The 72,089-nt window shown below is 32.7% G+C and overlaps 4 protein-coding genes across 7 annotated transcripts in view; 3 read left to right on the forward strand and 1 right to left on the reverse strand.

Moving 5' to 3' along the window:
• Nucleotides 1–783, forward strand: part of LOC129951721 (neuronal growth regulator 1-like) — a 42,423-nt gene extending 41,640 nt beyond the window's left edge. For all 4 annotated transcript variants that reach the window (XM_056064023.1, XM_056064024.1, XM_056064026.1 and 1 more), the window contains one exon: nucleotides 1–783. This exon is cut by the window's left edge and continues 5,149 nt beyond it. The gene's annotated coding sequence lies outside the window, so the exon portion shown is untranslated.
• Nucleotides 784–18,377: 17,594 nt separating this feature from the next.
• Nucleotides 18,378–32,368, forward strand: LOC129951725 (uncharacterized). Its single transcript, XM_056064029.1, has 3 exons — nucleotides 18,378–18,882; nucleotides 31,655–31,879; nucleotides 31,941–32,368. The coding sequence occupies exons 1-3, from the start codon at nucleotides 18,825–18,827 to the stop codon at nucleotides 32,258–32,260; spliced, it is 603 nt and encodes a 200-aa protein (XP_055920004.1). The 5' UTR covers nucleotides 18,378–18,824; the 3' UTR covers nucleotides 32,261–32,368.
• Nucleotides 32,369–32,991: 623 nt separating this feature from the next.
• On the reverse strand, nucleotides 32,992–39,295 carry LOC129950619 (putative uncharacterized protein DDB_G0287113). The gene is made up of 3 exons (XM_056062547.1): nucleotides 38,717–39,295; nucleotides 38,469–38,632; nucleotides 32,992–33,016 (listed from the first exon to the last, which is right to left on the reverse strand). Exons 1-3 carry the CDS (start codon nucleotides 39,293–39,295, stop codon nucleotides 32,992–32,994), a joined length of 768 nt encoding a protein of 255 aa, XP_055918522.1.
• A 30,094-nt stretch (nucleotides 39,296–69,389) lies between these two features.
• Nucleotides 69,390–72,089, forward strand: part of LOC129951724 (uncharacterized) — a 22,213-nt gene continuing 19,513 nt past the window's right edge. Inside the window, exon 1 of the mRNA XM_056064028.1 lies at nucleotides 69,390–69,726. Coding sequence (XP_055920003.1) covers nucleotides 69,669–69,726 — 58 coding nt within the window. The 5' untranslated portion in view covers nucleotides 69,390–69,668. The remainder of the gene's footprint in view (nucleotides 69,727–72,089) is intronic.

A 72,089-nucleotide genomic window follows, 5' to 3' on the forward strand; every position in this document is an offset into this window, starting at 1 on the left:
CAGTTCGATTCGATGAAAAAAAATGGGAACACAGAAATGGTTGAGAGTTGAATGTTTTATTTGTTTATGTGCTAATGAATTAAAAACAACATTTCTTATTTAACGTGGCAAAACTTTTTTTTTTGAAATTATAAATATGCAGCACGTAGCATAAGCACTTTTCAAGTTAATTGGAACATTGTACATCCATACATGTATGTAGCATGAAATTCATGGTGTAATGTGCATCCATATTTACAATACTGATAACCCCGCTCACTGATGATTGATTTCGGTGATAGGCACTAGAACCGTGATGTAATTTAAATTACATACATAATTAAATTCAGAAAAAATAATATTTTGCTACAGAGTTGTTGAATGTTGATTTTTTGAAATAGGTTTAATTGCTGCCAATCTGTTTTCGAAACATACATTTTAAGCGTTCAGAAAAAATAAGAACTTATTATTTATAATGTGTATAAAGATAATTATAAGAAATGTGCCTCATTATACAATATATAGTTAACAAGAAAATATTTTTTATATAATGTAGGTAGGCATTGTTAGGAATTGGAGTTTATAAAGAATCTTAACTTACATATTTAATGTTTTTATTTTTTTAAATTGACAAATTGCATGAATAGATTTGAAAATAAATTGTGTACTTATCTTCAGAACAGATTAATATTTATACATTTTAAATTCAATAAAAATAAAAAGATATATTTTTAAACCATATACATAGATACATCAACAAATACAATCGTGTACCTTCAAACAAAATTAAAAATAAAAATAAAACACACCATTAAAAGAGATACAAAATGTAAGTGTAAAAAGAATACTTAATTGTATCCATGTAAATTAAATTAAGTTTTTTGTTTTTATAATTTAAAAAAGTCAGTATTTATTAAATTTTGTTAATTTTAGATTTATATTTACTTAAAAAACCAAAAGAACACTGTTAATTGAAAATTATTACATACTTAAGGTGTAATATAATATTTTCAACGTAAATACTTTTGTTATTGTAAGCACTGGTTAATATAGAATAATGTTAGTAATAAATATTTACTCTGTACAACATATATTTAAATTTTAAAATACAAAGCTAATGCTTTACTGTTTAAAAGCATATATTTCATAATTTTAAGGGATGAAGGAGATTCTTAAAACATTGAAGGTATGTATCTATTTCGCCCTGCTCAGTACGGAGTGCAAAACTTACTAAATTACATAGATCTAAAAGAATCGTCTGTGGTTCTTGTAAATGATAAAAAATAAATCAAAAGTGAATGGTATGGCGCTGAAGGTCTTGTCTTTACTGTATTATTATACCTCTTATTGTACAAAAACTGCAAGCCAGTCTCAAACATTTTACTTTAAATAAAATGCTTACCTCACATAATATTTAATTAAACAAAAACAAACATTTAAATTTAAATAAAATGTTTACTTAAAAGCTTTAAATAGAAAGTGGTCCAGTCCTCACTTAAAAGTAGTACTTTTAGTAACAAAGTTTAAGGAAGTAAACAAATGTTGTTTTGATATACAAAAAATAAATAATTTAAGATATAATGGGGGTCATATCCATTAACGCAATGCGATTAGTTTTGAATTGAAGGGAATTCCTACGAAACAGCAAACAAATTACCTTCCAGGGGGGATCATGACCCCTACAACCCCCCCCCCCCCCCCTGGGTCCGCCATTGATGGAAATGAGGCTTGTCACGTCGACATAATATCAAAAATACTCCATTACCAAGATCGGAATCTCAGACTGACATTTCGGTTTGCCTACAAGCTAACTGCACACTAAATGGCAAAAACGAAACACATTCTTACATTTAGTGATCCGGCCCATCAAAATGCTTCATTTTAGTCCTCACGCACATCTAAATGCTCCATTTTGGCCTTCTTTCAAAAACGAAACAATCCGAACCAACAATAATCGGGTGCCTCCGTATTTGTTTGTACAGACAATGCTATGAGAAGCATACTACTTGTAAAGTTCCATGCCAACTTTAGCTAGTTCAGATTCCTCAATTAGATTAGTATTTTCATCATTTAAGCAGTTCGGTAATTGGAAGACCAAATTTTAATTGGAAGACCAAATTTTAATTTGGTTACACACAACACCAACTAAATGAGTGCAATAAATAGATTTAATTAACTTTTTTTATTCCAATTTATTCCAATATATATTTTATACCGAACACCCAATAATTTGCCACAATTAATGCTAATTTTTTTTTTATAAAAAGTTGATGAAGGTTTGTAGAAGCGGAAATGTTTTTAATGAACATACCTTAAATATTATTGTTTTTTTTTTTAATATTTTCCTGAGATAACCTCTGCCCTATATATGAAAACTACTGTTTATGTTTATTTTCTTCTATGTTCTGCATTTATAAAAAGTAATCTACGGTAGTATTTATTATATTTAGAAAAACAAAAACATATAAATGGAGTATTTTTGCATAATATGCAAGGTGCCCAACGATAAAAAAGAGCAATTAGTGTGCCACAATTTTGTAGGAAAATACTTCGTAAGAATTTGCAAATTATATTGTTAGTTAAGGAAGTTAGTCAATCTTTCAATTGGCTCAAAAATTTTTCCAAAACAGAGAAATGAATGTATATAACTATATTGTTTATTGCAATCTATAGCTATTGTAATATAAAAACCTATTCGCAATGGTCACGCCGTTTTTGTTAGAGTGGATTTTTTTAAACAATTTTTTCAGACTTAAAAAAAGAATAATTCGAAAAAAACACAACACAGTAAAAAACAAGACCAAGAAATAATTGAAGGCAATATGGGACTCGTAACAAAAAAAAAAACATTTAAATCTACACGTTTAAGATCGCAAAGCGAAAAAGATCTTAAAATACTCCAAATAAATGGTAATAAATAAAGGAAATATAATTGAAAAAAAAAAAAACATTTCACAGGAGTTAAGTAGAATCCATAACAGGAGCGCAATAAAGTACATAAATGTCATACATATCTAATACCACATAACTTTTCTAGAAGCATCAGAACCATCCATTTTCACGTCAGAAAAGGCTATGTTATCGGGGTCACGAGTAAAATTGCCTGGAATTTTAATATTGCACCTAAATTATTGTATAATTACTTTGCGAGCATACTTTAGTCAAGCCTGTATTTATTTCTATTGATCTTTTTTAAGCCAACGAATAAATTGTAGACCGTTCATGATGTTTTGAATGCGAATTGGACTCCAAAAATAACTTATAGCATAAGTCGGTTTTGTTTTCATGAATAATGTGCACTTAATTTACCATAACATAAAATATCAGGGCCCGTACTAAAAAAAACAAATGTGTTATAAAGTGTTTTTCAATTGGCACGGATAGATTTTGGCTTCCATTTTGTTTTGGTGACATCTGTCAAATCAGCCAATACCCGCACGTTCAAGGAACGCAAGAGCGGCCTAGAACATCGCCGCTATAGGTGAAAGTGTACATCAGAACCCGATGCCGTCTATTCCTACACCTTTATAATATCCAGCTGACCCAGTAGCTCATAGGACATGCCCATAGACAACGCCGTTTGTTCGCTGACTGTGCTTCGAATCGTTTGGAAGAGGATCCCAATTTTGGCCGAAAATCATCTTAAGTGACGAGGCCGTATATGGGACGGCACTAACCACGTGATGTTCATCAGGTGATAATGCATCCTTAAAACTTCACCGTTTGGTTATTGACACGATTGTCATTTTGCCCATTCACCCCCAATTATTGGAAAATCTTTTGTTTGATGAAAATTAAAAAGAGTTCTGCACTGAAAACAAGTTTTCCAAACTATTGTTTAACACCAGTTTTGTTGTTTGTTATACTTGTACAGTTTGTTATACTTGTACGAATTGTAAAAAGCACAAAATTCATTTAATGTCCACCAACTTATAAAGGCTTAAACACACTTGTTGCATCACCATCCTACATCAACTTGACCGCTGCGCTGTGCAAATCACCAGATATGCTGCACATATGGCCTTGAAAAGATCGTTCACTAACTAAACTTGCATGAAAACGCCAGTTAAAATAAAATGCTTTTGGATTTTATTATTTAAACGAAAACGGTTCTTTTTCCATTCCAAATAAATTCTGCCTTATACTGCAAAATCAAATTTGAAACAAAATGAACATGCCATTCTATTCTTAATACCCTGTGTTAACAATTCCAATTTACTTTATAGAATAATAAAAATGCCACCACAATAGTTGTATACTCGTTTATACTTTCTACGTGCGATGTTTCCTAAATAACAACCTAAATACTTGCATACCCATCCCAAATTTGATTTTGGTTACAGAATGCTTCATCAAAGTCGGCAGACATTAAAATAATATCCAATATATGAATGTTTTTACTTTAACATTAAACCAGGTATTGTTGCTAAAATGGGCCATACGATTTTGGACAATGCGCGGTGGAATTTAGTTTAGAGGGGCTAACTTATTTCTATACTAGTTTCCTGCCATCACAATATTGGATATTTGTTTTTAATAAAGACCATTATAAAAAGATGGACCTCATAACTATTGCTGGCAAACACAAACCCATAAAATCTTCGTTCGTATAGTAGACGCCATAGATCTATGTATACTTAATTAGCAAAGACGTTCTTATTTGTGTTTTGTTTTTATTGTTAATGGAGATATTAAAAATTCATTCCAGAATTATTCTTAATGCTCCGAATCGTTTACCTGACATAATTTATATAAAGCACTTTTGTACCAATATAATATATTCTAATATATTCTCCTGTCACAGTGTTAGTTGCCATACTCCTCCGAAACGGCTTGACCAATTTCACTAGAATTTTGCATATACATTCGATAGGTCTAAGAATAGGTTTTTATCTATTTTTTATATTCCTAATTGCTATGGTTTAGTTGCATCAACATCGTACACGGCGCAACAATCTTACGATAGTATTTAGTGACGCTATGTACAATGAAGCATTGATTGCTACTGGGGATCTTTGCGTTATCATTGCCAAATTACCACTCAGTCATTTCGGTATGTAATACTTATTCACCAAATAGAATTCATGTGTTTAATATACACTGAATTGAATCGTGCACTACTATACAATACTGTTAAGATGGCAGCGATTGTGGCTCACAATGTCCCACTAATGAATGAAGAGTAAAGGACCATTTATGATCACATCGTGCTCGCAGTTTCGGCAGGACAGGATGGATTCTTTTTGGATGCACCAGGTGAAACAGGCAAAACATTCCTTATTACGCTAATTCTTGCTAAAATACGATCTAATAATTGTATCGCATTGACTGTTGCATCTTTTTGGATGCAGTGACAATTCTTTCAGTGTTAAAACTGTCACTTTATATTCAAAATAACCCAGATGCGGTGTGCAATATAAAAAACCAATCATCCATGGCCACACAGTGTAAAATTATCATCAGGGAAGAATGGACTATGGCACACAAACATTCCCTTGAGGCGTTGAACTGGATATTGAAATACAAAAAAAAAACATCGACAGACTATTTGGTGGCATTCTGTTACTTCTTTCAGGTGATTTCAGAAAAACTCTTCTCTTTATTCCGTGTTCCACGTACGCTGATGAGATCACGTGTGCTAAATATGCTTGTTCAAATGCTTCAAAATCTATCCGCTGAAACATTCTCAAAACAACTTTTAGATTAAAAGTTACTACAAATAAAACGGGATGCATAATATTACCGGTCGATTTCTGCACGATTATTGATTCAAAAGATGACAATATAGATAGACACAGACAATATATAAATCATGAGTGTCAAAAAATGTGTATATCAACGAATTAAATCTAAAGATACAACCTTTGTTACCAGGAGACTTGGTGTCATACAAATCTATTGATACAGTTTGTGATGCCAACGAAGCTGTAAATTATACAAGTTAGTTTTTAAACTCATTGAATTTCCCAGCCATAATTGTAATGGCAAATTCCAAGGTGAAAATATATTATCACCTCAATTTCCAATAAGTATCAATGCCAAACGATGTCTGTCTGCGGCTTAGATTTGAGCACTTCATGTTTTTCACACGGACAACAATACGTGGCGTTCTCTCGAGTGGGCAAACCGTACAGTTTGTTTGTACTGTACTGTAGCAGTAAGGGATTGTTTTGTTTTTTGTAGTATTTCCATAATAAGCGATATGATTATAATTTTAGGGAATTAATTTTCATAAACTAAAAAAATTTGTTTGGTGATTTGTTATTTTAACATTTTGTCACCGTTTAAGTGCTCTATATCTCTCCCACTTATATACCACATTTTAAACACTTACAATAAATTATTTATTTGACAAAACAACGTGTGTCGGGTCAGCTAGTGTCTTTATAATTTGTTAATGTGATGGAACTACAGTAAACTAGATATTAAGCTTGATACATACAAAATAATTTCAAATAAATTTTAAACCTCCTTTACATAATGGGTCCAAAAGTACCCCAGAGCATGTTTGAACACTCATTAGTTTTTTATTTTATTTCTATGGGATTAATAACCAGTGAACGAAATTCAATTTTCTATTAACTTTATGTGTTTTTATTTTCACTGAATTCTTACAGTATTTTTTGCGATTTTTTTCTGTAAATAATCCAAAAACCTGAAATTGGGTCCATTTTTACCTCAATATGTATGGTGATTGGTGCAGAAGCACGAACCATCTACCATGCGGATGAAGGATCTCTTGACATCTGCGAGAGAAAGGTTCTGCGTACGATCTATGGTCCAGTTTGTGTCGACAGGCACAATACAAGCTAAGGGAACAAGAAGCAGAGGCAGGTCTCGTCTCCGGTTTAGTGATCAAGTTGAGACCGACGCACGTCAACCAGTATTGGCAACTGGAGGCAGCAAGCTCGAGATCGAATATGGTTAGGTTAGGTTAAAGTGGCTCTCCAAGATGGAAACGGGCACACTTAGGCCAGTTTAATGGCCCATTTTGATACCACATGAATCTTGAGGCTGTATCCTAAGCTCAATGAAACCAGTTTAAGTACCTTACGAAACGTGAGAGGCTGATTAAGTAAGCTGGTGAAAGTTATTACTTGAGACCCAGGAGCACAATGCGCTATAGCGCCAACTAAAGTAAGTATGTTATATCTAACAAAAAAAGGTGGATTTGGTTTGTGTTTTCTGCTCTTGAACAAAGGTGACATCTAACCCTTTTGCGAGGAAGTTTCTCGTACTTCTTCCCATAAGGCTCTTGAATCCTAAGTAGTTTTTACTATTTTGGATTGCTCTACAGGCTGTGAACGGTCATTCATATCCCTCTCCAGCAGCTCCTCCTTTCAGAAAATCCAAAGATAGGTAAGTGGTAATTAACAACAAAAAATACTAAAGATCCTGAGAACCCAGCCGAAGGACTGAACTTTGTTTAAAAAATTTGTTTAAAAATTACTAGTTAGTACAAACCGGAAATCCTCATCAAAGGTAGATCTGCGAGAAATTTTAAACTCATGGCATGTCCTTCTAGTTTTGTAGTCAAATAAATTTAAGAGTATATTTTCGAATGACCTAAATGAGTAATTTTCTATTGAAATTTTAACTTTATTTATCTTATAAATATTTGAAAATCATTCATAAATAAGTATGAAAAATTAAAACTGAATAATATACCATTGAAATAAAAAAAATCATCGAAAAAATGATGGAGTACAACTGGACCCCTAGCATGATTTTTGCCGTGATGGAGGGTTAAGATATTGATTTTGTATTAATATGATGGAATTTAATGTGCCGTCTGATGCGACAAACTATATTACCAAAAAAAAAAAAAAAAAAAAAACAAAGTAATGACAAACATTAATGATATTCATGCTCCCAGATCTTGAGAAAACATAAATACTAAGTCAACAAAATAAAGTTTGTTTGTGTGTTGTTGTTTGCACAATACTTTTTCAATGGAAGTTGTTGATCTGTTCGATTGTTTGGAAAGATGAATCATGAACTTACTAGTGGATCTACTGGTACAAAATGAGTACTGCCACTCATTAAGAAGAGTTGATTCCTAAATATAATTTTTAGCTAATAGTTAATCAACGTTTACATGACCTTGGGAAGAATGAACGTTAGTGTAATCGGTCGATAATTTAAGGGACAAACATATTTTACTCCTATCGGGCCCAGGAGAATAAGATGAATTGAAAGATTACGCAGATTCTTAAGAACTGATGGAGTCATGACACTTTTTTACATTGACAAGGCATTTTTACTGGGTTAGGGACCTTACAATCTATCAAGTATATTGTTGATAGCTGTATAAGGGGTTGTATTCTAATGAATAGAATAGAATAGAAGATCAGAATTTTAACTTACTTGCGTTTTAATGTCAGTATAATTGTGTGTATACACAGATCGAACTCTTCTCACGAATTTTACCGTAATCTAATCTATAATACTAGAAGTCATTGCAATATACGTAATAAACCTAAGAACCAAAACATGTTCACAATGATCAGTTATCTTGTAGATACGTACTCTAAAAATTTGCTGTTTTGAACATTTCTAAATATAATACCGGCATCAAATAAATACTTACAATAGTGAGCAACATTTTAAGTATATTTGTTTGTGGTTATAGTTGCTTGTTTAGGTTTAATCATTGAATAATTACAAATTGAAGTAGACACCGAACATTGCTCAAACGACACCAGCGACTTATGAGCACCCAGTGAGTACAATTAGTAGCTTGTTGTTGTTTTTCATTCCAAATAAAAGGAACACAAATATTCTCTTATCTTCCTCGACCATAACAAATTTGAAGTAAATTTCCCATAAAATCCAAATCTGTAAAATTGGGTGTTGTATTTGATAGACCGATAAAATGTTTAAATAACTCGCCTTGCGATACTAGCGACTTCATGTTATTTTGCCTTGAAATAATTGTTCGTTTTAGATGTGATTTGATGCGATGATGTTAAAAAACCTTATTTGTGTCTTACAATGCGTTATGGACCTTCGCAAGAAGCCCTTAGTTGCAATTATACTAGAACCCTCCACAGCTGAAATTAATAGATATGGTGGGGAACTGTTCAAGCAACTAAGTTTTTGCTTATTTTAGCTGAAATCAATTTTCTTGCTTACTGATGTAAATACTATACTATTGACAAGTTAATGATTTTGCTTTCTTAATCTGAGATTGCTCAAATGACCCATCTTCTGAAGGTTTCCATGGCCAAATGTCATAACAAGTATGGTGGGTTTACTTGTGAATCTAATTGAAAGTTGAACACAAATATTTCGGTGTATATTTCTGTTGTGACAACAATAGTAGTGTTTTGTTTCCCTATGATCCAGATCAGATCATCTTTGTATGCATTTACATTACAACAACATAGCTAGGTATATGATTGGATTGATTTTAGTCATCTAAAGATTAGTTATTCAATTTTACTCGAGGTGACATTTTGTTTTGTATGTAACATAATGAAAATGGAAGACAAAACATAATTTCGTAAAATAAAAATGTATAAGAGTATATTTGACAAAACACGTAAGTTTAATTTTGCTTAAGGAAATAGAACAAAAACTCATCAATAAACAAAATGATCGAAAGGCAACTCTGCTCTAAACGTCAAATAATAGCTGTGTTTTATTATCTTGCGAAAAAAATATGAAGATCCACGCTTTAAAGCTTTTCTACAGCTTTCTCATTTCTTTTTCTTTCTTCATTACTTTGCACATATTTTCTATCTATTTTCTTTCAACTATAGTCAACACTACCTTACAATTAAAAATAGAAAATCTATCCATCATAACGAAAACCATTGCTTCTAAATTTGGTTTCTAAATTTGACCCATATAGAATTCAGGATAAAGAATGTTTGTATCATTCAATATAATGATCCGAGGTGTTTCGTTTGCTTAATCTGATCCGGATTGGATCATTGCCTTTGTTTTACAATTCATAATTTAGAAAAAGTAGTTAGTTAAAGCATATAGAAAGATATAGCAAGTATAAGAACATGTTTTAGTTGCTAGTAATCAAAATAATACATTGTCTAAAACACTCACAAAATACAAACATAGTTTGCATTTAACAAAAATTTGTTTTAAAACGAAAAATAAACATGGACGTTAACGATAGTGGAGCAATGGTTTTAAACAATGATTTTAATTTCACTTTATATAAAGCGTTTGTTTACAATGTTTTAAATAATCAAACTGGATCACTCAGGTAAACGATGGATCGAGAACAAAGCTATCACCGGATTTGGTCGGTTTACCCAGTAAAAAACCACATCCTCAAAAAATGACTGAAAGCTTGGACGAAGAATCCACGAAACTTGATCAAACAGTAGTCGAAATGTCCACATGGGACACCATGATGGAGCAATTTCGAAGAATCATACAGGAAGAAATGAAGTTCACAAAGGAGACAGTAGATTCTCACTCAAAAGAAATAGAAGAATTGAAAAAAGAAAACATCAATCTCAAAAACAAAATACAAAAGCTCGAAGAATATAAAGAAGAGAGTTTAAGAAAAAACGAAACGTTTGATAAATTTCGAAAAGGATTCACTGGATAAAAATGATATATGGATGCTATGTAAAAGCATTCTTAAAATAAATGAACGATTCGATATTGTAAGAATTTTGAGAATAGGAAGAGGTGATAAGAAGAATTTTCTTGTCGAATTTGAAGCACAAGCAGCAGTTGCAACAATCCTACAAAATACCTCTAAGCTAGCAGGAATAAAGTATGGCACTCAAAGGGATATGGCTCAGAAGGAAAGAGAACGTCACAATTATCTGCTACGAATACGAAATGCAATACGAAAAATTGATAAGACAAAAACAATTAAGTTCAAGGGCAAAAGCTGGGAAATAGAAGGAAAATGTTTACGGTGGTAGCAAATGGGCTGCAAATTGAGGGAAAACCAGCTGCTGAGATTCTATAATAAAAATTTTTCAAGAATGGATTTTTATCTGGAATCCAGTAAAGGCGAGACCATATCAGATTAGCAATTATATGACTGTTGTGATCAAAATTTAAATATTTTAGATTGTAAGAAAACTGAAATAAAAATCGTGCCCTACAATGTTTCAGGACTAGCAAATAAATTAATATATCCAATTTTTTTTAATTATTTATGTAATTTTAACATTTTTTTGTTGTATGCAACATTCCTTGTGGATCATTTTGAGAGATATGCAACATTTTTCCCAGGATTTGATTTGATCACAATTTGGAAGAGCGAGTGGTGGATTAGGACTTGGCATAAACCGAGATATTAAGAAGGAGCTAAGAATTGATTGTACAAAAATCTTATAAAGGGACGTAATTCGTATATTGGCACCCAACTGTGAGCTATATGTGCTGCCTACATATCTCAATTGCAACAAATCAATCAACAATGGAATCAAACTTCCAAAACTTGATTGTCATAGGAGATTTCAATGTACGCATAGGAGAAAGCCAAGTACTAATGGAAGAGCAAATTGCCAATCTCAATGTACTACTTAAAGCTGAACGAAATTCCAAGGACAAGGTAATAAACAATAAAGGAAAACGGTTCATTGAGACATGCAACGATGCGGGCACTGTAATTTTAAACAGACGTACTCGGGGTGACTTTGAAGGAAATTTCACCTTCATAAACTCAAATGGTTCCTCAGTCAATGGCTTATGTGGAGCCTCATATAATGTTCTTAGCCAAGTAAAGGAACTACAAGTAGCGGAGAAGATCTATTCAGACCATATGCCTCTCGGGTTAACGCTGCAATTATCTGGCTTTCAGACTTCTGAAGAACTGAGTCTCCTTCCCTAGTATTATTGAATCAAAATAAAAATAATTACAAAAGTCAAATTCAACAAGGGATTTTGACAAAAGAAGTGGATGATTTTGGAGCGGACAGTTGGACGGCAGAAGAAATAGTATCAATCACCAAGGTAGTAGTGTGCGAGCAAAGACATAACTCAAACAAAAAGAATTTTAAGAAAAGTTGGTTTGATGCAGCGTGCATGGCTACAAGGAAAAATGCTTTTAAGTGGCTTTACAGATGGAGAAGGGAACGATCAGAAATACTGAGAAAAACATAGCTTGAAGCAAGTCGAAATTACAAACTGACTTGTAAGACGAAAAGAAAGCTCTACTATCAAACGTTATGTATCAGTCTTAGCACCGTACGAAATTCTTAGGATTGGTGGGATATCGCTAACAAACTCCGAAATAAAAACCATAGAATAGGGCCAAACATAAAAAGTTGTGATTTTAGAGAAAATTTCCAAATGCTCTTGAACCCATCACTTAGGGCTCGTGTGGGACTGGAAGACATGATAGAAGATTCTTGGGATGAACAGCTTGATGGCGAAATCACGAACTTCCAACTTCGAGAAGTACTGAACAAAGCAAAGAAAAACAAAGCCGCCGGATACGACCGTGTCCCATGTGAATTTTTTATTCATGCACCTCAGATACTTTTAGATCGACTGCTTAGAATCTACAATAGGATCCAACTCACAGAAAGCGTGGAATCATCTTTTAAGAAGTCTATGATTTTTCCTATATACAAAAGGGGAGATATAAACCTCGCACAAAATTACAGTGGAATTTCTTTTATGGATGCAATGGCTAAGATCTATACAGGCATACTTCTCAAAAGGCTACAGGATTGGGAAAAAAGAAACAGTATTCTTAACGAATATCAAGCAGGGTTTAGAGAGGGATATAGCACATCAGATAATATATTCAATCTACTAAACATTGTAAGAATCAGGATGAATGAAGGAAAAAAACATACTGTTTCTTTGTAGACTTCAAAGCAGCGTTCGACAGTATTTGTCGGAATGCTCTGTTTGTGAAGTTGAAAAAAAAATGGGTATTTCAACAAAATTCCTAAACATTGAAAACGACCTATATGCAGGGACAACAAACGCAGTATGGGATGGAAAAAATCTATCAGAGTGGTTTGAGTGTTTTTTTTGTACTGAAAGAACTACGTCTTTTTTATTTTGGGACAAGAGCACTCACCACGAAAAACATGGTGAACATCCTCAATGGCGAAGGGAACTGGATTTCATTGGTAAAATACCTCTCTCTAGCTATGAAATATCGAAACGCAATTATAAGAGAATATAATGGATAGAACAACAACAACAACAACAAAATCGAAAACAACACCAATATCAACAACAAAAACAACAACAACAATACCAACAACAACAACACCAACAACAATAACAACAACAAAAAAACACCAATAACAACAACAACAAACCCAACAACAACCACCAACAACAACAAAAACAACAACAACACCAATAACAACAACAAAAACAACAACAACACCAATACCAACAACAACAACAAGGATATTTGATCGCAACAGGCGGCTCAACAGAGCCATTGATGCAAAATGCAATGTTTAGTGTTAATATTATTAAGTTTATGAATTTACGAATCAATATATTTAAGAGAAAAAAAAATGTACATACTATACCTTAATTTTTTGGAATAAACATTTACTTACTTACTTACTTTATTTAATAAGCGTTTGAATATATGTATGTATGTTTAAAATGTGATGAGATTTTTATTGGTTTATCGAAACTAAAAAATGCTTAACTCTCACACACAACTTGGTCAACTCAAGAAAGTTTTGCAATAGGCCTGTAGTGGGCTATTTCTATCTTAATACCTTTCTTAAAAATTGGTGTTAGAAATTACTTCGTTTTTGTTTCTTTTTCTTAGGAAAAGTTTCAATGCTTAAACTAAACCATTTGTGCACTTTTGTAATACTATCGGGGAAATATCACCGGGACCCGCAACGCAGTCATCATTCAATACGGACAGAAAAAGTTATGAAAATATACTTCTATTAAAAATGAGTCACAGAAATTGGTGACAAAAGCATTACAGTTACCAATACTTTTACCTAATGAAAGGTTATTGTAAGTGAAGTTAATTGGTAACCCATCTAATTTTTTGACAAGTTTTCAAAATTTGTTAGGATTTTCTTTTTAAGAGGCGCCCATATAATTTAGAAACAATTAATGCATCAACAATTCCACAAATGGTTAAATCTTCAGATAGCAACTGGAAATAAGTTCTTCTAAAATCAAAATTATACATGCAATCAAAGGAATTACGGTGTTCAGAAAGGTGATCACTTTCGCTAAGAAAAATATCCAAAGAAGGGTGATATATATTAACATTAGTGATTCCTGATCTAGATTTAATAACTTACATACTTACTTAAGGTGGCGCTACAGTCTGGGCGGACCTGGTCCTCAACCAACATGCGTGTCCAGCCAGCTCGGTCCCTAGCTTAGCTAGCTGCCTCCAGTTTCGCACGCCAAGTTGGTTGAGGTCTTCACCCACCTACGTACGCCACCTGAGTCGCGGTCTTCCACTACTGCGCCATCCCTCGGGATTGGATATGAAGACCTTTCGAGCTGGAGCGTTGATGTACATTTGCTTTACATGACCTAGCCATCTAAGCCGTTGGACTTTAATTCTGTTAACCAGACCATTGTCGCTGTACAGTCCGTACAGTTCGTCGGTATAACTTCTCCTCCATTCTCCATATATGCATACGGGACCAAAAATCATCCGAATAATTTTTCTCTCGAGCAATCCTAAGACGCTCTCATCTTTCTTTGGCAGAGTCCAGGCCTCAGCGCCATAAATGAGAACTCGGATAATGAGTCAAAAGAACTTATAGATGGTGAGTTTAGATGCTGGAACGAGAACTTTTCTACTCAATTGACTTCTCAAAAACGCTCCACTGACATCACGCTTTGATCTTCCAATAATGTCAATACCATCTGCGTATCGATAAAGTGATGGTGGGTATCAATTTGAAGTTCCTGGGCTTTTTCCAAGATCTGCCGTTGTGTGAATATTTGGTCGATAGTGGACTTTCCTGGCCTGAAGCCACACTGATGAGGATTCTTCTTCAGAGTTACGATTCATTTTCATACGGAGTCCAGTTAATGTATGGTAAATTAAAATCACCTACAATTAAAATAACATACAACAAAACTAACTAAGTCTAATGCAAGGATAGTTTACTATTATTATACTCTTAACTTTATGGGGGAAGATAAACGTTGAAAAGTAAAAAAGTCATTTCTGTAAACTGCGAACTCTTGACAAAAAAGTTCTTTGTAAAAAAAACAAAATGTCCGTCTCCCTCAACAATTAACACTTTAATTGTCCGAAAATCATTATACGCTTCTGAGTTACTTAACATCAAAAACACTATATCTTATTATTATTACTTTCCTATTTATCATATGCATCGGGCATAGTTGTTAAAAAAAAAACGTTATTTAAATGCATTATAAAATAAATCATATTGAACATTTTAGTACTATCAGTAAATTTTTATTTCTCTAGATTTTATCAGAAAGCGTTAATTTAGAGAGAGACAAAGATCGATGGATTCGCTAGCAAAATATAAATATCTTTTTTATGTTTCTTGTTTTTTAGAAATATGCTGAATACCAAAACTATAATTTACAAAAAAAAAAGGCTGGGATGCGATCCACACTGATAACTTCCCATCCCGTCTGTCTATTTGTCTTGCTTAGAAGTTTGTAGTTTTTCGTGTTAGGTTAAGAAATTTGTTAGTTGAATTATTCTTAAACATTTTTAAATTACCAACAATATCTTTCTTATAAAGAAATAATTTGGTTTGAAAATCTAGTTTTGTTAAATAGATTTTTAGTCGAAAACAAATTTTTACCAATTGTTGCCAAACCTGGCAGCACTAATTTCGATTGACATCAAAAAATGACAGATCGTTAGCGCGCCCTTTTAACAAAAAATTTCTGAATTCTTGCAAATTCTTTCTTTCTCCATCTTACTATTGATTGGTTAAGACCTCCCTTCGATCGTTAAAACCTCGTGGCTTAGCGATCAAAAAAAGTAGCAAAATCAAATAAAGTTATCTTTCCTTAAGAAGCAAACTAATTGTAAGTTAATTATACTTATTATAAATACACATGTACATTGTACATACATAAATGTATAAAATTAATATATATATATATAATATTCTGTAAATATATTCTGTAGGAATAAAAGTTTTCCCTTCAAGAACCAGAAAGCTGTTCAATTATTAAAGGAAGGATATCTCCAACACCAATGTAGCATTTCTCAAATTTTTACAAATTGGATGAATGAAATTAATTTGAGAGCTGTCAAAAACCGATCATAATTTTTTACCAAATATTGCACACTATTTCTTGTAGATTTTGTTTTTTAATGAAAAAACGGACTGTTGATTTTTTATAAAAAAAAAAAACTACTGAATATCGAAAGCAATATTTTCTGTGAAATAAAAAGAATTTGAAGACAATATTTTTAATTTGTGTAAAACTATTTGAGTCGAAAGTAAATGTTTACCAAGTTTCAGTATTGTTTTTTTCGTAAGGTTTTAATTTTTGTAAAAAAACTGTCAATTACATTTTTCTCAAAATTTTACTGAGTGTTGACAACAATATGTTTTAATAGATAAAAGTAGTTTAAAGATAATATTTCAAAGTTTTGAAAAGATATTTAAGTCGAAGTCAATTTTTACCAACTTTTGTTAATGTTTTTATTTTTGTCAAGAAACTGTCAATTCGATTTTTCTCAAAATTTATCCAAATCTTGAAAACAATATTTCGTATAAGTAAAAATTAGTTGGAAGCCATAATATTAAATTTTGAAAAGATATTTGAGTCGAAAAACAATTTTTACCAACTTTGAGTAATGTTTTTTATTAGATTTTTATTTTTTTATAAAAAAAACCGTCAATTCGATTTATCTCAAAATTTTACCAGATGTCAAAAACTTAATTTTTCGTTGTACAAAATTGGTTTGGGGATAAAATCATTTTTTATTCGTAATTTTTTTTTTAGAAAAAACCTTTAATTGTACTTTTTCAAAAAATATACTTATTTGGTATAACGTTACAATATTTTATATAAAATTTAATTTAAGTCTCTAGCATTTTTGTTTCGTAAGATATTAAGGGTTAATCAAAATGTTCAACTTTTTTTAACTGCTATGGTACAAAAAACCACATGCGAAATTTTCTTGAGTGCCCTTTCTGCATCTTTCTGCCTTTTTATTTGTATAACAAAATTTATTTGAAATCGATATCTCTTCCAGTTCTTGAGCTATGGACAACGAACAAAAGTCGCTTACGTACGTACGTACAAACGCACGCACAGACATCTCTCTAAAACTCTTTTATTTCGACTCTAGGGACCTTGAAACGTCGGGAAATGTTAAAATTTTCAATTTGACAAATCGGACCCATTACAATAACTTTTTGTTTGTTGACATAAAAAGAAACTCAAAAGGGCTACACAAGTATAGAACAGTTTAGAAACAGAATTCATTTTTGTGCGTAAATTTCACTTGAAAAGCTTATACAAATTTCATAGCTGTGTCTACTACACGACCATTTTATTAATCTGCCGGACAAGAACATCTCAATTATTTTCACTTTTGAAGAAGAAAATTAGGTACCTATACCTATTTACATTATATGAATTCGTTTTTTTTTTTGTATATTAAATTAACATTGCGTTTCAAGAAGCGATCTTGAATATTATAAGATTGTTTTGCAATTTTTCAAAAAAATACTTTAAGAGTGTTCTTTGAGCACACTTGGCACATCGATCAAAACTACGAACAACTACATAGATATACATATGTATGTACATCTTCGATTGTTTCTACTCGCTTATTGTAATGAGGGAATTGTTTTATATCATATTTTAGGGCGAAAGTCGGTTCTCTAGATAATTATTTTTGTATTATTTATTAACAAAACCGACAGTTTAGTACCCCAACCCAACCCCTCTTGCTCTTGTGAAAATAAAAACACAATAAACAGTTATTTGAGGTGAGTTCAAGGAATCTCTCTTAAAGTTTCTCTTTTTTCTTACTCATCAATCAGACTATAAGTTACCCACTACATAGTGTGATCTGATTTCCATACAAATGTGTCTAATATTTCAATGTACCTCGTCTTAGTATTCAAATCTAAACATTTTAAATAATTGCAAAACTAATAAAAACAATCTTAGGTTGTTTCTTAATTTAAGAAAAAAAGATAGATGCAATAAAACAAAACCTCCTCCCGCAAGATATGTTCACTTATGTGTTGTGTGTAATACATTCCATAGTAAAGTTCTGATACTTACTCTGAAATGTAAGAGATTTCTGGGACGTTGTCTTTCTCCATTTCCAGTTACAATAAAACTGGCAATATTGAAATTCACTGTTCGATCGATTCAGTATGTAATGCACATTAAAATTCTTTCGTTCACTCTTTCACATTCCACATCTATTTCACACTCACCACAGCGCATCGTCAGCGTCACCTATTCAATATTGCTATACTTTTACCATTCATATTTCATACTCACCACTTTACCAGTCCCATTCCCATTGTATTTGTTTGTAATCCGTATCCGACTCACGCTCCCTTCTTGTCGGTTGCAATTCCCAAATTCATTCAAAAAAATTCCCTTGCCTTGAGTGGTTGGGTTGTGAAAAGAAAACGTTTTTAAAATTCAATATACCTATAGCATAATCATAAAGTTACGATATATGTGATTATTAGCCGCGGATACATAAATAATCTGACGATATTTTTTTTTAATCATAAAAAAGCATTGTGAAACTTAAATGGATTTAATTGTGAAACAATTTTCATGAAAGTTTAAATGTGGATATAATCACTGTGTAGTGTAGAAAATAATTGGTATAAGTACATACATACCTACATAGGTATAAAATATTGTAATTCGGTTAAAAAAATATATTTGAAAACAATTGGAAAGACAAAATGCAAGTGCAACTCTTGTATCAAACTTTAGTTGGATTAACATTTATATTAAGCTTAGGTGAGTTAATAAAACTAAAAATTCAGATGAACATAGCAAGGGGACGATACGTATGTGTGTGATGTATGTATTCAATTTTAAATGAAATTATAGTTTAAGTAAAACAAAATATTGAAAAATTTATTAATGAGCTACATAATGATTGTAGAAAAGTTTCTTACACATTTCTACGATGGTTTTAAATTGAGTATAAGATACAGTAAAGTCATAATGGCAAGTAAAAATGATAGAGAGAGTAGTAGCATAAACAATGAAATCGAAAACTTTTTAATTTAAAACTGTTTGTGATGAATTAACTCTTTTTACAGCACAATTGCCTGCAATCAACATAACAATATGTACATATCTACCAATCTTTTTCCGCTGCATATTCATATGTCAAATAAATAAGCTATTGCTCAGTCAAATTAATCATTAAAATTGGATTTGTTGTTCTGGGCAGTCAATTTGGTCTAAATACCAATTTACTACCAAACAAAATATGTCTAAATTAAAGCCAAAATCTGCATTTTCATGCTTTTGGAAAGGAATGTACGTTATACAACTAGTTGTGAGGCACTGGTAACCCTTCCCTCCTTAGCGGAATGGTTAGTTTTCTTAAAGCATCGCATTTTATAGTCGAGAGTTCTATAATTAAATAACTTACTTAAGGTGTCGCTACAGTCCAGAACGGATCTGGGCCTCAATTAACACCCGTTGGATAATTATTGTGTATTAAGTGTTGACGGTTAAAAGTGCATCGTCTTGTCTAAAATATTTTTTGATATCAAATGCATCGGTAAGATATTTTCCTACTTTGATAGAAAATGCGTGCATTCTCCATCGTGATTCTGCACAAACGGATAAGTTTGAAGGGGATGCCAAAACTAAACACTGCTCTGTAAGGCTCTTCACTATTCTATACGCGGCTTTAAAATCTACACAGAGATAGTGGGTATCGATTTGAAATCCCTGTTTTCTTCCAAGATGTGCATAATGGTGAGGTCTAAAGCTACACTGATAAGGACTAATCATGTTTTTAACGAGCGGCTTTAGACATTAAAATAATACGGCAGAAATGGCCTTACATGCATTGTTGACACAATTCAGAGGGTTTTCTTTATTATGTATTATAAATAATTTACGTCAATCAAAAACGGTTCAGTATACTGCAGTTTGTTTTAAGTTCTTGCAAATTGAAATGTTACAAAATTTTGTTTATGTCAAGCCAACAACTATCCACGGTGGGATGAGAGTACGAAGTTTAATATTTCTCTACCTATTTATGCTTTAGGATGATTGCTAGGCAACAAGTAAAGCATCAAATTAGTCCTAAATAGGTACTGTTTAAGGAAATAAAAATAGTTTAATGTGTTTGATTTTTTTAAACAGCGCAACGATTGGAACATTGTCAAGTGAAACGTTGGTATAATTCTTTACATAAATATGATGGTACACCTGCTTGTTGCTATATACATCCATTAATTTATATGTACATAAGTAGGTTTACTATTTGTAATTGTATGTACATATTTATTTATAGAGATGGAGAGGTATGTTTATGATGATTTCATTAGATAGCAAAACAGTTTTATTTGTGGTAAAAGCTATCCATACAAAACAATAATCCTAGAAAATTGAACCTGGAAAAACTGTATGTAAGCTACTCACAAACATTTAAAGTAAAATTGAATACCTATGTTGCCATAAGATACATACATACATACATACATCAAACATGAGTATGACTTTCTGCAGATGATCTTAACTAAAAAAGAACACAAATCATCCGACAGCTGATTATATACTACATTACCATTCCTTTATCCCTGCATTTAACCATAACCATCTTCCAATTAAATGAATCATGCATTGTTCTCACCTTTGTGTACCTATGTAATTTGAGTTGTTCTTTTCTCGTTTGGTATCCTATTTCAACGTCGAGAGCATACAAAATATGTACATAGGTATGTTTGATCATACATTTTCCAACAAAAGAAATCTTTACACTGATGTTTATTTCAATGGATTCAAGATTGTTTTTTTCCTTTTCTTCCTATCACAACAAAAGGTGTTTGCTCTAGAAAAGAGAATACCTATATATATGTATGTATATATTCAAAGTTCAAGGTTATGAGATGTAAATTTTATGGGCAAAGGCAAACGTGCATACAATGTGAACGGAAACGTTTGTTTATTATAGAATAGCAAAACAAAATTTACTACCTGCTATGATCCAGTTCCTTGACATTGAATTGAAGATGAAAGATATTTTGTTATAGAACAATAAGTTCTTGTGAGACGTAGAAAAAATATTATAATACGATTATTACATTATAATATAGGCTTAGTGAAATTTTTAAAATCCTCTCCTCTACAATAAATAATGGCTCCATGTGACATTTTCAGAAAACTAGGGGCTACGGTCATATTAAATAGGGTGTCTTGGATATGTGAATTTTTAGATACCTCACCAAACGAGTAATTGGCAATAAAACAATTTTCAGTGGTTCACAAAATTAAACTATTGCAAAAAGTTTATTTTTCAACTCATAATTTAAAAAATTCACCGGATTTTTTAAGAAAAGAATTAAATTTGAAATCAACTTTCTAGTTTCCTCAAATTCAAACATATACATAATAAATCAGCTGATCTGTCAGATACCCACATCTTGGATTCCTATTTTGGCATCCTTGTTGTTTTGGATCAGTTGTGCCTTTACACATAAAACACTTACAAAAAAGTATACGGATGCCGCCATTCGCTACATGCAACTATAAAATGAATTTTCCCGTTCTAGAGCACAAATTTTGGCTTTATAGTTAATAGACTCTGATTTTGACGTTTTAAAAAAAATCGTTCACTTCTATCTTATTTAATTTAAAAAAAATATTATTTTAAGTTCTCAAAACAAAATTGTTTCATATTTTATATTTTAACATGACCGTTCCGCATTGGTTGGCTTTGCACATATGCGTTGCCGAAGTAGTTTCTATACGATAACAAAAGGCTTGCATTATCCTAAATTAGCTTACAATCAAGATATACATATACAGTCTTATTTAAAAACGCTGTATAGAGCCTACATAAAGTTATGTTATCTCTATAATGCCTCTAAACGCAAAAATGCTATTTATAAAACTTATACAAGGTTGCATAGTCCCATAATAAGCTAAACGCGTTTTGAGGTTGAATAGAGCCTACATAAGGAAATTATTGGTATTATTATTTCGTAAATGTCATTTTGATTTCTCTCCTCTCTTTTTGAAATTAAAATAAAAACAATAATGCCTCTCGAGTTTAGCTCGTGAGCCGAAGAAACGAAGAATCTAAAAAAAATATAGATTTTCGAAAGAGAATATCATACAAATAATTGGAATTATTTTGTTATATTTTAGTTGTTATGACAACTAGCAGATTTTATAGTACTTTTGGTACTTTTTTTGATATAAGCATTGTATAACTAAAATTTATAGCAGATTTTTTTATAAATAGGAATTTTTGCAACGTTACATAGAGCCTACATAAATCCTTATTCACTGTATAACTATTCATCTGTTTAGCGAATTCTATTAAATAAGACTGATACTATATATGTACATTGTACATAGATATTCAAAATCTGATAATAAAATCATTTCTTCGTACCAGAAACCTATCTATCTGACCGTAAGTAGATTAGTTTGGTTGTATGAGTTCTTTTTATATAAATAGGGTTTGAGTTATGTATGTACCTATGTATAAGTCAATTGAAAAACAATCCATGAAAATAATATCTATTAAATGTCTCTTTTTTCGTATCACAAAATCAGTTTTATTTTTCCAGAAAAAAATATCAGTAACTTCAATTTCGATTGATCATTTACTCTTTATCATACGATTATATATACAAATCATTACCAGATGCCTATTCCTATCCAAAACTAAAGGAGGATGACCCCTTTGTACGGACCCAGTGCGTACATCCATAAGATTGGTAGCAAATAGAAGCTGGTGTTTATAATGTTTTTAAATCGATTTTGAGATATTTGAGCTGGAAGTTGGAGCAGTAAAAATCAAGCAAATTGTTGTTTCAACTTATATACTACATTAAAACGATGTTGGTACAAAGGCCGGTTGCAGGCTTTAAATCGGGGGGGGGGGGGGGGGGGTGGTGTTAAAACCTCATACACTTAATATAAAAATGAGTTTTTGAACACGGCTTAAAAATGTTTCTCTAAATAACATAATGTGTATCATAACCTCACATTAACATGTCTCAAAGGGGTAAAGCGACAACTTTAGTTATTAGATTATTTTTAAACACTGTTGTCCAGCAAGATATGTTCTAACTATTTAATTTGGCGACTCCCTAGATGTGAAAGTATTCCATTATTCCAAAAGGATTTTAAATATGACATATTTAAGAGCTAAATTACTATAGTTTAAAGAATATGTTAGGAAGAATTTAGCTTTTGTTTACGTTTTTTTCGGGCTCAATTTTCAGGAGTCTAATATTACTGTCGTTATCAGTATGCTTACTCGTAGATTGAAGCTGAAGCTAGAAGAAAAATTCTAAACAAATTACTCTTTTGCAGGAAACTTTTGAAAATATTTTGGTCTTAAAGGAGTCAACAAATCTTACAAACTGTAGAGAGCAAAATGATTGGTTCTTGAATTTTAGAAAACAGGTACATTAAAGTACATAGTTTCTCTAAAAATTATATAAAAACAAATGAAGGTAAAAAAATAAGTTCGGAAGAAGCTTTAAAGTGCCGCTCACAAACTACACGTGGCAGAATTTGTTTTCACTTCAGTTTTCAAAAGAAATTCCAAGCTTTTATATCAAATTGATAGATATGAAGCGTTCTTTGTTTTCAATTAGCCATTTGTTTAACGAAAGTGTCACTTTTGATGTGCTTGGGACATTCATATTCTTGAAATTCGTGTTTAAATCTTGTAGTAGAGCATTCAAAGCAAAAAGGAGATTTCCTTAATTTTTTAAAATCTTAAAAGTTTTTATATTTTATAAAAAATCAATATTTAAACAAAAAACACTTTAAAGAAAGTTTTACATTATTTATGTATGTATGTCAAAATAAAATAAGAAGGAATTGAAGACGAGTTTCAGTTTGCCTATCTTTATTGAAAGTTACTTCTTAAGAACCTGATAATTTGCTATTTCTCTCAGTAAAGCTGTTACGAAGATAAACAAATAAATATAAGTTCTTTAGTTTTTTATTTTAATTTTTAATGTTACATCTTAAGTTTAAATTTGTATATTCTAAATCTACGACGCGTTTCGGAGATGCTTCTCCATCATCGGGTGGGTTATCTATAAAAGTATAACACCCGATGATGGAAAAGCATCTCCGAAACGCGTCGTAGTTTTAAAATATAATATTACAAATTAAAACTTAAGTTGTAACATTAACAATAAAAAAATTAAAATAAAAAACTAAATAACTTATATTTATTTGTTTGTTGTCATAAATCTGAACTACAACTTGGAGACAAGTAAACCACATCATGTATTAACTGTATAAGCTTTATGGCTCACTTGATCTCCCCCTGAATCGTTTATATCTCGAAAATTGATGGTTTTGTGCTGAGAAATTAAATTAGAGCTATATTTCCGATTCTTAGTCCAGTCCATTAACGCATTGCAAAGGAAAATGAAAACAAAATTATGTCCCAGGGGGTGGTATGCCCCTATCAATCACTTCACTAATTTTTTCATAGTCCGGAAGTCTTAATATCTGTTTTATTGCTTTCCAATAGCATAAGCTTTTAAATGTTTGCTAAGGAACAAACCTAAAGTTTTCAAATTCAAAGGTTTGACTACATTTGTACCAAATACTATTCTACGTTCTATTCATGCTGGGCCTGCACACACAAGACTTTTCAGCCCGGACTGAAACCGGTTTTGTGGGCAAGAGAAGCGAACTGTGCAGTATGTAATTTCAACTCGCAGTTTCTTAGATGAACTAAAGACTGAAACCGGTTTCAGTCCGAAAATTCTTCATCTTGTGTTTTCAGGCCCACTCACTTGTGTTAAAAATTAATATCATATATATATTCAAAACTATTTTCAATAATTACTGTAATTTTTTTGTTTTATGATAGCATTCATATTGATCAATTATGTTCAAATAGCCACTGCAACCTCAGCGGCAGGCGTTTGATGATTCAAATTTTCGATAAGGCTGCGTCATTAATTGAGGTTGTATGCAGTTAAAGTGCCGAATTATTGCATCCTTTCAAGCATAACGGTTTCAAATTACATGATCGGCGTCCAATTGACATCGCCACCACGCATAATAACATGGCCATTGAATTTGTTGCACAGTTTTGTAAGCTTTGTGGCAAGTGATACCGTGTCCTGTGGAAACCACATCCATTATTTTCCAATTCGGGCCATACAAAATTCGTTGTCATCGCACGATAGCGAACACCATTCACAGTAACTGCCTAACCGGTCTGGTTTTGAAAAAAAAGGTAATAATGTGACTCATCATTGAAGATGATTTTCTTCAGAAAAATTGATGAACCACTCTTACCATCTCTTGCCACCATTCGACTCCGCTTGAAATCGTCACTTGGTCCTTGTAAGCGCGTAAATGCAATTCTTTATGTTCATTAGCGACGAGCGTGAGAGGTGCAATTGTTGGGCACGACGAAGAGTTTAGATGAACGGCTCTTCAGTAACACTATCGCTAACAGTAGTAATATTTTCTGCAATACGAGTTGTTCGAACATGCAATGGTGTTTTCAATCTCCTACAGACCCGCTTTGCTCAAATTTTTGAACTAATTTTCCGATATATGTAGATGTACATTTTAACTTTGTATATCGTAATATGAAGGTTATTATGCATTCAATTCAATAATATCTAGAAATCTGATTCTGAATCTAGTTCTATTTTTAAATTGATGAGTCTTGGGCGTCCGATACTATTTCTGAAATATTGTGCACACCCAATTTCCTTCCCTAACAAAAACCAAAACTAAGGTTAGGTTATACGTTACATATATATACATAAACAAAAATATATTTTATATAGAAATACATAAGAGTATATACATATGTAAGTACATACTTAATGGGCCTCATAAAGCTCCCTTTCGACCGGAAAAAAGTATAACTGAAGTGTCATATAACGTTGCTGGTGTTCGTTTAATTTAATGATGCAATTAAGAACCACTCCTTTTTTCCTAATCAACTTATGGGTCGATAAGGGCTAAGCCTTAGGAAGTATGAGTAATGAGTAACAAATTGGTGAACCAACAACACCAAAAAAAAACTATAGACACGAATCGAAGTGCTAATACGCCCCTTTTTTATAATAATTTAACACGACTATTTGATGTTCAGTTATGTCACATAATGACTAATGCGAATTGACATTTTGCAGGGCCGATTAGATTGGAAGAAATATTTATGTGATCTTCGTAAGCAGTTGTAGTTGTAGTGTAAGCTTTCTATCCCCATCCAAGAATAATCGAAGCCATAACCGGCTCAAGGCTAATGTGTTAAAGGGGAAGCAAACGGAACGAACTATCAAATGAAAACTCTAAAATTAATAATAACTAAACCTGTTATCAACAAATAATGAATGCTGTAATGCCATTAAAGAAAGTTCACCCCCTCCTCCTTTTCTTAAATATACAAGTAGTCGTCTTATAGATGGTTTACAAATTTAAAAAAAAAGTTAATCAAACATATGAAATGATTGACAAAGTTTTAACTAACTTATTAAAACAGAAACTTTTGTCTTACTTAAATAGGTAGCTTTGGAAGCAACAAAGGCGCTGTCGTCCTAGTTTACTCAATTTTTTTTTTTTAATTATATAATACAAGAAAAATTAAAATAGTGTTATAGTTGCCAGCTTTATGATATTGGTTCTTAAAACTACCAGATAAATGTTTAAAAACTTATGCTAACATGCAAACGCTACTTTATGGCATTGCACTTCTACTGAGGCGATTTCATGGGTCGTGCTCCTTACAAATCATCCGACCCTAATTAAATAAGTCGTAAAATTATCAACTCACCACCAAACTATTAATACACGCAACACCAGTACACCATCCACGTTAATGTGCAGCAAAATGTAGTATTTAATTGCCAACCTATTTCCATTTCTGTCCGCTGCCTTACCAACAAAGAAGTTACTTATCATGAACCTTCATCGTCATTCGCATATTTTCAACTCCATTAAAAATTAGAAAAAAATAAACAAATATACGGTATAGGTGTTTTTCATACATTTTTTCTGAAAACCTTCCAATTTTTAACATATTGTTTTTTTTTAAGTCTCTAAGCTTGGCGTTATTACACTAAATCTGAACAGTTTTAAGTATTGACACATTTAGCTATAGGGTAAATAACTCACACATTATTATTTAGCAAATAAGAACTTTTAAATTTGATTGTAACTTTAAAAATTGTTTTTGCGTTAGTTATAATTTATTTGTTTTATCAAAGAAATAGAACACAAAATGCATCGATATTCGCACCTAACGGTATATTAAGATTACATATAAACTTATGCTTAATAAAGCGAACTGTCACTGTCAATTTTGATTATCACTATTGATAGTTCTGCGTAAAGCGATCGTTTAAAGATTAAAATTGATTGGCAGCATTAGAATAAAATCTCTTAATGAGCGATGAATCTCTAAGTCTGAAATTTTATCAAGCTTTATTAAAAATTAAAGTCAATCAAGTCTAATATATAATTTTAACGTTTACAAATTTCTGTTATATCGTAGTTGATAATAGTCACTTTACTTGGAAAATGCAAGCCACTGATTAAGAATTTTTTCTTTGAGATTGCTTTTTATCTTTATTGTATATTTTCGGATTGTGCGGTCCATTTGGTAGCATACATTTTTCTATCGGAATAATAATATAATAATATCAGGTGATTGAAGGTAGATTCGTCATTGGTCATACATAATACAACAAAGTTAAATAAAAGGTAAGTTTGCTTGAAAGTTGTAAAAGTAAATAAATTACTGATAATCTTAAGAGTTACATACTACATCTTATTCCTTGTGAAGTGAAAAGAACTGGCAGTTTTACTTAATAAAACAGGAAGTTGTGATTATCTACATCACCATTAGTCCATCTTTCGTCTTTGAGTTTCTTTCCACAACTGAATTCGAAAGGTGTGCGATTAGTTTTGGCGAGTGTTCTAAAATTCAACACCGGTGGTGTTGCAACAAAAACAAGATAAACCGCACGACAAGCAAAAATCAAGGAATTCTGTATCTTTTACGTAATTCTCTACGACTTGGCGACGTGACTCTAAAACAGAATCAGCATTTTTATTACTCTTTTGCAGGAACTTAATGGATATTTCGGATATTTCTTTACGTGATATTTTCCGAGTCCAATCATTGTGTTTATTTCAGACGATGCTTTTTGTCAAGACTTGATAATATACACAAATATGAATGTGGTTTCAAATTAAAGACAAGAAGAGTGTTGTGTGAAGTGTTCTACAGCACACGGCCCACTTAAAGGGTTCGCTAAAGGGTTGGGGTCGAAATATTGTATGGATCATAATACTATATTTAAAATACTGTTTCTTAAAATAATGTATTTCAAAATACTGTATGTATCAAATGCTGTATGATCAAAATATTGCATATCAAAATTCTTCACTTCAAAATTCTGTATATTAAAATTCTGTGTTTCAAAATGCTGTAAATAAGGCTAAAAAATAAAAATCGGTTTGAAAATGTGAAAAAGTGCGCACTTTATACATTATCAAAAAGATTTTTTATTTGTTAGCCTTATTTACAACATTTTGAAATACAGAATTTTGAAGTGAAGAATTTTGATATCAGCTGTAAAAATACAAGCTTTGAAAGATTTGAAGACAGGTGTAAGCTCACAGACTGATTGGTATTAGGTGCACCAAAAAGCTAGACCGAATACTTTTGCTGAAGGCAAAACAAAATTATATAGGCGGGTTCTATTTTCCCTGTTTGAACAAGAGTGGAATTTTACTAAAATATATTTAAACAGACAAAAAATATGCATTTTGCAAAGTCAGAAAACCATTACTTTACTTAATTTTTCAATAAAATTGTTTGATTGAATATATTTTGAAAAATGTATTTTGACCAGACATACAGTAACGAGCAAAATTAGTCGAATTCTTGCACTTATTATTTTTGTTGGACTTATATGATGTAGGAAAATGAGGAACTCTAAACGACCAAGTTAGACCCGAATGATTTTTAAAGTGGCTAATTAAAGTAATATGCAACTTTGAGTTAAAAATATATACTTATTAAAATTCTAAACAGCATAATAGTCGGCAGATGAAAAAACAAATATCTGCTACCTATATTTCTGGATGCGTGTTAGATTAGTATGTGCTTTTAATTCAAACAACAAAGATTCTTAATTTTTGTTATTAAGATAAGATGAAGTTGAGCTTAGCTGGCTAGGCTGGGCAGTTTTTTTTGCCTAGGAATGCAAAAAGATAAGGGTTTACCATTATGTTTAAAAAAATTATTAGGGACTGGGTCGTTATTTTCAAAAGTTTTATTGAACTCGGACTTATCTGCGTAAACAAGCTAATTTAAATAACGACCCCAAAATTAGTACAGCTGTGTTTAATCGCAAGATTAACGCCACAAGCCCAAGAACAGGATCTCGATATCAATTTTTAGTTAATTAAAAAAAAAAACACTTCAAGTTATTTATCTTACACAGAATAATGTTAGGTATAAATATATTGTTAAAGCTTTAAACAACTTAAATTGGTAGACGGGATGGGAAGTTATGAGTGTGGGTCGCAACACAGCCTCTTTTTTAATTTTAAAATCTACACGCATATAATGTTAATCATGTTTATCGTAAGGATACTTAAGGCGAAATTAATGCCGTTATCATTTTTTTATTCCCAAATTTATTTTTATTTTTTCTTGATGGTTTGGAATAAAAAAAAAAAAAACAAAAAGTTTATGAAGCCTGTGCGGCTTGGTTCATAAATATTACATCAATTAATTACAATCGATTTAAGCGCTGAAAATACAAATTTACAAACAAACTTGCAAATTTATTTTAGTTGATGGTTTTTGGTTTCTCTTCAAACTTTTATACATATATACATACATACATATTTATAACATTAAGTTTTTTTAACATTGCAACATCTCAGCTGAAAAAAATAAATATATTCTCGTTTAATGGCAACGGCTGCAAAATAATAATGATTGCTGAATGGCTGCACAAAGCAATTTGTTAAATTCGTAACCTATAAAGAATCTTTTCATGAAATAGATATATATGTACAGTACATCTATGCAAGAAAAATACCTAGTTTAACCAAAAATCTCTTTTCTGCTGGCCAGTGAGCATGACACGGATGCCATTCAAAATATTATCATAATCATCTGATATAAAAATTAGCAGATGTTCTATGGGTGACGTACAAGCCCACGCACATTCTAACATTTTATAACGGAAACTGCACTAAGGTTTAAACAAATAATTCGCCCTAGGTACCTTAGTTTAGAACGACAGATGTTATCTGCATGAACAATTTCTTTTATTGTATTACCATTTTCAGTGTGTTAGAATGCGTTCAAAAGTGCACAAAAACAATAAATAGGGAGAATATCCTTTCCTGAGCAATGTGACTGTATATAGGTATATACATTTTATACACTTTCCACAATTTTTTGTTGCAACTCATTCCACTTTGTTAATTGTAACTAAATAAGTATCTACAGTTGGAACGAAGAATAAAATCCTTTTTCCTTTATACATAATAGAAAATGGGTCATTGAATATGAAAACGTCCAAACGAAAATCCCAACACATTATTGATTTTTTTCTTTTACGGTTTCTTAAAACTTAATCCAGCCAGGTTTAATTTTCAAATGCGCTATCCCTCTCTATACTCCTCGAAAATTTAAAAAATCGTTGTTTTAATGGGGTTTTATTTTAGTTTGTTAAGTCTTTGACGTGGAAGATTCTTTTAGGATTGTTTAATAATTAAACTTCAAAAACTATGAATTCCATTTTTATATTTAGGTCTCTTCCTTAATATAAAATTGTTTGAATCAAGTAAAACAAATCAAATAATTTATACAAACAAATAAAATATCCAATAACGGTAACACGATTACCGCTAAAAAGAATTTAACTTCCCATAGGAAATTATTGTAATCGGTCTAATTACACTTTTCGATGTTTAAAGGTGCCTAGAAACTAAATAAAAGATTTTTTAGATATATCCTTTATCTCCATACATCCGTACGTTCAGGAATCAGTAAAAATAACGATTTAAAATAAATGTTACCAAAATTTCCAAACAAAAATTGGTTTTCGACTAAAAATCTCGTTAAGAAAATATATTTTAAAAGCGAACTACATATTTGATCATATGCAAAAATATTGTTGGTAATTTTTAGTTAATCAAATGTTAGGAGAACAAAGAAAGATATTTCAAATTATTTATCTCACATTAAAATTTTAAGCAAGACAAATCGACAGACGATGTGGGAAGTTATCAGTTACGGTCGCATCCTAGTGTCTCTTGAAACATAAAAAAGACAAAAAACTTTCCTTAATATCAAAAAAAGCATATAATTCTTTTAAAAGTGAAAAGTGGGAGATATTTAAAGGGAATTATGTATACGTTGTGTAAAAAGAAGATACTGCAAGCGAACAAGACGTGTGGTAGATTAAATTCATAAAACATTTAGAAAAAGAGCTAGATTACTTATCTTTCTAAGAAATGGTGTCATTTGAAACCTGTTTGATATTTCTTTTAATATTTTTAGGATACGCCTCATCTAAAACTACAACAGACTCCTCTGATGGTCGTATTCAAAACGATGACGATTACGAGTATTCAGATGACGAAAGTGTGCCCAGCAGTCACACTAAATTCACAGAAGCAAGTCCAACATCTGGTATGGTTCCATTCTTTCGTAAGGCAAATATAACCATTAAAACCATTGCGGGTAAAAATGCTATTTTAGAATGCCCTGTCGAAAATTTATCAGGTAAATGAAAACAAATCTTTTTTTATTAAATCTCTTCTTACAAACGATTTTATTAAAACAGATCAAAATGTTGTTTTATGGTACAAAGACGCCAATGCCCTAACAACCGGAAGTTCAGTCCTAAACAAAGATTACTCTTTAAATACAAATAATTTTTCATTGAAAATTATGAATGTCACTGTAGCCAATCAAGGCGAATACTATTGTGAGATTCAACCTCAAAGAATTCGTTTACACACAACATTGATTGTCACAGAAGATCCCATTGAGACAATTATTCCAGAAAGTTCAAAATCATCGCAAGAATCAATACATTTTAAACTATCAACGATATTGATGAAATCTTCTGTGATCGGAATATTTTTGTTTTTAAGGATATAAAAAATGTTATATTTTAATTTTAATTGTATAAAGCTATAAGAATACGCATTGTTAATGTGATTGTACTTTTTTTAATTTCCATTTTTCGAATAAATAATTTATTTTATAGATTTGTGTTTTATTTAATTTACGAACAATAAATATGACTTTGGGGTATATAGTTTATTCAGAGTGGGTCATCTTTAATGCTCTTATATCCACATGCTTTTGAAACCAAAACGTTTAAAGGAATCCATAGTTTTAATCCATTGAAACATTGAAAGTTTTTTTTTAAAGTTTAACTCACTGTGAAAAAATTAGTACTTATCGGTGGGTATTCGCCATCGATGAACCCAGACTTCGTGTAAATTAATTTGTTTGTATTTTTGAACTCTTTTTATCAAAGCGTTAGCGGATAAAAAAGGAAGGGAAAAGAACTTTTTAATGTTTGATTGGTTTAAACCACGAAAAGCTGTGGTTACTTTCTAAATACTACCTATCAATTTCAGTTTTCGGGTATTTTCGGTCAGGTGTTTTTAGATCTTATTCAAAAATTGCTTTTCTCTTTTTTAATTAATTTACTTGTCTGCCCTTCCTTATACAGAAAATGTAAAACTTGATGGACATTACACTTGTGAAGGCAAAAACTGTAGGCCACGCTTATATGATATTAATAAAACGTCATGAACAGATCGCATACGAAGAAGTTACTAAAAAAACCTGGATGTTTTATTTGGATCTTTGAATAAGTATCAGTAGACAAAATCTGCAGAAGAGCTATAATTTTTCCAATCATTAAAAAAAAGAAACGCTCTTACGCCCATATTGTTGAGTTTCTTCCAGATTTAAGCCGGTTTCGAGATTAAAGTTCTCCTAAAATGTTCTTAAGATGCCCATCAAATCCAAACAGAGTTCTAATAATAATAATTTTATTTATATCTAAGTAAAATTTCTGAAAAACTTAAAACACGGAACTCAAATCAAATGGGGTGGCGCAACAGTCCGTTGTGAACCAGGGCCTAGTGACTTACAACTCTCAACCATTCCTGTGTGCGAGTACTGTTGTCAGGAATGGAAGGGACCTACAATTTAAGGCCGAATCCGAACGGCTAATTTGAGAAAGCACTTTTTCATGACAAGAATTACTCTTGAAGAAATTGTCAATTCCTCGCAAGAGGCAGTACCCGCGAAAATTATTTTTTTAAATTAAGGTGGCACAGGCAGGGATTGAACCCAAGCCCCTTGCATGACAGTCCAACGCACTTTTTTTTTTTTTTTTTTTTTTTTTTCAAATTCATTTTTATTTAATTCAATCTTAAACCTATCTTAAAGCTAGACAAAAATTCATAAAACTAGCCTAATTATCCATAACTTACAACTAACTTAATGGTCCCATACGGACACTCTAAGTTAAACTATAACACTTAAAACTAATGCCTTTCGGCCCTAAGAACTATTTTACTTCAATTTAAATTTTATTTGTTTTGTTTTTATTAGAAAATTTTGAAAAAAAACTAATATCAATAACCTTTTTTATTTATTTTTACTTACAAACTACTTAAAGTTAGGTCCTTAAATAAAACTTAAAACTAACTTAAACTACCTATTCTACCTATAAACTACTTAAAACTAGAACAACCACAGCAGCAAATCTAACATTTTTAGTTTTTATATTTTATTGTCTTTTTTGTACGTTTTTTAATTTTTTTGTATTTTTTTGTTTTTGTTTTTTTTTATATTCCATGTTTTTTTTTTTTTTTTTTTTTTATTCCATGTTTTTTTTTTTTTTTTTGTTTTGTATTTTTTTTTGTGCCACCATGCCTATTCTACTTAAAACTAAACCCTAAAACTATAAAACAAGTATGTAAGCCGGCCAAGGCTTAAACCCCATCCCGACCTACCCATTATCAAGTGCCGATTGAAGCCACCAAAACTGGTTCTCCTGCTTCACCCTATCAGTTCGGTCCCGTTCGGACACAGCCCTACTGAACCGAAGGAGCTCCGCTCCGCCTTGTGCCATGACGTCCCGACTGTACGGGAGTCGCCTATCCACGGTTCTTCGTCTGACGTGGTAGATTAACGGAACTGCCAATCTATCCTGTATCAGACCGCATCTATCTAAAAAGAGGAATGCCTCTGGGGGAATGAAGCCGCTCAAGCGTGCACTCTCAAAATACTCGTCGTTCGGATAGAACGCCCCGAAAATTAAATTGTTGGTCGAAGACATAGCTCTTGCAATGTGACCTCGAACGAGTTTTATCACGAAATTGTCAATTCTGTTGATTCGAGCCCCGTTGTACAGGACCTCGTTGGAATAATAATGCACATAAGAAGATTCGGCTGTTCGATATAAGCCGGTACAGCGTCGTAAACACTGCCGCTCGAACACCCGAAACTTCTCCATCTGGGAAGGGGCAACGTTGAACCACACAGGACAACCATACACGATCATTGGCCGTATGAGGGCCATGTAGCAAATAACCTTCACTCTGGGGTCAAGCCGACTGCTAAAAAACAGCCGTTTCGTCAGAGCGAAGGCTCCTCTGGCCCTGGTCAGAGCAGCATTTATATGTCTGTCGAAATATAAATACTGATCTAACCAGATACCCAGGTACTTCACTACACTTTTGCTCGCCAATGGCTGCCCGTGAAGATCAACGATGACCATCTTGCGCCAATTCTTACACGTATCCCTCGTGGCCCTAGCCAACGGAGTCCGGAACAGAATTGTCTCTGACTTCTGGACATTTATTTTCAGTTTCCAGTCGTCGCAATATCGCTGAATCTTGTCGAAATCACGCTGCAGGAGAATTCTAATAACCTCAACCTTTCGGGCCGTTCTGTACGCAATTAGATCGTCGGCGTACGCAATTGCCTTTGTAAGACTACCTATCAGATCGCTGGTGTAAATGCTGAAGAGAATCGGCGAATTCACCGCTCCCTGTTGAAGACCATTTTTAATTGAGAATGTTGTGGTAGAAGTAACATTGCCACTTTTGACAACAAACTTTCTACCGTTAAGCATATCATAAAGTATATACAACAATGGCTTGCTTATGCCAAGCCTGCTCAGTTTTAGGTAAAGACCCTCTAACCATACGGTGTCAAAGGCCTTTTCCAAATCAACCAGAACAGCACCTGTGCATTGTTGTTTTGATTTATTCCATTGGATATCAGAAACGAGTTTAGACGCAGCATGAATTGTGTCATGACCCGCCTTGAACCCGAACTGTTTATCCGGAATTATTTTGTTGTCCGCAGCCCACTTAGTCAGAGCCCTATTAATGATCTTTTCGAAAACTTTGCTGATGCTCGGAAGAAGACTTATCGACCGAAGATTTGACGGGTTGGAGTTGTCCTTTTCCTTTTTCGGGAGAGGATGAACCACAGCGGTCTTCCAATGCACTGGATAATATGCATTATTCAGTGCATTGTTGAAGAGTGTGGTGTAAATGTCAATTGCTTCCATCGGTAAATGTCTTAGTACAACGTTGGATATACCATCGACACCTGCTGACTTTTTGTTTTTTATTGAATTGAAGATGAGCTGAAGCTCAACCTTCGTCACTAACAAGGGACTTGGTCCCGTTTGCTCGGCGATTATGGCATTTGCCAAGGAATCGTCATTGAACCGCATGAAACCGCGGTTCTCAGATCGCCAATGTGTGATATCATTACGGAGGTAAAAGTGATTAAGTAGGGCTCTGTTTTCCAGGTCGTGGTTGGGGCGAATGCTAACATTCACCTTGTACACTTGCTGGAAAGCAGCTCCCACCGCCTCCACTTTTTCCTTCGGATCTTCAATTATATAATAGTCATCGTCAAGGATGGCTTCTTCTGGATCTATTTGCGCTGTCATGAGTACGTCTCTGTTTTCTTCGGTTCTTTGGAGTTTCAGACTCGGAAGGTCATTGTCGTTCTTTTTTCTGAATATCTTGTTGATTTTAGGGAACATACTAGGGTCGCTCGAATTAACTGACCGGATCTTGCGGTCCCAGTACTTGTTAATTGATAACCTGTAGTTCTCCTTAATCAACAGATTGACATTTTTTATTGACGACTTCAGTGTCCTAACCTCCAAGTCGTGTGGGTCTGTAAGTCGTCTGTACAAGTTTTTGAGTCTTGTCAGTAAGCCACTCTTGTGCTTTCGCAGTGCGTCGATTGTCGCGTTTCTGTAAGCGTCCATTTGGTCCCGTTCTCTGTACTTTGGGATTGTCCGTTCCATTGTTCGTTTTATTGTTTCGTCCATCTGTTGTAAATGTTGGTCGATTTCTGTATTTGTCAGGTTTCTGTTGTTTGGTGGGGCTATGTCACTCGAACGAAGTTCTCTCGCTAAGGCGTTGGTGAAACGAGGCCAACGCATCTTACTGTAATTGTAAGAGTGCGTTGCAACGTATTCCTCCAACTCCACGCGTTCGTTCGGAATCTGCATTATAGCAGCCAGTCCGCAGTGATCACTGTCGTACTCGACTGACTGTAAGCAGTTTCGCGGGTGATTACCCACTTTGTCTGTAACTGTCAGTCTGGTGTCGTACAGCAAAAGGTCCAGAAAGGAGCCGCTTCTTGGATACGATGGCCTTTCAGTAGCCAGCAGGTCGACGCCATATTCAACGCTGTAAAGATTCATCAAATTGAAAAGATGATTACCTCTGGGATTACTATGTTGATTTCCCCAATCTTCATGTTTTGCGTTCAAATCACCGGCCAAGATGAAATAGTTTTCTTCCAAGCTCAGTTTAAGTTCCCTAAAAAGAATTTCGAGTTCTGATGCAAAGTAAGTGACCTGCGGAGCTCCAGCCGCATAAGCCGCAATCATATACATCCGCTTCCCTTGAGAGAGAGAGATGCATACAACGCAAACTTCTAGCGTCTTGAGCTTTCGCAATTCATTGTTGTATATGACTTTATAATTAATGCCTTTTCGTATAAAGAGAGCGACACCGCCCCCTTGAGTGGAGTCGGGCCGGTCTCTTCTTACGATATTGTAATTTTTATGAGTCAATTTGTGTTTGTGGTTTAGCTTAGTTTCGCTAGCCATAAACACATCGGGACTGTAGTCTTTCAACAATTGGAACATATTGGCTCTTCGTTCAATCCTAATCAGTGAATTTACATTCACAGCTAGGACTTTTAGGCGCGTCTCCGGCAGCGCGCCCATTATGGTCTAAATTGCGCCAGGCCAGGCAACAAAGAGTAGAGATGATCTACCCTTTTGCCTTGCTCCTTTATCTGACTTTGCAGTCCTGTTAGTTGACCTTGAATGCTCAACAACAAGGCTACAATGTCAGGCTGCACCTCTGGTGCCTTAGGCACAGGGGCCTTGGGGGCAACCGTTGGTGGAGCTTGTCTCGTATTCCCATTCCCTGACACCATTTGGGCGTAAGAGAATTTGGGATCCACGAATTTTTGTGTTGGAGCCTGTCGACTTTTTTCGGCTTTTTGACTGGCCTGTTTGTGTTTCATTTGTTGGACCTTAGGGCAACCCCTATAGTTAGCGGGGTGCCCTTGGTTTCCACAAAGGACACACTTGAGCAGGGTCAAATCCTCAACCCGCTCATTCCCCAGCTTGCACTCTCCTTCTTTGTGGGTTTCTCCGCACCTCACACAACGCAACTGCATATTGCAGTTGGCATTGGCATGGCCAAACCTCTGGCACTTCGTACATTGTAGAATGTCGTCGTGCCTTTTTAATGTCTCCCAGCGTACAGCTTGATTGTCGAGAGATACGATTCTCTCGACACTATTCAAACTGCTTTGGGGCGATAATGTTACGAGGAACATTGGCAGCCTATAACCCCCTCGTCTTGACTTCACCGTAGTGAAAGGCTTGACCCCGATAAAATCGAGATCGTCACTGGCTTTTTGGCGGAGCTCAGCTAAGAGCTCCTCCGGTTCCGTGCAGGAACTTATGCCCTTCAGAAGGACCGTCTTGAATTTTTCGCTCTTAGGCGTATAGCTGAAGAACTCAGCTGTGGCCTCTTTTAGCAATTCTTTAACTAACTTGTATTCGGCCAGTGAGAAGCACTGGACCGAATAATTCTTTTCTTTTTCGTTTAGAATTTTAATGAGAAATTTGCCCTTAGTGGCCGACTTACATACCTGTTTAATGTCCTGTATGTCAACCTTATGGGTCCTTATTGGTGGTATTTTTTCTTTGTTAGGCTGTGGTTGTTTCTGGTGTTGCTGCTGCTGTTGCTGCTGCTGTTGCTGCTTCTGCGGCTTTTGTTGCTGTTTCTGCTGCTGCTGCTGCCTTGCTTGTAGCTCTTGTTGTTGCTGCTGCTTGGCCTTACTCGAGGTAGATGGGCCCTCCTTCATTGAGCCTGTCACTGCTGGTAAAGCCTTCATTTTTTGCTCCGCTCCAGTGATTTTGGTAGCGGGCTTTGGTTGTTGCTGCTGTGGTTGTTGTTTTTGTTGCCTTTCATCAGGCTTTTTTTGCTTCGCCTGTTGCTGCTGTTGTTGTTGTAGGAGCCGTTGTGCTTGTTTGTCCTCCTTCTCAGCTGCCTCTTTTTGTCGGCGCGCTTCAATTTTGTTTCTTAGTGCACTGAGAAGGGGCTCCATCTCCTCCTTCAGCTTTTTTAGCTGGTCCTCGTAGGCATCTATTTGCTGCTTTTTTGCCTGCAGCACTTGTGCCAGCTCCGCTTCATCGGCTTCGTTGTCTTTGGGGGCTTCAGGCACCTCCATCTCCCTTTCTTTAGGCTGCTCTGGCGGCGCTAGGCTTGAGAACCTATTTTTATTTTTAGGCGACCTATAGTGCCCCTCTCCACCTTCGGAGACGTAGTCGATGTCACCGTCTGACGAATCGCTTTGTGACGTCATCGCTGGTTGTTTTTTTTGCTGCACGCCTTGTCGCATCGCTCCGCGCTTAGCAGCATTGTTCCTTTCCACCAGGTTAGGCTTAAGTTTCCTCTTAACATTTGTTGTTGTCAATGGACTATCAGACTGATGGCCTGATGATGTTGCGGTGAATTTGTGTACCGCTGATGGCACCACATTGGCATCACCTGATGAATTGGCAGAGGTATCTTTTGATACCCCTGCTTTCCGCTCCTTCTCCATTTGCTTATTTTCCCAATCAATAAAATCTACGATTTCCCGATTGTGAAAAAAAGCTTCCAAATTTTTAGTGCACTCCGCACGGGATTCGAACCCACGACCCTTGGAGCTGTTTTCGGACGCCAGCTCCACTAGGCTATCGATTTGTTGTTTTAAACAGTGGCAAACTGTCTACTTAATTGCCAAACACTACAAATGCACTTTCTTTTTAAATGAAATTAAAAATTATCTAACACTTGTTTTCACTTTGAAAGCCAAAGAACGACTGAGTCCAACGCACTAACCATCATGCCACGGGTACTACAACACGGAACTATGTATTTTAAAACTTACATATTTTGTTTTGAAGTAAATCGATAAAACTGTATGCCCAAAAGTGTGATGGGATCCAATCGTCTTACTAGCTTATACAAAAATGAGTGTGATGCAAAGATGTTTACTAAAATACTTTAATTTTACTTGCGATATTACTTCAATTTCCTAATGTATGCGGACGACATAGTCTTTTGACCGGTACCTACGCAAATTTATGCACAGGCCTCGCTTTTTTCACGGCAGACTTATTGATGAGATAATAATTATGTATTCAGCAAAATGCTGCTCCTTTTTTGATATATACGAGTAAATACACATGTTTTTGGTGATTTTGGTGAATTTCACTGCTTTTGCACACAGCCCCTGATAAGTTACCTAAGAACTAAACTTACCTATAGGTTAGGTACAGTTGGTAGTTTTTTCTCAATTGATAATTTTTGTCTTAACATCAACTTTAAAAAGCTTCTTAGCAATATGCCACAGAGATCAAAATTGTCAAAAAAATATTGTATACCGGGTGATGTGCAAAGCAATAAGTCCCAATAAATTATAAATTGTAGAATTAATTGAATTGTTCATTCACATCAACGCCCACACTCGTATATGTTGCACGCAAATATTTACGTTATCTTTTTATTTCTTCACCATTTTTAACTTAAAACAGGAAGTTATTGTAATTGGTCCGATTTGTCAAATTGAAAATTTTGACATTTCTCGACGTTTCAAAGGTCCCTTGAATCGAAATAAAAGATTTTTAGAAAGATGTGTGTGCTTACGTGAGTACGTACATACGTTCGTAATTCCGTACGTTCGACTTCAAATAAATTTTGTTATACAGACTAAAAGGCAGAAAGGGCTCTCAGTTTAAAAAACGTAGCAAATTTTGGTTAACCCTAAATATCTCACGAACCAATGACGCTAGGGACTTGAATTTAATTTTATATTATATATTGGAACGTAATACGAAACCAACATATTTTTGGAAAAAAAATCCAATTAACGGTTTTTTTTATTCTCGAAAATTTTAAAAATAAAAAATGATTTCATCTCCAAAACAATTTTGTTCAACGAAAAATAACGTTTTCAACATCTGGTAAAATTTTGAGAAAAATCAAATTTACAATTCTTTTATAAAAAATAAAAACCTACGAAAACATTACTCAAATTTGGTAAAAATTGATGATCGGTTCTTGATATCTCGGAAATTAATTGCATCCATCCAACTTATAAAAATTTAAGAAATGCTACTAAAATTGTTAAAAATTTGTTTAAGAAAAACTGTGTTTTCAAACTAAACTATTTCTTGATATTTAAAAAAAAAAAATAAGAATAATTCAACTGACTCTGTTTTTTAAATTTTATTCAATGCAATAATCAAATCGTCATAAAAAGATCAAAGCATAAACTTTGAAAGAAATTGTGCTACATTTTTTCATAGCTGTATATTTACGGCACAGTTCTTACTCAAAACAGTCAGACATTCAAACATTATTCTACGAACTTCGTATTGAATTGATAACACTAGCCCAGGATCATGAGCGAGTTCACCTAATACTATTGTTTTTTTATAGCCTCAACGTCTATTTCGTTGCATTAAGTACCATAAGTGGCAGCAGTGTAGTCAATAAATGTAGTTCGTTTATTCGTTAAAATGAATTTATTCAGTCATTTTTGAAGACTTGTAGAACTTAATTCACTTCTTCTATCTGCTTTTTCGGAATTATTTTTTAGAACTACTGTATTTTTTACGTTGCTTATTGACACTTATTAATTGATACATTGTAATTTATTTTAACTTTTGGTAAAAATTATTTTAATAAAATACCATATTTTATAATTACGTTTTTCAGTGGGCAACATAAATTAAGTTTTATCTACAATTTACTAAATTGTAAATGCAAGATGTTTATTAGGATAATATAACTATTTTTATATTAAATCTTATTTGGTGTTATCCAGTTGAAGTTAAATAAGAGTATTTCACACATCACTTTAAATAGAAAAAAAGTGAAAACACCATTTTCGGAAAGACTTCTAGTTTATTAATTAATAAGAAGTGAAAAAATGGTTCAGAATCTAAACATTGAAGTATGTATTTATATAGAGCACCCGTACGTATTAATTTCGATAAATATGTACGAGTATGTTGAATAAATTGCAATTTTCCATGTCTAACATGCATAATAACCAAACAACTATGTATGTAGAGGGATATAACATTTCTAAAAGGACACTACGGTTTATGTGGAAAATTAACGATCATGTGTAAGTTTTGTACTCAATTTATTATCGTATTCTGTAGGAAAACTAAAGTTATTAAAAGTTTTATTTGCGGGGTTTTGGAATTTCACATTCTTTTAAAAAAGAGTTTTGAAAATACATTGTTTTGTTTAACATTTATGTTTTTTGATTTCCATTTTAAATTGATGCATATATATACATGTGTATATATTATATAAATTAGGGTGGGCTGAAAAAAAAAACATTTTTTGTTTTTTTGTATTCGCAATACCTCACATAAGTTATTCATTACTCTGAAAAAAAATTCCAAATAAAAAAATGTTTTCCGTTCGCACTTTGCATTCAAACTTGTAAAAAGTTGTGCAAATTTGCTGTTTTCTTTAATTAAAAAAAATGTACTATTATAAAAAAGCAATAGGTCCTTATGATGAGTTTAAGGCTTGAAGAAAACAAAAAAAACAACTAATTTAATAAATTTTAATTGTTAAACGTTCGAGTAAAGCACTTAAATATTACAATGTTTCACAAATATGCCCGATTTTCCAGTTTTTTACATCACATTTGCTTACTCAAATAACTATAATAAGAACAAAATAAAATAATAAAATTTGACTTTGAAGTCGGATTTTGTTAAAAATTCAGGGATAATAAACCGTGAGAGGTGGTTCTTATATCAAGCCATCTCTTGCGTCTACTCCACAAATTTTTTTTGAAACTTCAGAAACGAGCTTTGTTCTACTGCTTGTGTGTGACAAGGAAAATCATCAAAATCAGGTGCTAGAGTGTATCAGTTGTTTAATTTCTTCACCCGTGATCCTCCTTAAAAGAGCAGGAGGAGAAAGTTTACATGCGTCCCAAAAAATCATGTCGGTGTAGTCTGTAGCAACGAAATTTATCCTCGGAATGTTGAAATTTCGAATTGGCTTTCAATTCATAAGCGATCGTGATGTATCTACTTTCATCAACTACCATTGCAAGAAGCAAATTTTCGGGATGAGCGAAAAATGCGTTCCGCTCATTCACAGGGTCAATGACTTGCAGCAAGTTTTGAGATAGATACCGTGATGTTCTGACGGCTTCAAAAACAATTTTCGGACCATCTGTAAACTTTTCGCTGGTTTTAATTTTGAGCCACAGAGGCATATAGCATTTTAAAATAAAATGTATTAACTGCTTAACCTCTTCAGAGGGTATTTCCATGCTAACATAAAGTCGCAGTACTTGATTAGCCGCAGTCAACCACCTTGAATGTGAGAGGGGGCAAGGAACGGGATTTTTTTCATTCGATGATTACTTTAGAATACGACGATATGAACTGTTTAAACCGCAGCTACGGTTGGAGAATGAAATAGGCGGTTCTTACCATTACTAGTTTTGTTCAAAATTAAGCAAAAGTTGTAAAAATACCAACATTAGGACCTACTGCGTTTTGATAATAGTGAATTTAGTTATTAAAAAAATTCAAAGACGAGCAAATTTTCGCAACTTTTCAAAAGTTTGAATGGAATGCGCGAACGGAAGATATTTTTGTATATATAAATCGTTTTCAGACATTTACTCAGATAGGTAATTAACAACTTTTGTGAGGTATTCCGAATCAAATTAAAAAAATTGTTTTTTCAGCCCACCCTAATATATATTTACCTTGTTATTATAACTTTTATATGCACGTATTCTTGTTAGCAAAATGAAACACGTATCTATTTCGATCTCTTCGACAAGAAAAGGTGGAGTATGAAATTATTAATCCAACCCAAAAATTACCCGATATATTTGTACATACATTTTTACAAACATACGTGCATATTGGTATGTACCATGCTTACATGTATAAATCTGAGACCTGATAAAACGCATGCATGACATTCAGCAGAAAGTTGTTATTTGAAGCCTCATTCTTATGTTGCACTAACAACACTTCAGTATACCTTACAAATTAGCAATATCACAAAACATACTCATTACTGCATACCAAAGCTGATTTATTAAGAAACTTACAAATATATTTAGTAGCTACCAATAAAAAAGAAAAACTTGAATAACAGATTTTGTAAAATTCTACTCACGTTTTTTTATTCATTTTAAGTTAACAATGAATTGAATTTGAACAGTTAAGCAAAGCAGGTGCATACAGTGCCTATTTATTTTACACCGACTTTAAATCAAATAAATTAGTTAATTTTTCTTTGAATTTGAAATTGAACATTCAATGACACACAAATTAAACTTCTTCCTAAGTGCGGATAAACAGGGATGGCAATGAGAAGCAATTGCTTCCCCGCCTGCAGATTGGTAATTCTACAGGATGTTTGTTAGCTGCTAGAGAAGTCTCTATGCTTGTTGTTTATGGTTTAAAAAATGAAAATGTCAAACTATGTTCATATATCTGTTCAGTTAAACTTGAATTGCTATTAATCATAAATAATTTAACGCCCGAGCAAAACTTCTAAATTTTGGAAATTTCTTTGAATTGGCTTCGTCAACAAACAAATTTGCGCTATATGCAGAAAAAAAATCCGTACGACACTAACGAATCATCATCACTTTCATTGTAATTTGTTTTGTGTGGTTTACATACATACATGCTGACTGATAATTGATTCTGATTAATATTGTTTTCTTATTTATTTTTAAATGACGAGGAGCTGCCTTCAATTGAAATTTGTTTTGTGTGGTTTACATACTGGCGGCCTCAGCGGTCCTTATTCATTTTTAGATGATGATTAGCTTCCATTAAGGTGAATTGTTAACGTTATCGAGTCATGCTGACTGATATTTGTTTCCAAAAATTAATTTGATAAACATCGGCGACATTTGGGTCCAAAAACACGATGAAACTTGCCATGCGTACTTAATCATCAACTTATTGCAAATTAGTTTTGTTAACAGCTTTATTTCGATCACTTTGTATGGAGCATCATCAGATTATGCCAACAAAGGCCAATATACAAGCCATACAGCTAGATTTATTGGGAAAAAGTAGTGAAAAATGTTACCTTACTAATGAACTATGTAATTTTTAGTCGAGATATAAGCGATTTGACATCATGACATTTTTTCAATTAGGATTTTCCGGCATTCTAAAGTGGGCAGCATCCTCCTGTTTTTTGCGAAAGTATCATTTTTGCATTAAGCTCCGAAAATCTTCAAGCGCCATTTCAAAGAATAAAGGCATTTAACAAAAAGAAGATGAGATTCCACAATTATTTACTAAACAATTTTAAATATTGCAACAAAATTCAGTTTAAAAATTTCATCAATTTTATTATTTTGTAATACTCGAACATGCTTAATCACCTCCTATAAATCTAAAAAATCTTCGTGGTTCATTTCCTTGATCTTGAAAGGAAGACCACTTTTTGATTTGGAAGTTTTAAACAAAATTACATATCGATCTAGTGTATAAATTGGTCTTGACCTAAGAGAGCACTTAATGTTTTTTTTCCATAAGTGAATGAACATTATCTCCTTGTTTTTTGGTGTGTCCTGCGATGACATATTTGTAAATTTTACCTGCAAGTCAAAGATTGTTACTTTGAAAGAATCGGAAGCCTTACCTTCATCTCTTTCTTTTTTGGACTTGAGAATTTTTCTTGTGAGTGTGAAGTATAATTGGCTTAAAATTTTGTAATTTCCTCCTTAGTCACATTTTGAAAGTCTTATATTGCCTATTGGTCTTTTTTGGGTATTAATTAAAATGATTTGGTAATTGATATATGTACGTATGTATTACTGTTTCCAATATATTTGGGTAGGAAATCAATTTTTACCAATTCTTGGTAGCTTTCTCTTGGTTTTTGTTCTTTGGATCGCACAAACTTGCTCTTTTATCCAAAAGCTTTGTTTATAAGAAGTGCTTATATTTTAAAATTTAAAAATGTACCCATAAAAAAAGTATATGTATCTTTGAAAATTTGAATGTTATTTAATTAATCAAAAAAAAACCTTGGGTTAAGAAATTTTTGTTGTGTTCATAAAAATAGCAGTGCTGTTCACATTTTATTAGATTGTCAATTATTTAAATAACGGAAATTGTTGGAAAAAAAAAATACCATATTACTTGCATCTAACGGTCGTAATCATATTAGAGAAATTTAGCTTAAAGTTATACCCTACTTTTCCCGGTGAACACCCATTATTTCAAACTCTATGGATAAAGAGTGTTCATTTTCAATTTCAGAGGAGTTTCATCAAAAAAATCTTCAACCTATCAATCAACACGCCGAACCAAGCGATCTACTTGGAAACTGACTTAGTTATTTACAAGCACTTTGAAACTACAAGCGGATTATATTATTTAAGTCTTAAGTTTTCCAAATGAGCGACTAAGCAAAATGATGTTGCTTTACGAAATAAAGAACAAAAACTGGTGGTATGACAAATGGCAACGAATTGCCACTTTATTTGGTGAAGATATGCAATTAATACAAGTAACATTCTTGATGTTAAGGAAAAAATGTATATAATTATCCAGCTTAATGAAGACTCTGTTCGGAATCAATTCATAAAAACAGCTTTTGAATCAGAAAGTCGAATATTATATAGCCACTTAAATCTAAGTAACAATAACTATTTCAATGAATCTTTAAGCTACAAAGATATTTCTTTAATTTTCAAAGCTAGATGCGAAGTCTTATGTCTCAACGGTAGACCATACAATAAGACTTTCAAACAGTTCTGTACACTCTGCAATAATAAATCCAAAGAAGACTGCTTCCATTTTATAAGCGTATGTCCAATTTTCAGATACAAGAGATTCTCATATTTTAAAAAATTCTCTCTCACTCTACAAGAGACAATTCTAATATTGAATGGAAGGAAATTTGCAGATTTAGAAAATTGATTATGAGTGACTATGATTAAACTAGTAGATGTATATATGTATGTAAAAATCAATACATAATTAAAACTGAAATTTAAAAGAAAGTTTACCAATGTTATAAAAAATTTAAGTTGCTAGTTGAGCTGACGGCAAAGTCAAAGCTTTTAAATTCAAAAAGAAATGTTTATGTATTTATTTAAAAAACTGTTAATAAATGAATTACTTACTTACTTACTTACTTATAGAGTGTTCATAAAAATAGCAGTGCTTTTGATTTTATAATTTAAAAGTGTTAAAAATTCAATTTTTTTTATTTTTCGTTAAGTTAATATTTTACAATATTTAAAGTTTTAAGTATTTGTAACATACTAGCATATAGAGAATTAATAAATATTAACTTTAAAATAAACAATCGGACGGTCAAGACACTGCAGCGAAGAAATTCGAGAACTTATTAGAAAACTGCGTTTGGAGGGAAAAACCTACCAAAATATTCAAGACATCCAAGGCTGCTCAACAAAAATGGTCAGTAACGCCTTAAAATGGCAAAATAAACCGAAAACACTAGGCCCAAAAAGGATGACTACTGAAAGAACTGACACAAAAAATATTCAGTTAGGAAAAGAAGAAAGGCTCTAGGAAAATAAGAAATGGACTTCAATTGTCTGTTAACGCTGTCACAATACGAAGACGTCTTTTATACGCGAAGTTATTAGCCCAAACGCAAGTTACCATTCTTGATGAAACGGCATGTGGCCAGGAGAATGGAGTTTGTTAAACCGCATAGAGATTAGGCAAAAGAGAAATGGAGGAATGGTTTGTGGAGCGATGAAAGCAAAGTCGACCTTTTCGAGTCCAAGGTCGTCGGGAATATGTGACAAGACCCTAAAATGCAGAAATCGATCCACGGTACACTATAAAAACAGTGAAGCATTTAGCATAGTGGAGGAAATATTATGATATGGGCTTGCTTTTAATATTACGGGGTCGGGCCTATTTATCTTATCGGGGGTATAAGGGATACAACCGACTATGTGAAAATTCTCGAGGAGGTTATGTTACCCTATGCTTAAGACGAAATGCCGTTGCTTTGGGTATACCAACACGACTATGACCCAAAGCATACGTCAAAAAATGCAAAATCATGGTTTGCGCAGAAGAAGTTATCCGTTATGGAGTGGCCCGCGCAATACCCCGACCTTAACCCGATCGAAAATTTGTGGGGGATGTTAAGAACGCAATTCATAAAGCAAAACCCAAGAATTCGAAAGAATTGTGGGAAGCAGTGCGTGATTCGTGGAACGAAATACCAGTCGAGAGGTGTCAGGTTTTATTGGACTCGATGCCACGTAGATGCGAAGCAGTCATAAAAAACAATGGTTTTGCAGCAAAGTACTAATTGTAAGCTAACATTATTTGCATACCTTCATATAACTTATTACAGTTTTTCTTACGTAATAGATCCAGTACTTTGTCATGCACTGCTATTTTTATGAACAGTCATATATAAAAAACGGTTTTTAATGTGGCAAAGCTAACGGTAAAAAATCGATTATACTTATTTTCTGTCTTTATGAATAAAATATTTTAGTTCATTATTAGAAGTTTAATTAAATATATTATAACGTTGATGTTGAAGGCCTTTTTGTTTTATTTGTAGAGTACTGCTATTTTTATGAACACAACTGTATGAACATTTTTTTTTTTGTTCTCAAAATATTGTTGGTACCTTTGCAATTATTCAAAACTTATTTTTTATTTTTTTTTGTAAAAAAAAAAAACAAATCAACAATTTTCGCAATATTCAATTAAAAAAAAATAATATTTTTTTTTAAATCCGAAAATGTTGCCCTTTTTGTCAAATATTATTAAGACAGACTTGTGAAAAAAATTATTGAAATCGGGTCATTAAATTTTAAGAATAATCAAAAATTAAACAGTTCTATGAGGGTACCTTTCTAGAGCAGTACAACAATATTTTTTTATTTAAAGAAGCCAAGTTAGGGAACAAAAATTGTAGCGAAAATTTAATACAAATCTATCGTTTTGTTTTTAGAAAATTCAAATTTTCTATTTTTGACCAGTTTTTAGTCCTTACACATTTTTTAAAAAATGCCTAACGCTAATCGGCTTGAAACCTTAATGTCCAAGTTTGAACTCAATCGACTCAATTGTTTGGGCTCAAAATCCATTGCAAATGTGTTAAATAAAATTTATATTGAGTTCATGGTATTATTAGTTCTTAAGATATTTGGTCAGCCAAGTAATTGATTTTAATAAAATTATATTTTACGAATTTGCTTAAAAACTCTTTTAACACATTTTGATATTATATTACGTAAAATAACATTTATTTAAAGTCGGTAGCTTTCCTAGTTCTTGAAATTTGGAGGACGAGAAAAGACATCGGAATTCTTAAGGAATTGCTATAAAATTCTGTACTATATTAATGTTTAAAATTATGAAGCTCTTGAAAAACATTTGATACTCTTTACGTTTACAACGCAAAGGCATTGTAAAATTTATTACACACTTAGCTTCAATTTAAGTACGATCTTGTAATTAGGTACCACTTTTTGTTTTAGTTGATGTGTTATAATATAAAGTATAAATTAATAGTTATACATGTTTTAATATTGAAGCAAGTGTTATAAACCATATCATCTTATGTCCGTTCCTTATATCCATTCCTCAAATATTTAGTTACATAAAAGCTTATAGACGATATAATTATTCGTAATTTTATAGTTCACAATTAGTTTCATGACAAATTTTGGTATGAAATTAGGAATGAATTAGGAATAAGAAACTACTTGTTCAAAAATATTCTGTAGAATATAAAAGGCACAAGCATACACAGCTAAAGGAAACAAAAATAAGATAATGCAAGCAATAAAAAGGTTTGATTACATTTTGATTTCCAGCTTTCAAAGTAAGGGTGACATCGCCTACATATTATATTATATATGTACTGCTCTCGCAACAAAGTATTATGGCAATACACTCTGTTAATCTTATGCTGAATTGCATTTGGTATTTGGTTTCTTTCGCAACAAAAAGAAAATATTTATAATTTGCAACGAAGTATTCTCTTCTCAACATTATACTGAGTTGTATTTTTTTTGAGGAAACTGATTGTTGCTTTTGCAAACAAAGTATCTTTAAGATACAAAGAATTCAAAAGGGAATGCATGAATTCATTACTAAGGAGAAAATCTATGAAATAAAAAAAGTGTGTGGAATATATTTTGAGAAGGCTTACTTTTTTTTAATTAAAAAATGTGCTGATTCATTATTTGATGGAGTTTTAATTTAATATTTTTCAGGCCGCTTCCCCACATGATGGTGCGGAATCGGTTACTCGGTACACATTCGGTACTATTACCTTTCAGAATATATAAAAACTGGTATTTTTTTAGACTTAGGTATAGGACTGTTGGTAAGATTATTTTAACATCAAGTGATTTATTTTTAATTAAGTTTGGCATTTCAACATGAAAAGACTGAAGTATAAATAAAGCTTCCAAATTGTGAAAATTTATTTTAAAAATTATGATTATTTTTTTTATAAATTTATTTATAAACAAAATTTTCGTATTTTTATTGACGATAATCCTCAGGTGTATATTGAGGTCCAATAACATTCACAACGCTGGCCAGACCTTTAAGTATATGTATATTGACCGCTTTAAAGCCATGATTACTGGCTATACCTTCCTATTGAAAGCTATTATAATATGTCCCATTTTTAACTTCCCATAGGAAGTTATTGCAATCGGTCCGGTTTGTCGAATTGTTGTTTTTTTTACATTTTTCGACGTTTCAAGGTACCTAGAATATAATAATGTGATGTGACATCAAATTAGTGTAGTACCCGTGGGATAATGGTTAGTGCGTTGGACTGTCAAGCGAGAGGTCTTGGGTTCGATCAATGCCTGTACCACCTAAAGTTTTATTCACGGGTACTGCCTTTTGCGAGGAAATGACAAATTCTCTAAGAGTAATTCTTGTCATGAAAAAGTGCTTTCTTAAATTAGCCGTTCGGATTCGGCATATAAACTGTAGGTCTATCCCTGCAATTACTCGCACACCATGAATGGTTGAGAGTTGTAAGTCACTAGGGTCTGGTTCTCTACGGACTGTTGCGCCACCTAATTTGTTTTTTATTTATATCAAATTAATATTATTAGTGTTTTTTCTGTAAATAAAAAATCTTGATAATTGATTTTATATAAAACATATTTTTTTTAACATTCATCAAAATTTTTGAAGAAAAATGATCAGTCAGAAGTCAGTTATTAAAAGAAATAAGAATCTACAAAAATACTACGCAAAATTGGTAAAAAATGATTTTCGATTCCAATATTTTGGGGATAGATGAAGGTTTTGACTTCAAAATTATTGCAATCTGAGCATTCTTATAAGAAATAAAAACTTTAAAAAAATTCTTTAAAATTGATAAAAATTAGTTTTCGACTAAAAATGTCGGGAACAAAAACAAGCATTGAAATCAAACTGATTTTATCATATTATGCAAAATATTGTTGATAACTTTTGTTAATTTTTTAGAAAACAAATTAACAAAATTTTTTACAAAACAATAAAACGTAAGAAAAAAATTTGTTCCTCTCAATTATTATGAGAACAAAGAGAGATACTGACTAAAGATTTGTGTATCTGACACAAAATATTGTTGTAAATACCTATTTTGTTAAAGTTTTAGAAAAATCAAGAGACGGGCGGAGGTCGCTCCCATCCTCTTTTTTGTTCATCAATGGAACAACCACGATGTATATGAACTGAGGTTCCAAAAAATGCGCATCGCAACATGCCACACAATTTAATTATGCAAGGAAACGTTGAGTAACCGCATATATCACGTTACAGGCCTGTGAACTACTTGATTCCAATATCTTTTTTTTATATCGTGCGAGCAATAAGAAACGGAGGATAGAATTAGAAAGGAGAAATTGCTTCACATTTCTTTTTAATGTCTGCACATTGTAAATATCGAGCCTGTTAAAGCATTCCACATTCGTGTAGTGTTGCTAAAGAAATAATCCCTGTATTTAACAGTACGTCCGAAATTGTGCTCAAGGGTAAACTGATGGGCATTCCTTAGCGTTGTTATAAAAATGACGATAAAACAATTATGCGACCTTGCAGTGGTGTTCAATAGAAGCAAATGTCTTGGTAAGACAACGATCTCCCATCATTTTAAGAGCTCTCTTTTTAATTCTATCTAGAAGAGTCAAGTACGTTATTGGGGCACCAGCCCCAAAACTCGAGTTTGGGACGAACAAAAGCTTTGTAAATTGTAGCCAGATCAGAAGGAGTGAAAAACTTCTTGCTTCGTCTGAGAAAACCTAAACGCTTAGAAACATTTTTGACAATGTCGAATAGTGTGATCATACAACAAGTGGTTTGTAATGCAAATTCCCTAGAATCGTTTAGTCTCCTCGATGCAAGTATACGTGCACTTAAAAGACGCCTGGATATTTTGCGTTATGTAAACGATTGTCCATTTTGAGAAAAACATTCACCGGGTTATTGTTTAAATGTTCAAAATATTGATCGAAAATTAGGTCTTCAGTTTTAACTTCGTTTGTCCGTCCTACCCATTGCGTTCATATACGATCAGAAATCATATCATGTTATATGTACATATGTAATTTCAGCAGATTATATTTCATTAAAATTAAATTTTGTTAATTTAAAAAAACACCCTTTATATTTTAATTTAAATCTACTGATTTGTTCAGTTTGTGCAGAATCGATACTGCAGAAAGCTGCACACCGATCGTCGGTGTATAGAACCATTAGCTTTTTTTTTTAATATTCAACTCAATTATTTTCCTTTAGATTTGTTTTAAGTTTATTTCTTATTAGTATTTAAAAAAATTGACATCCGAGGCTGCAAATTTACATTTTCATGATTATTTAGTGATGACATCATGCTATACAGACGATTAAAACAGTTTTCCATAGTTCTGTGCTAAAGGTTAACCTAAAAGAGAGGAAATAAATATGTGATTGGTGCGGTAAGTACTGATTCTGATTACAGATACACCACCGACAAGTGAGGGAGCGGCCAATGACAGATATACGGAGAACAAAATAGGAAAAATAACGAAATTACATTTCACCACCCCGACCGATCGAAATATTGGTTGCGCGTTTAGTAGTGTAGTACTAGAAAGCGAGGCTATACGAGAAGCGATTGTATGAGAGAAAAATGTTTATATGTAATTCTATCCACGTGCGTACAGTGTAGCGATATTTAGACGCCTTTTATAACTATCAGTAAAATCAATCAGTAAAGTTTTTGTTTAAAATGTATAAACATTTTAAAACTTTATTTTCAGCGAAAGATTGATGTAATAAGATAAATTATATTGTCAGGTATTTGCATTGAAAGCAAAATTGATTTCGTTAATTCATTTAAAAGTTCTAATGATGAAATTTAATTTTTACTGAACAGCTGACTGTTAAATGTCAAATAAATACCATTTCGTTTAACTATAATGGCTTCCGATTTTGCGCCCGCCGTTCTGATGGCATCTATAAAGAAATTATCGATGAAAAGCAACAGGAAAAAGGAGGCTTTAAGCTCTAGGTTACTTGTTTCCTATAATCCAATGACGTAAAATTACTGATTGCTATAAACGCTCAGCAATAAAATATTGTAGGTTCCTGCTGTTTTAATTTTAACTGATTTATTTTACTGATAGCTATGACTTCAGTAGAATAGTTTATTTTATTTCGTCCTTTATTCATTGGAACCAAAGATGAAATTCTCCAAATTCTTATCTCATCAAATAAACTTTGTGAGTTTTTATCATTTTTCTTTTTTTAAATGAAAATTTATAACGTACCTATATTAATATATTAAAAATTTCCATTTTAAAATTTAAATAAGTTGACATAAAACAACCAAGCAATCAAAAGTTATAGATTTCAAAAATTATTTTAAATCCTCACTTCTGTTTTGAAAAATTTTGTATTTTAAGTGGAGATTTAAAATAACTGTATAAATCTATAACTTTCAACCGCGGCTTCACAGCAGTCTAAAGGCTTTCATAAGCATTTAAGAGTCTTCAATCAGTAATAAGACTTGAAAGCAGTAAAAAGACTTCAATACATTGAATGCATTTAGACGACTTTAAGAATGCAAATATTGTAAAAGACTTTTTAATGACTGCAAGCAATACAAAAATAACGTATTCTTTTTATTTAAATTCTTTTGACTGCGTTTGACGATTGCATTATTTTAGACTTTAAAATAAAATGGTAAAAGATTTCTGAAGTTATAACAATGAGATGGTAAATTATATTGCGTTCTCGAAGAATCAATTGAATGAGTTGGAATTTTCGGAATGCAATACCATAATATTGCATTCTTTTACAACTCTGATCTCGAACCGCTTACCTCATCACTGCGCGTATCGCGTCGCTTATTCGCACTACTGTACGCGCAGCCTTTGTTTAGTGCCTACTTAGACTAAATAAGAGTGTAGCAAAGCTGTTCATTTAAAATTCTAAAACGTTTTCAGTTGTTTTGTGCTCATTCATCCATTACCTTTATTTTTATATTTGTTCATACACATGTACATGTGTACGTGGTTATGATAATTATATTATATTATAATTTCTCCTCCCTAATAGAGAATACTGAAACAAAATACCTACAATATTATTACATATATACATATATATATGTATATTGTATACATATGTATATGTTAAGCATGGATCAATTTATAGGTACCTCACAGGTATTGTGCGATTGGAATTTCTAATGAAATTACGAGAATAGTTAGAAAATTACAATATTTCTCCAAAAGTCTAATCAATAGGATTTTTTTTTCATAATGGCGCAAATCCATCATCTATTGGCGATAAGATTTAAATTTTATGTGTACCTACAAATATTATTTAAGTATTAGAGAAATAAAATGCGAAGTTTTTAATTCTTTTGAACTGATGTGCACTTAGAAGGCTTGGTTTATATTGTTTCCCGCTCCAGCCCAAATAAAAAAAAAAACAAATATTTGATATGTGCGATGCTATGTAATCCACCAAGCGCTCAATCTATGGGCAGTGAAGCAAAGTTTTTAGAAGTCAACAAATTGTGGAAAACAAAATAACAGGAAAATCGTACCTTTTTAAGAGTTATTGAATGTTGATAAGCTTATTTCAAAATGTATTGGTGGCGTTCTAAAATAAGCAGCTATGATATCCAGGGTGCAATCGGCAATCGGTTAGTGGCAAGGTTAGGTTAGGTTATAGTGGCTGTCCAAGATGGAAACGGACACACTTAGACCAGTTTAATGGCCCATTGTGATACCACATGAATCTTGAGGCTTCCTCCTAAGCTCAATGAAATCAGCTTGAGTCCCTTACGAAACGGGAGAGGCTGATTATACCGATATGATATAGATCGTTTAGGTCGTTAAAGAAGAATTCTCCTAGGTAATTCTTGCGTTTTCGAGCTAGAGCAGGGCATGTGCAGAGAAGATGAAGAACCGTTTCTTCCTCTTCCTCGTCCATACAGCTTCTGCAAAAGTCATTTGAGGATACGCCTAGTCTCGTGGCGTGCTTTCCTATTAGACAGTGTCCGGTTATGACACCTATTATCGAGCTTATATGCGATCTGCTTAGAAAGAGCAAGCACCTTGAACGTTTTATATCCAGTGTTGGCCAGATGTTTCTTGTGACTTGACACGTGGAGATGTTGTTCCACCTGGTGCCTGCCCTAGTCGCAGCGTCTTGCATTAGCAACAGTTTACAAGTAGCGATTGGTATGCCAGTACTTGCTAAACGTGGTAGGATGGGCTGTACTGTACCGTTCCTGGCGAGTTCATCTGCCTTACAGTTACCTGGAATGTCTCTATGGCCCGGCACCCAGCAAAGGTGAATATTAAACTGTTGCGCCATCTCCATTAGAGATGATCGACAGTTATGGACTGTTATAGAGTTTGTAGAGACAGAGCCCAGAGATTTGATAGCGGCCTGGCTGACAGAGAAAATACGGATATCAGATGTTGATATCACGTTTTCTTTGAGCCAAGACAAGACTTCCTTAATCGCCAAAAGTTCCGCCTGGAACACGCTACAATGATTGGTTCAGAGTACACACCTCCACCAACCCCTTCTTTGGTTTTTGAGCCATCCGTGTAAAAATGGATTGACTCATCCTCCAAGAATGTCCTATCCTCCTAAAAAGATCTGGTAGGTATAGAAATCTGGAAGTTTCTGTCGAATTGTAGTTGGGGGATGGTGTAGTCTGTGTGCTTTGGAATTGATTCTAAGTACCTTAGAATTACGGATTGGCCAATGTTGTTGTTAGTCCACTGCGACAAAGCATTGAGGCGAATAGCAGAGTTTGCAGCTATTTGTTTTCTAAATATGTCAAGAGGTGTAAGGTAGAGCAAGGTGTCCAGTGCTGCAGACGGGGTCGTGCGAAGCGATCCGCTTATACATAGGCAGGCTGAACGTTGGACTTTATTTAACTTATCCCTGTTTATACCTTTCTCTACAGCAGTCCACCATACTGCCACACCGTACGTTAAAATCGGTCTGATTACCGATGTGTATAGCCAATGCGTGATTCTGGGCTGTAAACCCCATTTATTACCAATAGCTTTTTTGCAAGAAAAGAGAGCTACAGTAGCTTTTTTGACTCTTTCCTGTACGTTGCGTTTCCAATTTAGTTTTTTGTCTAAGACAAGACCTAGGTATTTAGCCTCGTCTGAAAATTTTAATTGGATTCCTTTAATATAAGGAGGGTTGACAAATGGAATTTTGTATCTCTTCGAAAATAAGACCAGATCGGTTTTGTGTGGGTTAACACCCAGTCCACACCGATCAGCCCAAAGTATTAGTCTGTCTAAGGCATTTTGTAAGAGTTCTTTTAGGATATTAAGATGCTTTCTTGAAACTGCTATAGCAACGTCGTCCGCATAGGCTATCACTCTGAAACCCTCCGCATCCAGACTAGTTAGGATTTCATTCACCACTAGGTTCCAGAGGAGAGGGGATAGAACACCACCTTGCGGTGTCCCTCTACTAACGAATCGTCTGCAAGAAGAGTTGCCTAGTTTTGAGTTAATTATTCTGCTAGTAAGCATTAAATGAATTAACTCCCGAAGCGAACTCTCTACATTTAGAGATGTCAGTGCAGATGTGATTGCAGATGTGCCCACGTTGTTAAAGGCACCTTCGATGTCAAGGAAAGCAACCAAAGTGAACTCTTTGTGATGGAGGGAATATTCGATGGTGCGTACTAAAGTGTGTAACGCTGTTTCCACCGATTTACCCTTACAGTAGGCATGTTGAGACGAAGACAGAAGTCTTGTATCAATACGTGCCCTTTAATGGATATCAATCAATCTTTCCAGGGTCTTAAGAAGGAATGATGATAGACTTATAGGTCGTAGATCTTTAGGGTTGACTTGGAAGCATTTACCTGCTTTAGGTATAAAAACAACTTTAACTTCTCTCCATGCCGAGGAACATGGACCAGGTAAAGACAGCTGGTAAAAATTGCCTCAAGGATTGGTGCAATTATATCAGAAGCCTTTTGTAATTCGACTGGTATTATACCATCTGGTCCTGCAGCTTTAAATGGTTTGAAGCTGTTGAGAGCCTATTGTAGCTTATCCTTTGTGATTAGACCTTGTGGATATGTTGAATTTGAACTTGAACGTATAAAACTGTTGCAAGTTTCGGTAAGAGAACTACCAGGTCCAATGAGTGTCCAATAGTAAGTTCGGCGATTCATTACTTGAATTTGTCCAGGAGCCGTCTGTATTTTTCAAGCAGCTTGGCATAGCTGGATTAATTTAAAGAATTTTCCGTAACCTAGAGGCTTCAGAAGTTTCTTCTATCATGCCACAGAAGGATCGCCAAGAAGATCGCTTGGATTTCCTTAGTGCCTTCTTGTAGATTCTTAGGGATTCTTTGTAGGAGTCCCAATGAGAGGCTAGTCTTGCAGCTTTGGCCCGGTTGAAAAGTTTCCTGCATTCCTTCCTGAGCGAGTCAAGCTCTGAGGCCCACCATTGTGATTTCCTCTTATCTTAAGTGGACAAGCAATTTCTAGCGATCTGTTCATAGCTGAGGTAAGGTCATTGACTTTGTTGTCAAGTTCGTTAGCGTTAGAGGAAGGACTAGATAGTCCAGGTTCTAGTAAACTCTGTAATAAGTTCCTGTATAAAGCCCAGTCAGTTTTCCGATAGTTTCGAAAAGTCAATGGACTCGGGTTATCATCCACATTTATATTGAACTGGATATATCTATGATCACAGATAGAGTGTTCTTTGGATACTTTCCAGTCCAAGATCATATGGTGTATACTATCTGAGACAAGAGTTATATCTAAGACTTCTTGTCGAGTTTTAGTTATGAAGGTTGGTTCATTACCAACATTACTTACTAAGAGGTTAGTACCAAGAATATAATCAAAAAGAGACTCACCTCTGTCGTTGATATTCGTACTGCCCCATACAGTATGATGACGATGAGCGTTAGCATCGCTTGGTGGCAAGAGTCATGCCTCTTTCTGGAGGTTCTATTGAGTATTGTGAATCAAGTTTTTAGAGCAAATAAAAACCTTTCCTTTTTTGTTGGCTTAATAGTTCTGGAATAATTTTATTTGATATATAGGTATGTACATATAAATATTAATAGGTAGTTATATATTTGTAATTTTGTCCAGCAAAAAGAAAGAAGAAAAATATAGGTTACGTTGAAAATCTTTTTGCCCATGAGGCAATCAGATGTAACTATGCTGGGCTGTCAAAGGTAGGCGGTTGTCCATCCTTCGCGGACAGCTGGCGTTAACAAAAAAGCAATATGAATCCGAAATCCCGCCCTATTCCTATCGCATCGGACAAATTCATCAACTTTAAGCCCATGGAGGATCCAGAAAGAGTCATGTAAGCCATAAAACTCAAATACAGTTTAGTTGTATAAGAAAAGATTTTATTTACAGATTTGTTAGTATTTAACAAATATTAACCAACAAAATTGTTAATCTGTCAAAAACAACTAAAATGTTTTTAACAGTCTCAAGCGTTTTCACAAAATTTAAGATTTGAAAAAAAAAATCATTAATAATTCTTATCTTTTCTGAGAGAAAGTATTATATATACATATCTTATATTTTTGACGAATATAAAGAGTGTTCCTATAGGTGTTTTTCCTTTTAAAATTTATTATTACATACAAAAAATAAAAAAAAATTTAAAAAACCTTATTAAATTAATTTTTGAATTGAATGCATGTTTAGATGTCCATGTGAATGCATGACTTATACGTGGACTTTATGATTTGTTGGCCTAATTTCCGTTTTTTTCATTTCTGTTTGGGCAACTTTTAACATTTCTGCAAAAGACCCGCCCAAAACACCTCTTAACTATTGTATGGTATGTAAGGTCTTAAATAGGGGATATTTTGAAACTGTTGGAATCCTGAAATGCTATCATACGTAGGGATTCGTCACAGTAAAATAGTTAGATCATGCTTTGCTGGACAACCTCAAAATAAAAACATTAACAAAAATTATCACTTTAGACCATGAAATAGTAAATGTAAGGTTAAAATGTATATACATAGATGTAATTTTTTCAGCCCAAAAATTCGTTCCCAATAGTATTTGTGTTAAGGGATAGGCCGCTCTTTTAAAGATGTGCCTAAATTCTTTTCTTGGTAGGCAATACACATATGGGTTTAGTTAACCTTTTAAGCATAATTTTGGTCAATCTTGACTTCGAGGATTGAGAAATATTTCAAGTTGGATGGCTTTTGCTACTTTCAAGTTAAAAATAGTTCTTGTTACGAATGTTGGTTAATTGTAATATTCCACACCTATGATGTTCAATATTAAGGTTTGTTAGAGTAGAGAGTTAAGTGCCTCATAACTTGTGTCAGGAACAAAACGCAGCATTTTAATAAAATAATGTTTCCTTTATTGTTAAGGGTGTTGCTACGCGCGCCGCGGCCGCCGCTTTAAATTTGTGTTGACACATTCAATAGTTATCTTTATATTTCAAATCTAACAATTATATTCCTAAGCCTTCCTCAGGAACCACGCATACATAGGTACACATAAATATACAGTATACAAAAATACGCATACAATTTACTTGAACAACTTTCGGCTGCCTACATATCTTATTTTGATATCGAATTGTCGCGTTATGACTTTAATTTTAATCATAATTGACAATGAGTGTACTCTTATTTCTTAGTATTTTTTTACCAAGTGTTTCCAAATCGGAGAACGAAATTCTATTGATGGCACTTTCAATTGGCGAGGAACATTCAATGTCAATAATGATGATTTGAATACTTACAAAACCATGATATTGACATTGCTGTGTATCTCATTAAACAAAAATGATGATGTCAGGCATTCCATTTTCATTTTGAGTCTATTAAATTACTCTTATGTATATAATCACTATTATGGGTGATGTGTGTTGAATGTAGATGTTGACTGAATCACTATATATACATATAGTAAAGATACGCATCCATCCCTAGTGACTCATGAAATAGAGAAACGAATAAATTAAACTCGCATGTTTTTGATATTCTGCAATTTGTCATAGTATGTAGATATAGATAGGTATTTACTTATACAGTTGGTACTAGTATTTTAACTAAGGAAATGGTAATAAATTCATTTATTTTATTTTTGCTGACCCATAACGCAACGTGACATAGATTTTAACCAGACAAAAAAATCAAGTTAACAATTATATGTACATACCTATATGCATTGTTGCTGTGTCATCATTTTTTTTCGTTAAACTTGACAACATCATATACATAAATACACTTTTTTTTAAAACATCTGTGTAGGCCTCGTGTGAACCATCATTTACATACCTTAAAAAAGGTGCTAGATATTTATATAAATTAAAAATAATAACTCATAGGTATTTAAAAAATATCTCATACAAGCCATTCAAATTATACCTAGTAATTTCAAAACCATAATATGGTGAATTTATCTAAAGTTTCCACCTGTACTACTGTATCTAGACGTATTTCTCTAAACTTTTAAGCTACATACGTAGGTTTTGAAATCGAATGAAATAAAATTGAAGCCTACATTGTAAATCGACTGATATTGTTTTCAAGATTCTAATTTTCCATCGATTTCATAGCTTCAAATACTTTTCGAAACCACTTCGAGCAAATTAAATCATCCCGCATTTGTTTATCGTATTAATCAATGAACAATTTTCTTGAATGTCAAGTTTTTGGTACACAGAACTGAAAACTGTATAGTCTTCTAGATGCAAGTACCACCTGTTAAAAGTGGAAGTCAATTATTTAATTATACGCTGCAATAGGTATTCCACGTTCTAAGGACGAATAACAATTATGAAAAGTTCAGTGGGTTAGAGGTTATAGACAAAAAACCATTAATAATAATATGGAAGAGTTTTGGGGCAGAGAACAACCCAGCGTTTATTTTGTGAAAATCTTATTTGAACTCACCTAATACTATGTATTTGTAAAGAAAGGTGCGAAAAGTAATTTCTGAGTCATCGCAGAAGAGATATAAATTGTACACATGTTCAATGAGACCTTTTTTTACTTGCGACATATACACAGGAACTATATGGCAATTGTGCATTCGTAAAAAATATCGAGTTTGAAATTTCAATCAAACATGACAATACGATGGTACAGTGGGTCCCCTGATTCCGTCCGTTTGCCTGTCTGTCCTCGATTTGGGTCGATTGAATTCAAACTTGGAAATAAGGTTTTCAGCAGATTCGCGTTAGGTTTTTTTATAAATTTTTTAAGATAAAAACAAAGTAGACCCCTGCAAATTTATTGGTCAAAAATCGAAAATTAAAATTTTCTCTAAAACGAAAATAAAGAAATTTATAAATTTTCTCTTAATTGTCTTCACAATAAAACAATTTTTTTTCCAAATAGAGCCATCATTTTGTTTTTTTATTTTTCTCAGGAACTCATGAACCGATTTCATATAACTCCTTCGTACGTATCACCCTCCAAAACCCATTTGTTTACATTATTGTATTTGTAATGTGGACGAATTCAACATAGAATCAACTACTAAGTTCTTAGGGAAAATTTCATGAAATTAGAGGAGAATCACTCGCATACTTAAATGAGTTTATGAGTCCGATTTCCGCTTTAGCTTGTAGGCAAACCAATATGGGTACCGAGGATTTATACCTTTACTAGAATGTTTTTCCTAAAAATCATATATATATAAGTTTTTGCTTAGATTTGGTTATTCAGGGTTTTTAGTGAAGTGTTTTTCACAAAAATTAATTGTACATAATATTCATCTTCTTTATATGGTACTGGGATATATCTTTTATTTGAAAGTAATAGGATTGTGAAGAGCCTAGGAATATAGGCTATGCCAGTTTCAGTGTACATTCTCTGAGGCAGCTGTGATTTCTTCTACTGTCAAAATTGTGGACGAAGATCAGCATTATCCTGCATTAGACATAGCAATAATAACAACAAACTAGAATTCAACTTTAGTATGTGGGTGTAATTTTGAAAACTCTTTTAACTTATTATGTAGGATCAATTATTTTGTAACTTAAATATTGACGATAAGTGTAACATTTTTTTGTTTAATTCTTTTTGACTGCTTCTACAAAGCGATTCCATTTAAAAAGATTCGAAATAACTTGAGTGTTCCACCATGGACTAATTCTCACGTTAAAAACTTTAAAAGCAAAAGGAACAAAGCTTGGATAAAGTATAATCAAACGGGAACGGATGATGATTATAGGACGTTCATTATAATAAAATAAATTTTTACTGACTACTCTGACATCCTATATAATGACTACATTCGGAAAATTGAATTAAACCTTATAAATAATCCTGACAGTTTGTGGAATTCGTTAATCGTAAGAAGAAAGCATGTAGGTACCCTAACTTAATGATTGATTGGACATCAAATAGTAATGAGCATATTTGCAAACTACTTCAAAAATGCTTTTGTACATCAAAATACTATTAGTTTTCCTTAAGAAAACTAAGTTTTGTTTTATTGTTGGAATAATAAACGGACAAATTTAATCACCATCAGTTCTTGGTAGTTTAAACTTTAGTTTTAGTCGTTCAAGTATAAGACTCAAGAAACCATTGAATTATAAAATTAGCAGATCAAACTATGGTGTACATAGCCCCTTAAATCAATTAATTGAAATCTATAATAAATTTTGCTCTTGTATTAATTCTCCAAATGATTAGATATATAAAAAGTATAAATTGTAAATTAATATTTTCCAATAGTCTAGTTCTACATTTTAAGTTTATATTTCTACATTTTAAGTTTATATTAATTGTTAATGTTAGTATTTAATATTTGTCATGTACTTACACCTAGAGAACATTTTTTTATTACTGAATGTAAATTTGCCCGTAATGTCCTTGTACAGGAATTGACTCAAAGTCGAGTGTGTGAAGTTAGCCCCCCCTTGTTTGATTTTTTAATTTTGGTAAGTAGTTCCAGGTTGTTCCCAGTTTGTTCCGCAATGCTCCAAAGTTTTTTTGAAAAATACCCAGAAATGGGGGTTTAGACCCCAAAAACTGTTTTTGAACTAGCCCCCCCTTTTTTTATTTTTTTTTTTTAGATTTTAAAAAGTGTTCTAACCATTGTTCCAAAAAATACGAGTCTTGAAATGTATACTTTAAAAGATATTGCCTCAGATTTTTTTTACAAAAATGCAATACACATCCTCCAATTTTGTTTGTTTTTTTTTTAAGCCTACATATTAATAAAACGTGATTAAGCACATGTACAGCAGCCAAAACTTGGCTTATAACCTATTATTTACGCTGATTATCGATCTTCCGACAAAAATATCGATGTCCTTAAATTTTGTAAAAAAAAATAATTTAGCCCCCCTTTTCAAAAATCAAAAATTAAAAAAATGTTCCAATTCAAACCATACTTTCACCAGCTCGTGTCCAAAATTCGTCCAAGACCATAAACAAATAAAGCTAAAGGAGCACAAAAACGAAACAAATAATATTTACCCTCCCTAGTGCCCCCCCTCAAAAAAAAAATTAAAATTTTAAGCTAAAGCTGTATACAAGCTAAAATGAGAGGATTTTGTCCAAAAATCTAATCATGGGTTACTTAACCTTGCATTGCATTCAACAGTCTAGAACCTTAGTAGTTGATATGAAATTGTGCTCATTGTAATCAGTGTGCTCAAGCAACGTGATGGTTGTACACAAATAATTTTGTTTTCTTGTAGCACCATTTAAATTTGAAAAAAAAATTAAAAAAAAGTTTTTGACATCAAAAAATAAACAGCATCAAAACAAAACAAATATTAAACAAATAAACAGTCACCAAGAGTCGAGTCAAATTTGTGAATCTGACAAAAAGGAGAAAAAATTTCAGATTTCATGACCTTTTTAAGACTTGAGATTCAAAAGAATGTAGTCGAGATTCAAAAATCTGAATATCGATTTATATCAAATTTCACACATACATACATATGTAGGTACTAGCACACGCACTTTCAAACACACTTCTCTGTTTGACATTTGTCTGACCATTTGTTATTGTTTTATTTTAAAAAAGTTAAGTTTATATGAACAGATTTCGTAAATAATTACAAAACTAAATTTCATCTACTATTGCCTGAAAAATCTGAGATTTGTACACAAAAATTGCAAAAGCAATTAGAAAACGAAGTTAAAAAATTTTTAAGTTTTTTCTAAAGCAAATTTTTCTGACCGCAATATTTAAAAACAATGATGCAGAAAGCTTAATTTTTGGTTTAAAAAAATATGTTTGTAGTTTTTTTTTAAATCAAATGGCAATAGAAAGAACATTTTTTTGTAATTTTGTAAATTTACCACTTTTTGCCAAAAGTGGCCCTTGTAGTTAAGTTAAGATTATTTATACAAATTTTTAAAGTTTAAGCGGCTCCATGAGTACCCCTATTGTCAAAATTAAACTTCAAAAGTCTTCCATATTTCACATAGGAATATCAATTTCAATATTTCGACCCTGCATATAAATGGGCCACCTATAAGAACTTCAATTTCATGAACGACGACGGACCAAATCTACAAACATACTCCAATATGTCAAAAACTTATCCAAAGCAAAAAAATATAACAAATCAAACTTTGAACAAATGCAGATGGATGTACAAATGGAAAATCAGAAAAAAGGGTAAATTAGCATTTATGTATTCAAAATTATAATTAATTATATATGTAGCATCATGAAAAAAAAAACTGGCCTAAGAACGAGACGAAGGCCTTGCTGGACTTATACGATTGTTTTGTTTTATTATCTGACAGCTAGACAAGTCGAGACAAAATTGCGGATAGGTACGTTTTTCTGGGAAATCAAATTTGGCTGTATGTATGTATATAGCGATGCCAAAAAAAAACACGAACTTAAAATTTTCGATTTGATTGTCAGTTTTTAGCAAAAATAATCTTAAAAATGTATACCTATAAGAAAAGGGGTTGAACCACACGCTTACTCAATAAAGAAAATCGGTTCGAGTCAATTTGTAGATAACATACCTAGGTTCTCTATTATTCATCTGTTTATCATTTCATGTTTTTAGTGCTGGACAAGAGTAAATTAACTCAGCCGACAAGATATTATAACGAAATTTGTAAGAACAGTTAAAAACAAGCAGGGAGGGGGTCTATCTCCCCCTATTTAGGCGGGAGAGGCAATTTAAAAAAAAACTATTACTTAAAATGAAAAAAAAATAAAAAATAACGGTAATACTTAAAGTATTAAAAATACGTCCGTACGTCCGTATACGTTCGCGACGTTTTTTTGTTGTACATATAGCTCAACAACCAGAAGAGATATCGACTTCAAATAAATTATGTTATACAGATAATAATGCAGAAAGATGCAGAAAGGGCTCTAAAGAAAATTGCGTGGGTATTTTTTTTAACCATAGCAGTTAAAAAAAAGGTGAACATATTTCATAAACCAATGATACGTGCGACTTGAATTAAATTTTATATTATACATTGTAACATGATTCCACTGCAGTATATTTTTGGAAAAAAATCCAATCAACGGTATTTTTTACAAATCAAAAAACCTGAAACAAAAATTTGTTACCTCGAAAGTTTTACGACTAAAATATGATTTCATCTTCAAAACGATTTTGTGCAACAAAGAATAATGTTTTTGATATCTGGTACAATTTTGAAACAATTCTTATTGACGGTTTTTTTATGAAAAAAACCTAAAAAAAAAACATTACTCAAAGTTGGTAAACAGTGAATTTGGACTCAAATATCTTTATAAGAAATATTGTTTTCAACATTTTAAAAAACTTGGTAAAAATTTACAATCGACTCAAAAAAGCTTTTAAAAATTAAAAAACAAAACTAGATTTTCTTTATATAAAAAATATTTTTGGTAATTTTAAAATTTGTAAGAATAATTCAGCTAACAAATTTCTTAACCTAACACGAAAAACTACAAACTTCTAAGCAAGACAAATAGACAGATGGGATCGGAAGTTATCATTGTGGGTCGCTTCCCAGCCTCTTTTTGAATTATGCTTGAGTGGTCTTATTTTCATAGTAATAATAGTAGGTGCGAGTTAGGTTGTATGCAACAGAAAAGTGTGTGCGAGTTTGGGTGTATGCAATAGTGGATGTGCATGGGGGCATGTTGCCCCTGCAATCCCCTGCTTGGGGACACTTTAGGATTTGGGGTGGGTGCAAGGTGGGGAGGGTACAAGGTGCGCCGGGTCCGCGGGTGCAACATTGGGTGCATGCAAAGTTTCTTTTGCTTTTAAATAAGCTGGATTTAAGAAAAATGTATTTATCCTAGGTATATTTTAATCTATATTCGATTATTAATATAAAAATATGACTACGTAAATACTCAAGCAAGCAAAAAGTAATTTAATTCAAATATTTTTGTTGGTAACTTTCAATTTTCTGAAAAACTAAAAGACATAAAATCACCTAGTTTTCAGTTTTTGAGTAAAAACAAATACAAACAATGAATTCTAAAAAAAAACAATAGTAAATAATCTTAAAGTTTTGAAAAATTACACTTTAAACATGTTTTTGCTCAAATTTTGAGTTTAAAACAATTTTTTTCAAAAACTATGCATACCTAGTTTTCAATTGATTTGAAAAGAATCGACAAAAGTTTTGGCTTTACAAAAATTTATAAAACATAGTTGTAAGTACTACCTACCAATATTTTTTTTAATTATTTTTGTTTCTATTTATCGTAGGTACATATTTTTTTTAATCGCTCCTACCGCCTAAACGGGGGGAGATAGGCTCTCTCTCGCATAGTAAAAAATGCTTGCTTTTACCTAACTGTTCTATACAAATCCGTCATTAAACTTTGTAGCCTCAGTTATCGTACTCTCCCCTAGTGCTGTAATTAATTTTTCTGTTTTTTGAATGCCCAGAAATATTTCTAATTTGAAAGGTAATACCTTTACATATTTCTTATTAAATTTCTGTGAAAGACTCCACAAATTGTAAATGTTACCATAGAGCGGTCTATATATTTATTAAAAGCTAAACTAATAGGTAGATAACAATCAAAACTCCAGACGATTTCATTCCCCCTTTTATATTTTACAGGCTACCGGATTCCAATCACATCTATGCATCCACCACATTTTCGAAATCGTAAAAAAAACTCGAGCTGTGTACCTATGAAGATACCTACTATTTCCTCGTACCGTCGTCGTACGTACCACCCAGATTGTTTTGTGTATTTGTAATGTCGACGAAAAGATGCGAATTCTAACAACAATTTGTGGCGATTTCAATAAATAGTAAATTCATATCTTAAAGTTTTTCTCGCACACATAGAATGAACTCCTAAACCAGCTGTTTAAGTTATTTTTCGGCAAAACAAGATGGCTACCAAAAATTGGTAACATCAATCTTCATACGATACAGACGCTCTCTTTTTTTTCCGTCCCAGACCGAATGAACAATTCGCTTCCAAGACAATACTCTTTCTGAATGCTCTTCTCTGAAAGCTTTCCAGTGCTCCTGTTGTCCTGTTTTAATAATATTTCTTTTTACACCTACATATATACCTAAAACATGCAACTTTATCTAAAATAATACATAGTTTACTCTATTTTTTTTTGTTAAACGTATGTTCACTGGTTCTGGTAAACAATTGCAGGACATTAATTAATGAAAAGAAAACTTATCTTATGCATTCACTAACCTACCTTAAAAATTATGGACACAGAATTGAGTATACAGATATAACAATACATGCATGGTAGATCGTGGATCATGTATACCTAATGGGAACTCGTATGTTGAATAGAGAATCTGTATATATAACATATAAGTACTTAATATGGGTTTGCATTTACCTACCAAAACGAAAAACTAAAAGCAATGAACAACGATGAGTTCCAACCAGCGTTACCACTTTACTTTAATTGAAGTCGATCCACTTCTTTTTTCAAAAAAAAAATTAAATCTATGCTGCCTACTTCGCACCACCACCAAAATATTGAAATCAACTTCATTTTCAAGGTCTGTGTTTCTACCTACTTTAATTCTAATAAAAATAGACTGAATATACTTCTTTTTCCTCTTTATCACTCTTGTATGTACTCTCAAAATGGTCATAAAAATACAGGAGAATTAAAAAACGCTAGTCTTTACATTTGTAGGGAGATTCTTTTTTATCTTGATTCATAAATGAACTATATGACATGTTTCGCATTCCTAAAAAAATTTGAACTCGAGATCTTAATCAAACATGGCATAACGATGGTAAAGAAGTCTGATTCCTGATTTATTTAAAACTAAAATTAACAAAAGCCAAAAATAAAATGAAAAAAATGTATACATTTGTTTCAATTTTTAAATACAGGAAATAGTTTTGAATAGACCTTTTGGATACATGAGCAAGTTCATGCCAGCAATTCCTGCTCCAGCATTTTATTTCTTTTCTATCTGTTATGCTATATGCATTCAATTGTGCTCTAGTATTATTTTGGAATTGATTTTTTATTTTAAATTTGAAGGTTTTTATGTTTAAGTTATCCAAAAAAAAAAAAGGAGTGTTTATGTACTGAATTTGTATTATGAATTCATTAACTCTTTATTGTAGAACTCGTCCTTTGCAATCAAAACTTCCCAAAGTCATTTCATCTGACCAGCACGAGTCCAATATTAGCGATTTCGATTAATTTAAGATATGTTACATTAATATATTGAATTATATGATATGAAGGCTAATATAATTCCAGTTATTTTAATTCTTTCATTCAAATAATGCAATTTAAAAATATGTAGAATAATATGAAAAAGTTAATTTTTGATCTTTGACATTCTACTTCGCTTTTTTTCTTAAATCTACTTCCACTTTTTTTTTAGAAGTGGTAACGCTGCTTCCAACATCTCTTCTAGTTTATTTTTCTAAGTATAAGCATAGTTGCAGTAGTGTTTGTTAAAAGCAAATATAAAATGATAGACACATACAATACAAACAAACTATAGACTGTGGAAGACATAAAATTCATTTCCTGGCGTAACTCTTAGCTACATAGCTCTCTTCTTCAATAACTGTAAATAGTGAGCAAAACAATAATTCATTCTTCCAAAAACCAAATGAACTTCTTGGAACGAAATGTATCCGATTTTATTTCTCCACCAGGAATAGTGGAACTGGAAGCTGAGTGGTATTCTAGTCTGGATATCGTATCCATGCATTCCTTTTGAATTTAGTATTAGTTTTAGTTCAGGCAAATTCATTTGTATATCATTTGATTTGAGCTCATTTTGCTTGTGGTGACGGCGCGGCGGGTTGAAAATAAATATATTCGCATATTTCTTGGGTCAGCGGTTTTCTTATTTTTTATTTGAAAGGAAAATATTAAAAATATACATTCTAGAAAATATTTGTTTGTGATTTAAGAGTTTCTGTTATTTTTTTTAATCGAAAAGTAAAGCGTTACATTACAGAACAAAATGGGATACACGAAATACATTCTTTGTGGATTATTTGCTTTTGGAATATTTGCTACAGGTGAGAAATTTGATATTTCATATAGGTACCTACTTTACCTAGGTTAGTTTGGTGCATGAGGTAATTTGCATGGGTGCGACATAAGTCTTTGTTTGTAGGTTTGGCCGAAAAGTTAGGAGCATATGTACATACCTATATCTATTTATTATAGAAACGAGTTCATCCTCTATAATCAAAAGTTTAGATTCAAACTATATTTTAGAAAACACTTTAAAATTATTCTCAGCTTTTCTCTCAAAATTGTCTTAATATTTTTCAAATAATATTATACAACAAGAAAACGTTCTTCATTCAATCATACATATAAAAAGATACAACATTAATTTCAGTTTCGTTTGTGAGATATTGAATGCATATATTTGATTGTGGATTGTTATTATGTACTTATTCGGTACCCATTCTAAATTAAAAGGCTCTTCTATACAAAAATGTGTATTGAATTTAAAGAAACAGTTACCGAGAAAATTAAGTTCATAAGTAATACAATCAAATAAATGTACAGTGTATCAATTTCATATTCGTATCCCTTCAACAAAAAGTTTGAATGTTTTCCTCATCCAAAATGACTTCAGATACACAAGTAATAACAAAGTGCAAATTAAGTAAGTTCATGGTTGATATATTTTATGGAATTTCTATAGTTGGTACAATTTATTTTTCTTGAAAAATTTAAAGAAAAGAAAAAACTAGAGTAATACTGGGTCAATTTCGTAGGTATTCGTACCCTGTTTTAATCAGTCAAAAAATTTGGTTTTAATATTTTGTGGCATAACTTTTGGAAATAATTACAGCTTACAATCGTCTTTGCATTGAGCTAACCAATTTTTCAGTTGCTTCTGAGGATATTTGTGTCCATTCATAGAGAATTTTCGTCCCATGAATGCGCTTTCGGATTAATGTCTGGTAATTGTGGGGGGGTTTTCAAATCCTTACTGCAATTTAAGAGATGGCACATTCGGGTGCTTTCGCCTTATGCTTTGGGTCGTTATCCTGGTAAAAAGTAAAGTTGTTTTCTATACCCATTTGTGCACCACTATCTTTTAAATTCGTCTTCAAGACATCAATGTTTCCTTTAATTATGTGTAGTTTTACAACTTCAGCTGCTGAAAAACAACCCCTCACTATTACCGACCCACCACCATGTTTTGCGGAAGGTATTCATTATTCGGCTTACGCCAAAAAATTTGACTCATCTATGAAAATGACCGTTTTCCAGAAGTCAAGTCTTGCTTGTTATTCTTTGGCGAATGCAAGTCGTTTAAGTCTGTTATCATGACAAATAAATGTTTTTTTTGCGCGATACTATTCCGTTAAAACCATGTTCCCGTATACAACCCCGCAGCATTTTACTGCAAAATTGTTTTTCCAGGGATTGGAAAAGGTTCTGTGACAATTTTAATGCACTTATCTTTAGATTTTTATTTATTTCACGCACAATTATCCTCTGTTTCTGCGTGTTGAAAATACTTATTCTCGTATCGCGGGCAAGTTTTCAATCCTTTATTTCTTGACAACCCGATTAACAATACTTTAAACCGCTGATTTAGCTCGAATAACTAAAGATGTAATCTGTTTATATGATTTACCTTCTTGATAGTATTTTACGATGAGTTCTTTTAGTTCTTTAGTGGTTTCACTAGCTTTTTTCCCATTGTTGTTAAAGTCTGAGATAAATTGTCTAAAACGCTTTTAAAAATTCTAAATAACAGAAGACTTAAAATAATAGAACATGAATTGACAAAACGCATTTGATAGAAAATGCAAGGGAAATAAAAGCTGCTTGAAATTGATCTAGTTTTGCAGTAGTGTTTATCATTTTAGCATTTACTTATTAAATGATTTTTACCAACTAAGAAAATTTGATAAAATATATCAACCATGAACACACACTTAACATGCATATGGTATTAATGTTCTACAACAAGCCATTCAGGATCAGGAGAACATTCCAATTTTTAATAGAAAGGGTACGAATATAAAATTGTTACACTGTACATAGGTAGTTGATAGCAGTTAAGTATTTCTGCGTGCATGAGGTAAAACCGTTAAAGTCTTTATTAAGTGGCGTATGCATAAGAAAAAATTATAGGCATATTTATTTTAGAATGGCTAAACGTTAACCCGAATGTGCTAGGGTCAATAAAGAGTGGCAGGTGTAACTGTCCTTCGCATTTCGGTTCAGTATCTGTAATCGGTAATTATAAGACAAAGAATGCTTACTTGTCGATAAACTTTCAGCTCAGAATTAAAACATTTTTTAACATCGGTATACCTAGACCTACCTACCTGGTCTTAGTACCCGTTGCATGATGGTTAGTGCGTTGGAATGTCATGCCAGAGGTCTTGGGTTTGATCCTTCTATG

The sequence above is a fragment of the Eupeodes corollae genome, chromosome 3 (genome assembly GCF_945859685.1).
Source record: "Eupeodes corollae chromosome 3, idEupCoro1.1, whole genome shotgun sequence".
Lineage (NCBI taxonomy): Eukaryota > Metazoa > Arthropoda > Insecta > Diptera > Syrphidae > Eupeodes > Eupeodes corollae.

Bases quoted from the DNA above. Each gene is read 5' to 3' on its own strand.
- LOC129951725 (XM_056064029.1), top strand. From the start codon at position 18,825: ATGCAAGTGCAACTCTTGTATCAAACTTTAGTTGGATTAACATTTATA. The intron at 18,883-31,654 runs GTGAGTTAATAA...TAATATTTTTAG, and splicing joins AACATTTATATTAAGCTTAG to GATACGCCTCATCTAAAACT. The intron at 31,880-31,940 runs GTAAATGAAAAC...TTATTAAAACAG, and splicing joins CCCTGTCGAAAATTTATCAG to ATCAAAATGTTGTTTTATGG.
- LOC129950619 (XM_056062547.1), bottom strand. From the start codon at position 39,295: ATGGAGAAGGAGCGGAAAGCAGGGGTATCAAAAGATACCTCTGCCAAT. The intron at 38,633-38,716 runs GCACAACGGCTC...CAACAACCACAG, and splicing joins CTGAGAAGGAGGACAAACAA to CAGCAACAACCAAAGCCCGC. The intron at 33,017-38,468 runs GCAACAAAAGCC...GAAAAATTATAG, and splicing joins CAGCAGCAGCAGCAGAAACA to CTCTTCTGCAGATTTTGTCT.